At 35.9% G+C, this 53,004-nt stretch overlaps 1 protein-coding gene across 1 annotated transcript; it reads right to left on the reverse strand.

The window, feature by feature from the left end:
• Positions 1-245: 245 nt before the first annotated feature.
• Positions 246-40,669, reverse strand: LOC130234642 (protein Wnt-6-like). Its single transcript, XM_056464883.1, has 3 exons — positions 40,126-40,669; positions 27,987-28,207; positions 246-574 (listed from the first exon to the last, which is right to left on the reverse strand). Exons 1-3 carry the CDS (start codon positions 40,203-40,205, stop codon positions 246-248), a joined length of 630 nt encoding a protein of 209 aa, XP_056320858.1. The 5' UTR covers positions 40,206-40,669.
• Between the last annotated feature and the right edge of the window lie 12,335 nt (positions 40,670-53,004).

Consider the following 53,004-nt stretch of genomic DNA (forward strand, 5'->3'; position numbering starts at 1 on the left):
AAATAATGAACAAATGTTATTGACAAATGCTTTGTTAATCAATCCATTAACATGAATCCCTTGCAAGTGAAATCCATTTAGAACTTATTTGTTCCTGACTTTAATATATGTTCAGTAAACAACAAACATTATTGCTAATAAATGTGTTGTTCAAAAACATTATCTAGCCATGAACAAATTATTGGACAAACAATTGGACTGAATCTTGCATCAACCACTTTAAAAATTAAATCTTTCTATAGCTATTAATGAAAGATGAAACCACGCACCAGTCGTCCAGCCTCATTATTGTGTAGATCTATTAGTGTACGTATGTCGCTCTTGCCCTTCCTCCGTCTGGCATCCATGAACTGCTTGGACTTCTCGTAGCCGAACTCCACATCGTCCCCACAGCCGCCCCACTCCCACTTGACCCCCTCTGTGGGCCCCATGCTGGCCAGCCGTGGCGGTGGTCCTCTGCTCCGCGTGGCCTCGCAGCCGCATTGCAGCAGCTCCCCCATACTGCAGGCCTGCGTCACTGCATGTGTGACTCCTGCTGCTGTGATGGCATACACAAACGCCGTCTCGCGGATGTCTGGAAGGGACACACAGACAAAAGAGAGATCAAAAAGAGCCTGTGATTGTTGGCTAAGGCTGGGTTGCGTCGTGTCCTGATAACTATGGCACTTTAGATAAGTTGCATGGGCTATTTCTGTGACAGTTTCATCTACAACCACAAGCATATGAGGTCAGGGCAGTAGAAGTGTTATGGTTCAGTGCTAATAGAGTTTTACTATTTAAAAAAATAAAATAAAACACCTAAAAACAATGAAACAAACAATGTATGCTCAAAGAAGCCTGTATATGGCCCCAAAAATAAATATAATAGTTAATCGTAAATGCCCTGTGGTTCCAAATATTTCATCAAATATGTCCTAAAATCAAAATGTGTGTTTGAACAATATCATTCTTGTCTTATATCAGAATCAGAAAGAGCTTTACTGCCAAATGTGTTTACTTGCAGACACAGGTATTTGTCTTAGTGATAGAAGCTTCCAGTAACCTAAGATAGAAGAGTCCAAAACGTACAAACATAGTGCTGCAAAGTACCATCATAGTGCAGACATAAATACAAAAATAAGATCATGAATAAATCCCCCACTTCCAATGTTATCACTTGATTGAATGGGCATTATCAGTCGTTGCTGAAAGATATGGGGCAGTAGTATCTCTACTGGTAGGCTCAGAAGGCTGTCATCATCCATCCACATGGTTAATCAGCTACTAGACTCCAGATGCAGATCTGTTTTTACATTACTCTGATAGTTGGGTTAAGGGTTGGGGTAGGGGTAGACGTTAATAAAATACAATTAATGGGAAATTTAATAATTAATATAAATAATTTTTGTTAACTTACGGCCATAGCCGAATGTGATCTATGGCTGATTAACTATGTAGATGGATGATAACAGCATTCTGAGCCTACCAGTAGGCACAGAAGGTCCCTACTGGCCAATATCTATCAGCTGATAACCACTGATAGTGTCCATTTAATCGAGTGATAACATTCGAATCGTCTTAACAAACAGCAATAGCATTTTTTTAAAATAGGAAAATAATAAATAAGTAAATAATTTAAACAAATACATTAAATAAATCAATTAAATTTGAATAAATATAAATAGAGTTAAATATTTATGCAAAATATGCTAAATGTTCTCCATTAAATTGATAAAGGTGATAGAAAAAAAAGCTATTATATTATGAAAGATAAAGGTAAAAGTGAAATAAAGAACATTGCAAAAATGCCTATAAAGTTTTATATAGATAACTGACATACAAAACACAGCTCATGCAGTGTGTGATTCGGGGAAGAGTCTGAGCAGATCATGCGGATGCAGAATTTCCTTTATATTAACACAATATGCACTATCAAACACCCGGCAAGGTGTAAAAGAGGTGTGTTAAGGCGCATTGTGGGCCTGTTGCAATTTTGAGGAACTGAAATAGACTGCGCCACTGACTAACTAAAAGCTGGTCTAAAGACCAGGGCAAAGCACGTTAGTTATGCGCCTATGTGGGTTTAAACACTTACACATTGCTTAATACACACAGGATGTACAGCAATGCACAAATATCTTTACATATAAAAAAAATTAAAGGATTAAATGTTACAAAAAATGATTATTTTCTACATAACTATAAAAACCATGCCGTCTTCATGTCTAGGGGGCTTTTACAGTTTATTCATGACATTTGCATTTGTATAATACAGTATTAATACTGTATTTTTAGCAGTATTATTTATTATATGCATATTTATATTGTTTTAATAAAAACTGTTGGGTTTTGGAGACGCATCACCACATGCAGCATAAAAGGATGTGTATTTGAATATATGTTTTTTTGACCGCACTTGGTTATTATTGTTAATTTATTTGTTTGCTGGAAATTAGACTTGAATTTAGAAATAGTTTTGAAACAAACCTTTGCACTTAACAAACAAAAATAAATATGTAGGCTAATGGATATCTTCAGTGGATTGCGTATCACACTGTTTCCTTATCCACAAAAGTAAAGGAGTAAAGAGTAAAACTAAAGTAAAGAGAAAGTAAAGAGGCCGAATAGAGGAGGCTCATTCTTTATCCTCGCGCTGCAGAGGGTCTGTTTAACTGTTTTCTCGCTAGTGAAGCGTTCAGTTGTTCCTCTTAGAAATCCCGCCATGTAAATAGCAAATGTGCCACGGCGTGATGCAAATGACTCTTGAAGGGAATGGAAGATGAGACTCTGATTGATTTGATGCACGTTATGCTCAAAACACATCCATAACTCCTTAAGAGAATAAGCGCAACCCTGTTGAACCATGCACTGGTATTTTCCATCCTTAAAATAGCAAAGGTGAATTCAGACATGCTCTTAATGCTTTTGCGCCTTGCACTTTAGACTTTGCGCCTAAATCATTAAAATACAGCCCAATATATTGCACCATAGTTAAAGAAATATATTATTTTTGTGTATTTCAGAGTGAATTATGTTTATTTAACTTCCATTAAAATGTCTAAAAATTTAAAAACAGAGAAAAAAAAAGAAGAAAAAGCACAAAAGTTTTCATTATTGATAGTCATCAGAATGTCTCCTGAAGGGTCATATGACGCTGAAGACTGGAGTAATATGTATTATAACACAATGATGTGTTTAAAGTAAGTAAAATGAGTAATAATATATCATAATATCACCGTTTACTGTATTTTGATCAAATAAATGCAGCCATGGTGAAAGTAAAAAAATAAATGTTACAAATGCAAAGATTTGATTTGATAAAGCTTCACTTTTTTCATTTTAATTTTATATATTCTTTAAATAAATGTCTATTTTAACATTTATACTACACTTTAGAAGGAGCAAGACCCATTTACTCCTGACAATACATGATTTTTAAAGACCTTGACAGAGCATACACCTATTCACTAGACATATTTATTAAATGTTAACAGTAAATAATACAAATTGAAAACTATTTGCTCTGAAAGAACAGAAAAGAGTGAAGAGAATCAGAAAGAAATGGAAAGGTTGGAAGAGACAGATGTTTAGCAATTCGTAGTAAGGGAGTTGAAAGGCATGACTTCTATCCTGTGTAAACGCTGGATGCAGTGAGCGTGCAGTCACTCTTCAGCCCTGTGCCAATTCTGCATCGCATGATTCAGTGAATGGGATTCATTAAAGCCAGAGAAATGGAACCAAAGCTTAGAGTGAACACACACACACACAGACACACATACACAGATATTAATCCCAGCTGTCCATTCACACACCCACTGTCGTCTTCATACTGTGAAGCTATGTGTGTGTTTCTCTTCAGATACATGCATGGCCGTTCTGACAGCACCCCACCTGAAAACACCTGTAGCTTTCTGGCACACAATCCACCAATCAAATCTGTATAACCGAATGCTGTTCACTACATTACTAACTAAACATGGAATGCGAGAGACGTAAACTCTCTATGGCATATAAGGCATATCCTCAGATTCTGTGTTTCTTATATATTATTCTTTCTTCTATTACTTTCAGAATATCACAAACAATCAAGTAACTTACAGGTTGATTGGGAGAACAATTTTTGAGAGAAAATATTTAATATTTAAAACTGTTGCTTGCAAATGTGTGAATGGTCCAATGTATTGTTAATAAATTTATAAAGTTATAATAATGCTTCCAGAGGTTTATTAAAGCTATGCATTAAAACTCCCATATACTGAATAAAATAAGTATTGGTTCTAATAATGTCTGATTTCGCCAGTAGATTCGAAGTAGAGATCAAATTGTAGAGAACGATTAATGAACACTTTCACAGTTTTGAAACTAAAGTGGGTTTCTAAGATATAACTTTGTCACTAAGGATTTTCCATAGATTTTCAATCAGGTTTAGATCAGGACTTTGTGCTGGCCATTTCATTACAGCAATTTTTACAGCTTTAAGGAACTGCTTTACCAAAATTGCTGTGCGACAGGCTTATTGTTCTGCATGATTGCTGGCTGAAGTCTGGTCACTGCAGGGCTTTCAGTCCCAATTCTCTTAAATGTTAAGACAACGTGTGTCAAGACAGATTCTTACGCTGTTTAGCGCTGAATTGGTGAGCAATATCCGCTGCAGCTGGATTGTCCATTAAGATTCTCTAGTTTGCTAGTCTGTTTTACATAACAGTACAGATAGTTTCCAATTTCATTTTGATGGCATCAACCTGCATGTGCAACATATGAATTATTGACTATAATGTATGTAGCTCTTCAATTAGCATAGTCAGTAATTAACATTTTAAAAGATGGGAATTAACACTGGAACTACAAGAATTATATAACTACTAGTATGGCCACAGCAGTCATTTTGGCCATTCTATCAGACTGAACCAAATAGAATTTTTACCACGTCATGTTTATATTCTAAGCTTGTGTTGAGATTTTAAAATAAAGCTTTGAAGTTTGAGATTATTTGAGCTTTAAAATCTGTTGCATTATCCTTGCTGAAAGCAGCTATCACTGCATAGGTAGACAGTATAGGGCCAAAAAGTGTGCCAAGAAAATCCTCTCCACATTATTACACCATAAGCAACCGTCTAAAAAAGTGAGCCATTGTTGTCTTTCTATAAGCTCAAACCAGTTCAACCATTCCCCTCTGCAGAGCTGATATTGGGGCTTTCAAATCACACTGTTTTAATATCATTTCTCTAACCAAACTTCTTACTTCACCTTCTTTTGCCATTGTATGGAATGCCCTCAAGAAAGAAACATTCCAGTGATCTTGCATGGATCTGCTTTTCGAAATTAGACACAAAACAATCACATTCTGGCAACAGATGCATAAGGGCTAGCTAGCATACTATCTTAACATGTCAAAACAAGCAATTAGACCATCATTTATCATGATTTTGCACCAAAATTAACCATTTAAAGGGATGGGTCACCTGAAAACAAAAATGTACTCACTATTAATCTCCCTCAAGTAGATGTAAACCTTTATGAGTTTCTTTCTTTTTTTGTTTCTGTTTCAAAAGAAAAGTTTTCGAAGAGTGTTTGAAACATTGACTGACTTTTGGAGAAAAAAGAAATAATAATGAAGTCGATGGTTACAGGTTGTCAGCATTTTTATTTTAAAGAACATATTCTTTTGTGTTCAACATTCAACAGAAGAAAGACTTTTAAACAGGTTTGTGAAAAGTAATGATGACAGACTTTTCAGTTTTGGGTGAAAAATTCCTTCATCATAAGTTAATTTAAGTTAAGCTTTTAAAATAACATCCTTCAGTGATCCCTTGTATATTGTAAAATGTATATATACAATAAATATATATATATATACAGTTGAAGTCAGAATTATTAGCCCCCTTTTGATTTTTTTTAATTTCTTTATTAAGTATTTCCCAAATGATGTTTAAACAGTATGTTAAACAGTTTTTCACAGTATGTCTGATAATATTTTTCTTCTGGAGAAAGTTTAAAGTATTTGTTTTATTTCAGCTAGAATAAAAGCAGTTTTTTAATTTTTCAAAAACCAATTTAAGGGACAAAATTTTTAGCCCCTTTAAGCAATTTTTTTCCAATAGTCTACAAAACAAACCACCATTATACAATAACTTGCCTAATTACCCTAGACTGCCTAGTTAACCTAGTTAACCTAGTTAAGCCTTTAAATGTCACTTTAAGCTGTATAGAAGTTGATTACAATTAAATACACTTTATAAGTACTGTGTTTACTGTCTTCAAATTTCATCAGTAAAACATCTCTATCTGTATGTAATTTAGTTGCAGTGAGAGCTAGATGCCTTTGTCCTGTAATATCACAGTATAAGTTTCATGATTAGAAGTCTGCGTAAGTGTGCCCTTCTACTTGCAATGTCAATTAAACAGGCATTTTATTAGTATTAATGCTCCAAAAAAATTGGACAAAAAAATAAAATAATTCTTACCCAAGTTTTCTCTGACTGCTACCCCTGCTGGGTTAAATGAAGAGCACAAATTCAGAGTATGGGACACCACACTTGGCCACATGTCATGTTTTCCCATTACTTCCTCTCTCAATTTCTTTCAGCTTAGTCTCTAATTTATTCAACATAGGCTTATTCTGAAAACGTAGCCCTATATATATTACTGAAGATTGGGAATTATTTAGCCAGAGGTTTATTTGGCTGCATTTCGTTTTTAAAAGAATGCTACGGGGTGGTATGACACCATTATGGCTTACCTCCGTATGGACGGCTTTACCGCTGTTTCTCCAGTTAGCTAATCATTTACGTCAGTGGACTTGAGATGCAGAGAGGAGCTGACCATGACGTCGGGGTTTAAGTCTGGCGAAGAACGGTTCCAGAAAGACAAAAACAAGCCAAATAATAAAATAAATAAGTAAATAACAGGGTAAGAGTGTGGTAAAATCTGAAAATGTGGTAACAATCAGGGCTTTTCTTTTTCTCGTTTGCTTTTTAAAACTGTCGGTTGGGTTTAGGGAAGTGGGTGGGCGAGTCAATCAGTACTTTTGAAAACACTATTGGTTGGGTTTAGGGAAGGAGGAGGGTGAGTCAGTTGATTGGTCAGTCAGTCAGTCAGTCAGTCAGTCAGTCAGTCGACATCGGCCTTTGGTTGATTTACATGAGAACAACGAGCGCGAATGGTACTCGCAAGAGAAATTTGAGATCTTAAAAAGCGTACACAGCGGCATCTGGTGGATTCGCGAAAACAAAAACTGCAAAAAAAACTTAGCTCCTAGGACATATTTGGCGCTCTCCAGAAATGTATATATAGTTTTTAGAATGAGCCTGGGTTGAATTTATCAGAGACTGCCACAGTGGAATGAACCAGCAATTGCTCTGGCATATGTTTTATGTCTTCCAGCTGCAACCAAGCACTGAGTTGGCTGAGTTGATGTTGTGTTCATACCACATGATGGATCAGTGACAGGAAGATACACACTGCATGATTATAAAAGCAATCGTCAACAACACTGGCTCACAAACGGCTACAAGAAATTATAAGATTGCTATAATATGGTATAAATAGTACCATGCAATAAGTATTTTAAATAATCTGCCATTCAAATGATCTATGCGCTAAACCAGTGTTTCTCAACCACATTCTCCACAAGCTCTGCACATTATCCATGTCTCCTTAACCAAACACACCTGATTCAGATCATCAGCTCATTAGCAAAGACTGAAAGACCTGGAATGGCTGAAAAAGACAAAGGAGACATCAAAAACTTGCAGTGATGGTGGTCCTCCAGTAACGTGGTTGAGAAACACTGCTAAACGTTAATTTACATCAAAAGGGCAAAAAGAAATATAAAGACTATGGAGGAGGAAATGTTTCAAAGAGAAAAAAAATAGGTGGAGGTCAATAAATAATTTTGCAATATGCTGTTGCTGCTGTGGCAGATCAAGCAAAAGTTTTATTTGTTTCTCTTTAATGTTATTGTAAAGCTTATTTATTCTAATATTGTGGTCTATAATTCCTACCTGAATTCTCCATTCACCTGTATCCTTCTCTTTCAGCTAGAACTCATTCACCAAGCATGACACATCAGCAGTGGCTGGGATGCACAAGAAAAGAAACCAAAAAGCCACTCTGGCGACTTCCCTGTACATCTTTTTTTATTTACACTCTCTTCACTGCTGCTTGTCATGACACTAATTTTCATGTGTGTTGTTATTCTGACCTGAGGTGGTGAAACCCAACTGAAGTCCATTCACATTTTGCGTCTAAAAGCAGATGAAAAGCGCGAGTGCATGGACTCGGTTTCCTTCACCATTCACCACTCCTTTGGCGTCTTTCATAACTAGGCGACCATCAACCATTTTCTTAGAGGATTACAAACGAACAGACCATTGCTGCGGTTCCGAGACTTGTTAGTATTTATAAAGAGACTGAAAAAGCACTGCAGTGTTTGGGTACTCTGTGTTTGTCTGAGTCTGTCCTTAATACCGAAATGTGTATGTTGCACATAAAGTGTGAAGCAGGTTGGTTAGTTCTACTTACATGAACTGCAGTGCGCACATGACATTCTGAAATGTTTTCAGCTAGGTGCACCAGGAAAATGCAGCGCGCCTCGACTGGAAAGAACCCTAAGCCTTTTGGCATTCCTTCTAAGGCGCATGCTGAGCAGTCTGAGTTTTAATAAAGCTATAGCGCTTCATACCGAAACGTCATACCAAACTCTTTTTTTCGTGTTATTGACAATGGTGTTCGGTCAATAAATATCGATACTGTTTTATCGGGCCAGCCCTAACACTATGGCCAATTTAGTTAATCCTATTCACCTATATTGCATGTTTTTGGACTGCGGGGGGAAACCAGTGCACCCAGAGGACACCCACGTGAACATGAGGAGAATGTGCAAACACCACACAGAAAGGTTTCCTCGCGCAGCCTAAAAATCGAACCAGCAACCTTCTTGCTGTGAGGCGACAGTGCTAACCACTGAGCCATTGTGCTGGCTCCATTTACTTCCATTATTTCTTTTTAAAACAGTGTGCTATTGAGTAGAAATCATAATTTAACAGAAATTATAATTCCAGATTGTACATGCCCATGGGAGCCCTGATATTACCCCAGCTTTCATGATCAAACAATATATTGTAAACACTTCAACGCTTGAACTACTACGAAGACAAATGTTGCCCCTCTGGATCCACACTAATCTAATCCAATACATTTATAAGTGGTTGCCATGACAGACAGAGGGCAAAAAGTCTCTTGATTTCACCTCCCTCTCTTATTTTTTCCTCCAAGACACAAATTCCAAACAAATTTTGTGCAGCTGTCTATGCCCAGGCCTGCCTAGGAAAGAGAGAGAACTCAATGCCAGAAGGGGCTTCTGTGAGAATTAGCAAATATTTTTTTAATACTCAATCTTTGAGTCAATGAAGCATGGGGCTGCAGGATGAAAAGAGACGAGGAGAAGGCAGGGCCCCTCCAGAGGCTCCACGTGCTGACGGGCGGGAATCATTTTGATTGATTTATTTTGCCACCATGTGCTGCCTGCATGCAGCGAGGGTTGAGACAATCTCCAACGCTGAGCAGATCTTGTTGCATACCTGGGATCCACTTTTATCAACCGCAACAACACACACACTCATGCTTGAGGACGATATGAGTAATTCACCTACTATTTAAACTCAATTACTTAGTCTAAACTACTTTTTAGAGCATGCAAAGATGGATGTATGTCAAATGAAAACTACAGCAGGGGCTACATGAAGTGAGAGCACTTTATTTTGATGGTCTTTTTTTAAAATTCTGTTGACTAAAAGCAAATATTTGTCAAAATATCAACAAATCTTACACTGACATTACTATACCAGAATATTTTAACTTCGATTTGGGCCCTTTCATACATCCACCGCATAGCGACGGCAGGTGTTTTTTTTTTTGTTGTGGTTTTAGACTGTCGCAGGTTCTATATCATGTTAATGTCCTGTGCCAAATGCATTTGCACCTATTTGTGTGCCCATGAATGTGCTGGTCTGAAAAAGACGCATGTTATATTTAGATTTTTATTTTTGAAGATAATGAAGCAGCTTTAGCCGAATGACCGAATATTATTATTATTATTATTATTATTATTATTATTATTATTATTATTATTATTATTATTATTATTGCAGAGTGTGATGTTGCTTTGCTATTTTCCTGCAGAAAATTTGCTACAATTTTTACATCAAAATCAGAAATATATGTTATTTTGTATCAATGTATCAATATGATGTGGGGGGCATCACGGTGGCACAGTGGATAGCACGATCGCCTCACAGCAGGAAGGTTGCTGGTTGCAAGGTGACTCGTACCAAACCGAACCGTACCATACCGTACCAGTCAGTGGAAACGAGCCATTATAGAGCATTTTTGGTCCTTTACAGAGATGGCAAAAGTACACACATCCTTTACTCAAGTAGAAGAACAGATACTCGTGTTTAAAATGACTCTGGTAAAATTTGAAGTACTAAGTTAACGTAAAAAAGTACAGCGTCAAAAATGTTCTTAAGTAAAATTATTCATTACTACTTCCTGATTTTTGTTTCACACTGGCAAGTAGACCTCACATCATATTCATTCATTTTCTTTTTTCAGCTTAGTCCCTTTATTAATCTGGGGTCGACACAGCGGAATGAACCACCAACTTACCCAGCATATGTTTTACGCAACGGATGCCTTTCCAGCTGCAACCCATCACTGGGAAACATCGTGGGACACACTCTCATTTAGACACATACACTACGGCCAATTTACCTTACCCCATTCACCTATAGTACGTGTCTTTGGACTTGTGGGGGAAAGCGGAGCACCTGGAGGAAACCCACACGATCACAGGGAGAACATGCAAACTCCACACACAAACGGCAACCGACCCAGCCGAGGCTCGAACCAGCAACCTTCCTGCTGTGAGGCGATCGTGCTATCCACTGTGCCACCGTGATGCCCCTCACATTATATTAATACATTTATACAAAATAACATATATTTCATTACATATTTCTGATTTTGATGTAAAAATTGTAGCTAATTTTCTGCAGGAAAGTAGCAAAGCAACATCACAATCGGCAATAATAATAATAATAATAATAATAATAATAATATTCGGCTAAAGCTGCTTCATTATCTTCAAAACTAAAATCTAAATATCCCATGTTTTCTGTGTGTTTTTTTTAGAGTATTGTGTATATTTTCTTTCATGGACATAGTCATTAATGCTGTTAATGCTTTTATTTTATGCAAAAAAAAAAAACAACAAAGAAAAAAACATTCACAGGGGCAATTACAGCCTCCAATTTTTTTTTCCATGTGATAAATGTATATAATTGTATCCATAAATCACCCAGTATGAATAATTTTGATGTTAAAATATTTGTTAAACTAATTTAAATGAAGACAAGAGTAAAACGGTATAAATTCTGTATCAGGAAATAGGAACTCATTGGAAATAAAAGAAATAAATCTCAATGCATACAGCATTCATAAAAGATTGAACTGTTTTAGGCCCAATCCCAATTCTACGCCTTAGCCCTTCACCTTACCTCCACCCTATCCCAATTCTCTTCATCTTGAAGGCGTAGGGCTAAGGGGAAAGGGTTGATACCCATTCGAACTGAGATTTTTTAGGATCACACTCGAAACAAAGGGGTAAGAAAATTTACCAGAATACACCAGCCACAATGGCAGCATAGCTGCACCCGGAAGTAAAAGATCCACAAATTATAATTTTTTGTCATTATTATGAATTTTTACAACAAACAAGCATATGTTTTAATACATTCATAACCGGCTTGTTTTACCGCCATAAAACACTAAAATAAAAAACGCTAAATTTTGCTATCTATAATCCATTATCATAACTCCTTTATAGCAGTCCCACAACATTCTGTCAGTCGATGACACTCAAATACCCTGTCAGAAAAGTTTAGTGGCTGGGAATGAGCTTTTTACAGTGTCTGCTATAATGTTAATGTTGTTTTGGTGTGTTTACATAGATGAATATGGCCACTGTGTAAATACACAGTACAGTTACGATCTTATTGCCACATTAGATCTTTATGATAACATAATATACGCCTTCAGGGATTTTCTAAGGATAAATACCAAAAAATAGTGCAACTGGAAGCCCTTCCCCTTCACACTCTGTTTCAAGGGTCAAAGGGAAGATGTAATCAGAAACGAAGTATTTGTTACTGTACATCCCATCTCTGGTCCTTTGCTATGTTAAGGCTGAAATAGAGCATGCCATTTCCAAAAATTACCAATAAATGTACGCTACTAATATTAGTTTGTGTTTGTATGGTACATTTACCATGTGTTTATATGTCATTTCAAAATGCTGCTTTATTTAAACTTTCTGCCACTTCTTGGGGCAGCTGTGTGTGTCAAATATTTTTGTGAAGTACATTTGCTTGGGTTATATATATATTTGGGGAAAAGCGAGCAAAACTATTGTTTACGATAGCAATGGCGAATTGTGTAGGCTACATTTAAATCAGGGTGTCTGCAGGGTCTTAAAAAGAATTAAAAGTTGATCAATCAATCATGAGAAAATTAAGGCCCTCAAAAGGTATTAAAAAGTCTAAATCACGTTTTTAAAAGGACTTAAATGTTGTTCAAGCATTGTCTAAAGTGTTTGACTCAGGGGCGTTGCTAGATATAAAGCTCTACTGGCGCACACATATATATACACACACACACACAATATTTTTTTTTATATAAATATTTATTATAAATAAAAGTATTCTTATTATTATACAATTATTCTTCTAAATAATCTTAAATGTAACTGGAAAACAATGTTAAGACAACTGGAGTGATATGCTAAGATCATTTAAGAAATTACTTTTGCATGAATATTAATTTAATTTGAACGAAATTCTATAGACAATTCAATAAAATACAATATAAAGATGTGTTATAGAATTATCTGTTGTAGACTTGACACATGGCAGATAATTAAGTTTATTAAGTCTTTACCTCCCTGACTCGTCATCCCTCCTTTTTGCTTCATACTAAAAAATCTATTATGAGGCATGCTTAGTAAGATCACCATCATATTGTTTAAACTTTAGTTTTGTCGATTTGCAAAACAAAAAAGGCTGTTAAGCTGGTTTTACAACGCATGAGCAGCGCGTAACAAGCAGGTAGCCTGCTTTTTTGCCGCGCATGTTAACTACCGGGACTCGCACCGGCAGAAGAGCAGCGCGTGCGAGAGCAGCGCATGCGAGAGGCGCGCGGGTTCTCTGCGGACACACAGAGATGCGTCAGTTTGCTTTTTGATTAAACACATTGCTTTCACCAGCGTTGGTTCGGTTGCACATAGGGAATAATGTCTTTATTTCGGAATTACCACTCTTAATCAATACACTTGCATATGAAGTAAATCATATCTCAATGCATTTACTGGGGCACTGGAGATTTTTACTGGGGCACGTGCCCCAGTGAATTGGGTCTAGCGACGGCCCTGGTTTAACTCCAAAAAAAGGGATAAGTATATTTATTTTCCTCCTAATATTAACAACGGTGTGCTCGATCCACATGATTGGTTTGGGCTGGGACGGGTCCGGTCAAGCTTCTCTGTCCGGGTGATGTCGCGTAATTGCACAAACACGTGATGTGACGCTCAACACATGTAGCGAAACCACAGAACGAAACAGATGTCAAAATGAGAAAATGTAAGTTTGCATACTCCTGGTTGGACAAAGATGAATTTAAAGTGGCTAAAGCATGTCGCTCCATGGTTGTGCTCCATTGATTTAGTTAACGACAACTGTTTATTAACAACTGTTTATTAAGATAAAGGGTTGATATTGATTAGAACTTGATGTGGCGATGATGTCTTAAAACATTCTGAGCGGGTCTTTAAAAAGTCTTAAAAAGATATTAAAATTACCTTTAGGATTTCTGCATATACCCTGTACATGGTACAAGATCTAAAAATGAGAGTAAAAGACAATGGCTTCCAATACTTTAAGTCCAATAAAATTACATTGTAGCCAAACAAAAGAAGGAATGAACTTGCATACACCACCTTTTCATAGCAGACTCAAATCAGATTCAGGGTTTGAAAATATAAAGCCACTTCTGTCGTCAAATGTATTGTTTCCACCTTTGAATACGTCAACTACAGTTACTTTTGCATGCACAAGGGATCAATTACAAGAGGTCTGGCCATCCCTTTAAATAATAACATGTATTTATGCAGTCCTTCATGCTGAGTGTACTGGTCTCTGACCTGTTCCAGCAGTGGAGCTGGAAATAAAGCATTCTCAATCAGAATTGAAGAAGCGAAAGTTGTTTTACTTATGTTTGAAGGATAAATCATAGGCTTGAAATTGGATTATATATATGAGCAATATCACATGAGTAGCAGTGCGATATGGCTGTATATCGGCACTGGTGGGAGGCGTGCGTTGTGTCCCACCAGGGGCGATATGCAGCTACATTGCACTGCTACGAGTCTGATATTGCGTTTATTGAATAGTTTGACGGCATAATCATGTATATAATAAAGAAAATCAAACGCGGAGAGTCTAAAAACCCTTTTGTATGAGAAACTACTTTCTTCTGCCATTCATCTACATCTGAAGCTGATGTCAGAACAGCTGAAGCCGTTGCTACTTCACCAACGTCACTTTAGAGCTAGTGTTTGAATGATCCTCTAGAGTATTGTCTAAAGTGATGACAAAACAGGTAATTTTTGCTCACATTTTAAGATTATAAGGCACGAAATGCCATCAATCTACAGAGATTTCCCAGTATTTCTTGGCTGCAATTGGGATTTAACAATAATTAACCCCGAAAAAGCCAGAGCAAAAGCAAACGCTACCAGTTTCTGTGGTATAAATATAGCACTACAAAATACAAAAGAGAGATCGACTTAGAATGTCACTCACCTGATTTATAATGATTTGTTCAGCTGTAGTTTGAATTTCACACTGAGAAAATGCTGTTTTTTCTTACCTAAGGGCTTATGATGTGGTCTCTGTCACCATCTTGTGGCGGAACGTCAACCGTCACTTTCTTTGGTCTGCTCAGACAGGCTGATGGCAGCCGATGCACTGAATCCAATGCTCCAAATTATTAATATTTAAAAATAGGCACTCCTTATAAAAAAACTATATAGTTGCCATCTAAACAGCTACATTCTCGCCTAAAAAAGCCTCAATAATACATAATGTTGTCCAACAGCTGTAATATATGTCAAACTGCATAGTGCTTGTTGCTGTATATGGGCCTCCAGGTTTGTGGATGAACTGCTATTTATATATATATATATATAAGCTTACTATTACAAATGGTGTTCTGCCGCCTTATGTTTTATGTTTATTTTCATTATTAAAATTATTTAAAGTTTGTCAGTTGTCAGAAAGCCGTGTACTTCATTAAACTTACCTTTTTATCTTTTTTTCCCCTCTGCCTCTTTCTTTCTCTCTATCCCCTGCCCTTTTCTTGAATGCACGCATGAGTTCAACTGTGAGTTCACAGTCACTACTATCAGAATACTGAAGATACCAAACACATCTGCTCAGCAAATGTTCAATATGGGGAAACAAGGATGTTATTAAAGAATACCAGGGCATTATGCGTCGATAGTGGTTCTAGCTTACTGGGTGGTAAGATAAGATTTAATAAAAGAAAAACAAAAATTGTATACATTTTATAAGTGTATGAGAAAGGAATTGGAGGAGTCCCAATTTTATAGTTAATTTAAATAGTTTTTTTAAGGATGGGAAAATACACTGCACCGCGGTGCATGGTCTAGCATGGTTGAGCTTATTCTCTTAATGAGTTATAGGTGTGTTTTGTAAATAAACCAATCAGAGTCTCATCTCCTTTTCCCTTTAAGAGTCAGTTGCGCCACTCCATGGCGCATTTGCTATTTACATGGTGGACTTTGTAAGTGGAAAACCTGAACACTTCAAACAGTTAAGTAACCAGGTAAACAGCATCTGCAGCAAGAGAATAATGAGCCTAATCCATTCGACCTTTACTTTCACTTTCTCTCTTTCGTGGATAATAAGGAAACGGTGTTGTACGCACTCCACTGAAGACATCCACTAAAGCCTACATAATTAATTTCGTTTGTTAAGCACAAAGATTTGTTTCAAAACTATTTCTAAATTCAGTTCTAATTTCCAGCAAATGAAGAAATGAACATTAATAACGAAGTGTGGTCATATCCAAACACATGTCCTATTCTTATGCCCCATATGGTCCAAAACCTGACAGGTGGACAAATCTAAGCTTGTTTTTAATAAAACAAATATAAATATGCATATAATAAATAATACTAATGATAATAATAACATTATACAAAAGCAAGTTGTCGTGATTAAACTGAAAAAAGGTTTTTCTATTTATAGGAAATAATATTTTTGTAATATTTTAATCCTTTCATTCTTTTTCATTTGTAAAGATATTTGCATATTGCTGTACATCCTGCATGTATTAAGCAATGTTTAAGCGAGGCACACAACTGATGCGCTCTGCACTGGACTTTAGACCTGCTTTGAGCTGGTCTATTGTGCAGTCTATTTTAGTTTCTCAAAATAGCAACGTGCCAGCAATGCACCTTAACACACCTCCTTTTTAGACCAGATTGCCTATGGGCGCACATACAGTATAAGTGCAAATGCATTTACTATTTAAACAGCGTTGTGCAAAACATCAAAATGACACTTGCGTCGAGCTGAACAGAGCAAATAACATTTGCGTCACACCTTGCGCTGCATTCGTTGAGTGTATGATAGGGCCCATTATCTCTAAAGAATATAATAAAAACAAGAATAAAATGTGTAGATTATTTTTTATGTCTGAGTTGATTAACCATTACAAATGGTGTACAAATATTTTTCAGCCAGTTTAGATGTCATTTTATCCTCTCGTATATGGTATATAATAACATTTTTCAGAGTCGTAGAATCAGAGGTCATCGCAGAATCAAGGTCATTTTAGAAGATTTAGAAACCCCGGCCGTCGAAGTCTGAAAATGACGCATCTCTCTGGGTCTCTGCAGAGCACTTGAGAATGTCTGTTGGAGTGTTGGCAGCTCTCACGCACACACAATAAGCAGTAGCTACAACATGTGTAGATTGAGAAAAGATTTTCCACTGGTTAATTAATCGCGAATGTTTGGTTATCAAGGGCAGATAAAAAGGTGAAAAAGGATGATAATAATAGTAAAAAAATGTATCACCAGATACATAATTGCAACCCAGGCTCATTCTGAAAACGTAGTCCCGTGGACGTTTCTGGAGACTGCAAATTATGTAGACGGGGGTACATATGGCTGCCTTTCATTTTTTAAGCGAACACTACGGTGCGGTTTAACGCCGTTCCTTTTCACGCTTACCAGCTGACCGCTAACCTCCATGTGGAGGGCTTTCCCACCGCAACCAGTTTGTCCAGTTAGCTCCTCTGACCATGACAACGACAACCGGGTTCAAGTCCAGGTAAAGAGCAGTTCCAGAAATCAGGTAAGACAAAAACAGAATCCAAAAAATAAAGTGTACAAGTTCATAACAGGATGAGAATGCGGTAAAATCCGAAAACGTGGTAAAAAATCAGATGAGGGGTTTTCTTTTTCTGGACACCATTTGTAAATTGTTGGTTGGGTTTAGGGAAGTAAGGGGGCGGGCGGGTCAATCGGTAAAACTGGTTGGGTTTAGGGAAGGAGGAGGGTGGGTCAGCCGAATGGCCGGTCGCCCAGTCAATCATTCAGTCATTCAGACAGACAGACGGTCGTTCGACAGCGGCCTCTGGTAGGTTTACGCGAGAACAGCGCGCGCATGAACGGCACTTAGCGAAAGACGTTCAAGATGCGAAAAAGCACACACAGCGGCCTCTCGCGGATTCGCGAAAACAAAAACTGCAAAAATACGTACCTCCCAGGATGCATTTCGCGGTCTCCAGAAACGTCCATGGGACCATGTTTCCAGAATGAGCCTGGGTTTGTATAATTGGGTGGCTATTAATGTACCTGGGTGGTCCGTCCAAGCAAAGATTATGTGTGGGAGGCAGTTTTATATATATATATAAAATTTTACTTTATTTATTTATTTTTAATCGATTGGCCTAAATTAACCTAACCTGCCTAGGTAAGTTGCACTTTAGGCTGAATACTAATACCTTGCACAAAATAACTAGTAAAATGTAATGTACTATCATCATGGCAAAGGCAAAACAAATTGGTAGATTAGCAGTAATTAGTATTGCTAATTACCAGAAATTAGTTATTATGTTGGCTTGAGAAAGATAGTATAACATACTGTTACACTACTCTGTCCTCGAAAACAAACGTTTCTCCTCCTAGGCCATTCATGCTACAAGGCCCAAATTTGGTCAAAATGTGCCTTCTGCACTGAAGATTGTTGCTATATCTCCTCATGCCAATAAGACTTATTGTTTTTGAATTAAATTTTTTTTAAATATTACATTTTAATGACACGGGCATATAAAAATATTATACAAGCCCCAAATTTGGCCAAAAGCTGTGTTCTGCATTCGATTGTGTTATTATATCTTTTCAGGTTTATCAGACTTATAGTTTTCCAATAAATAATTTTTAAGCATTATTTTTTCTCAAAATATGGCAAATTATTTTTTATTAAACTCCATATTTTACTGACATGGCAAACCATTTTTACATAATGGCCAAGTCCAGTTTTGTCATAGAGACATCAGGGTTGATTTATATCACTCATATTTGCCAGAAGCATTGATGTATCAACACTAAGCTGTTAATTGTCCCCATTGCAATAAAACAGGCTACCCTAGCCACCATTTAAAAACAGAAATAGCTCTAAATTAGGACATCATAGGGACCTGGGTATTAGCTCGTTTGACTCATGGTAGCAAATGGGACTTCCTGTGTACTATGCATGGTAACAGTTATAAGCCATGTGCTAATAACGATTAGCTACATGATATTAATGATTATCTAAGTGCAATAACATATGCTAGAAATGCATTTGTTATTGCACTGTTATTAGCAACCACCTAGCAATGTCATAAACATTTTAGCAATTGCCTCTAGTACGAACCACTTAGCAATCACTGTGCTTCCTGCCAAATCCTAGCGCAGTCACGTTGGCTTTCTCAAGCCAACATCAAAGTTTGTTAACGAACTTTAGGTTCTAGCTCAGGGGTGTCCAAACTCGGTCCTGGAGGCCCGGTGTCCTGCAAAGTTTAGTTTTAACCCCAATTAGACACACCTAGGCCGGCTAATCAAGCTCTTACTAGGCTTATTAGAAACATCCTTGCAGGTGTGTTGAGGAAAGTTGGAGCTAAAATCTGCAGGACACCGGCCCTCCAGGACCGAGTTTGGACACCCCTGTTGTAGTTTAAACTATTGTTTAAAATGTGTTTTTTTTATCTTCTCTCTGTTAAACATCCCTTTGGAAATATTTGAAAAATAATTTACATTTCACAGAAGGGCTAATAATTTTGCCTTCAACGGCATATAAATAAATAAAGAAATGTAATATATCAAAAATTTCTATCTAAATATGATATAAATATACATATACCTCATTTGGATAGCAATTTAAGCTACATGATATTTCGTAATTCATAAATGGAACATATAATTTTAACTCAAGTGCAAAGCTTGTTGTTATTCTAAGACTTAAACCTGAGGAAAATTCAGTAACCTCTGAACGTCAGACCATGTGCAATTCCAAACACTCACTGACACAGACAGAAACAAGAGGTTTTGACAGCAAAAATAATGAGTCGCATTCCTGAGGTGACAGGGCAAATTACGCACACACGACGTCCTTATCATTTCTGGGGTTTCTAATTGGAACCGCATATTGTCTCTGAGCGATTTTAACGACTTCATTACAACCTCAGAGACAACATGTAAGAGCAGCCGGCAGCATTTCCAGCAAATTCTGGCATTGGAAGGCCGCTCCCTTGGGCCAAGAAAACAAGCTCTGGTTTACATGTTTGAATAGGGGAAGAAAATAGCCCCCAGTTATTTAGCAAAGGAAGAAATATGCGAGACACTTTGTACAACCCTATCGCACAGTGCAGGAAGTGAACCTGCCTTTGCAGAACTCTAAGCCCTGACACGTGGTCATTAGAGCTGAGTCTCATGGTAATTGTACTAAATGCATGAAAACAGAAGAGCACTTAAGCCTCACCTATAGACACAGAGGAATTTATGATTAATTTCCATTTTGTGAGGCGGTCTCCAGCGCTCAGTCTAAGATGGGCTGATGCAGACAGAGGAATCATGTTGCAATCCGTGTGTGAACACGTCCACACTGGAGGCCAAATCGTGAACTCTCAGCTCCAGACCTGGATATGACAAGCCTGCATCTCTCTACATCGCTGCGATATGGGCATGTCTAAAGAGAAATCTCGAGTGAAATTAGGCAAAAAAAAAATTACTGACCATCTTAACCTCACACCCTGCTGGCTCAGGGCAGAGGATGTTGAGCCAAAATTGTGCCCTCTAATGGTGACAACCTGATTTAAAACAGAAAAAAAGTGGGCAATATGCAAAAAATTGCTTCTGAATTATGACTTTTTGAAACCAAAAAATGGCAAAAAAAACTTTTTTGTGCAATAGATATATAATATGCAAATTTGAAAACATTCCTGTTCTGACATAAGACTAGGCCTATTATGTTTTAATCAGATTGCTATCAGTCTCAAATTCATTTTGGAGATTTTTCCACTGTATGGACCCTTTTCACACAACTGTTATGATGCAGTCATCAGCATCCTAAATCCTTGAAAGTATTTAATATTTTGATTATTTTAAAAAGTATGAACATTTCTACACTACCTGACAAAAGTCTTGTCATCTATCCAAGTTTTAGGAACAACAAATAATAACTTGACTTCTAGTCTATCATTTGGTATCAGAAGTGGCAAATATGAAAGGCAAAGGCATTAGGACATTATTTCATTAGGACAGTAAGGTCTGACTTTGCTTAGACAAAAGTCTTGTTACTTAACTGAAATAATGTACAGTATAGAATATAAAGTCACGGTGCAGTGGAAAAAGAATTAATACTGTGTATGACTCCCATGAGCTTGGAGGACTGCATCCATACATCTCTGCAATGACTCAAATAACTTATTAATAAAGTCATCTGGAACGGTAAAGGACTCCCAGAATTCATCGAGATTCTTTGGATTCATATTCAATGCCTCCTCCTTCATCTTACCCCAGACATGCTTAATAATGTTCATGCCTGGTGACTGGGCTGGCTAATCCTGAAGCACCTTGACCTTCTTTGATTTCAGGAACTTTGATGTGGAGGCTGAAGTATAAGGATGAGTGCTGTCCTGCTGAAGAATTTTCCACAGTAATGTAATGGGCCGCACAAATGTCTTGAAACCTCAGGCTCTTGATGTTGCCATCCACTCTGCAGATCTCTCGCATGCCCCCATACTGAATGTAACCCGAAACAATGATTTTTTCTTCATCAAACTTTCAAATCACTGATTTTTGTGAGAATCTACGGTCCAATAGGTCTTCACATAGTTGTCCAAATTAATGTCCGGTGAGTGTTTTATAAAGAACGCACACCTATACATGAAAATATAGTGAGGCTCAATGGTGTTTCTGCCATAGAATGTAAAATAAACTTGCATAAACGCTTCAGACGCACATTGGTGGAGCTGTTCACTGTTCCTGTCAGCGATCTCCCAATAATATCCAGCTGCAAACTCAACCACCATCAGATCGACACGTTTCAACAGATTTAGGGTGTTTTACTGAATTTTACATTTGTATGTTTATATTTTTCAGTCAGTCTAGTTTAAAGCAGAAGCTGGTCTTTTGCAATCTCCCTGTTGACCAGTGGTTTTCTTTGAATATGTGAATGTAAAAAAAAAAAAAAAAAAAATATATATATATATATATATATATATATATATATATATATATATATTAGTGGTGGGCCGTCTTGTTAACGCGAGACTTTTATAGCGCAATAAAAAAATATCGCCGTTAATCTATTCTCAAAGTTGGATTGGGAGCTGGGTCTATTCTACACAAGCGATGATGACTTTCACTTTGATATTTTAGCGCAGATGTATACCTGACCGATGAGCCATCTGACAAAAAAGTCTACTTCTGAATCAAATCAACAGGATGCCTGACTTTAACTGCAGTTCGGCAGGTTCACTTAAACTCATGAACATTTCAGTCATGCCCCTGTGATAAACCGGGGTATTAGACCCAAATAAAGAGCAAGGACTGCTAAGAGTGTTATGGAATTTAATAACGCACGCCGATGGAAAGAAAAAAACCTTCCGCATTTCGCGATGTGTGTGTGTCTGTGTGTGCATCTGTGCGTCTGTGTGTGTGTGGTCCTTTATTGACAGCCGCGTGTATGGATCTTGTTGGAAAATATAGCGAAAAGTCCTACATGATGGTAATAGTTAACTGAATAAACAGTAAACACACGTACATCTTATTGAACATAGTTTATTTTCATCACCAATTATCATAGTTGAACAGTTTCTCAAGCAGTTTGTGATGCATTTCATTTTGGAAGCAGGAGATGAGCCCCTGGTCTAATGCCCCACCTGGCTTGAGAAACCCATTCTCAAAGACATATTATTTGGCATATTATATTGTGTGACATATTATCACACATATTGTGAATGCCTTTGGCAGAATTCAAATGAGATTAATCTAGATTAAAAAATGTATCTATGCCCACCTATAACAAATATAATATATATATATACATAAATAATTATAGAAAATAATAGAGAATAATAGATTATATAAATATTAGAAAATAATAGAAGCACAACAAATGTATATATATATATATATATATATATATATATATATATATATATATATATATATATATATATATATATGTTAATAAATAAATGTTTAAATTAGCATTTCATACTAACATTTTAGTGAAAATGTCAGACAGGTGGGCCTTCAAAAATTAATTGGAGGAAAAAGTCAGCACTGATAAAAGGTTAAGAACCCCTGAGGTAGTGTATGTATTTATGTATGTATTATATAATCTTTGCATCAAATTATCGCTTGTGCGAGACGTTTGAAATGCAATGTCGATGGGCGAAAAAGTAAATTTGACATTGTTCTCTCTTCTGGCTACCGTAAGTTCTTTATAACACCATTGTGGAGTTTTTTTTAATTATTCAACAAACAGGATCATATAAAAATACATTTTTGTACTCTGCCATTCACTATGTTCTAAGTTTACCCAACTATGACGACTTCCACTATTGAGAAACCTGGAAACGGGAAAAGGGTCCATTCTCTTTGTGTTGTTCATCAGATCTTTAAAATATAATATTTGCAATTTATTAGCACTGTTGTGGGGTAAAATAATGGCCTCTAGTGAACGATTTTATCAAACGTGAAAAGGGAGGGATTGAACCCTGAGTGGACGGACTAATAATTGTTGAGGCTGCTCAAGTTTATTACTCTTCAAAGGGCTGAAAAATGTGGCAGATCAATGATTATGCAATTTGGGGATCCTTTTTGGAAAGCAATTTAGGCACTGAGGTAAACTATACACAACAGCTGTCCTTGTTCTCTCTTGAACTTGGATGAAACATGCTGAAATTACGGCAGAGGTTTCTAGGTCTCAAGGGCAGAGTTCATGCCCTCTGATGGATGTCGCTGACCCATAATCGAGACAAAGATTGATTAAGTTTGGTTGGAGAGTGGCAGGTCCGGTTCCAGAATAAAATCACAGAGGGTGCTTCTGGAGGTTGTGAGGTTGCTTTATTTTCACATTGGATATTTTTTGGGTATCCATTGCATAGTTGTCAGTAGGTAAAGCACTGCCATTTTCAGAAAGAAATCCACTATATGAGGATATCACTACTAAAACAGCAGTCAATCACTTTGGTTCATTGATTTGAACAATGCATCAGGTTTGAGTTACATTTATTCCATGGTCTGTTGAAATTCTTGATTATAATTGGCTGGAAGGTGTGCAGTTAAATCATTTAATGCACAGGTTGTTCCAGTCAGTTTTGACTAACACTATAGAATACAGAAGATATGTCACTCGTATAGTTTTGAATGGGGAAAAGTGTAACAGTCAATATCGCAAATGAAGCCCCGCCTACAGTAAAGGAGCCAATCGGCGACATTTCTCTGGGGGAGAAGCTCTGACCTTTTTGTCAGTGCTTTTACAACAGTTTTTGTGGTCAACAAACACACTGGAATCTCAGCGAATACTTGCTTCACAGACATAAGAAAATGTCCACGTAAAGTGTTTAAATTAACCAACTACACTTGAAAAACAAATGTTTTTGGTTTTGTAATCTGTATGAAACAAACGTGAGGTGCAGTCCATCCCGTCAAACACATCACATGACAGAAACTACTCAAATGCCCACAAACAACATTTCTGGAGGAGATTTGACATCAAGACCAAGTTGTGAATTACTTCTTCGAGTCTTCGCTGAGGCCAGCTTCCAGCTTCCGCCACTGAGACTACAGCTCTGCACAAGACGTTTGGCCAGCGGAGAAATTAAAATGGTTGTGCCCAACTGAGCCTGGTTTCTCTCAAGGTTTTTTTTCTTCACTTTCGCCATTTAGTGAAGTTTTTTTTCCCTCTCCGCTGTCGCCACTAGCTTGCATGGTTCGGGATCTATAGAGCTGTGCATCGTTGGATTTGCTCCTCAGTATTTGGACTCTCAGTAGTGATTATTAAACCACAAACTGAACTGAACTTAAACACTACAAACTGAACTACACTGTTCCTATTTACTATGACCCTTTATGTGAAGCTGCTTTGACACCATCTACATTGTATAAGCGCAATACAAATAAAGGTGAATTGAATTGAATTGAACTTCTGAAGACCAGCACGACCTGACAAAGCATTATTCGGAGGATAATAATGTTAAACACGGCCATAATTAGGTTTGTCTCATTCCTTTCGAGTGTGCATGCGCATTAGCTTGGGCCACCTAAAAAAAATTCCAATTATGTTTGATTCGAACGTTTAGAAATGAAACCAATGAAACAGTTCTGTTTAATTTCAAATTCCAAATTCCAAATATGTAATGTAATCATAAGCTTTGGAGAATTTGATGTTTCCCCCATTCAGACAGTATGTAGCATTTTAAAGATGGCCGCCAAGTGAAATTACTTGCCTTAAAAGGGCTTTAGTTTTGATCCCAGGTTGAAATAAATGTGCTTCCCTTAACATTAATAGTAACCATAGCAACTCAATGTCAGTGGATGCAGTCTTCATTCATCTGTGTGATCTCGAGTACACTGAGATGTACTTTACCAGGGAGCCGATGCTGATCAACCAACTCACAAATATGGTCAAAAATAATTGAATGAGGTAGCTAACACGTGGTACTGTGAGATATTAGATGTGCCCATGTCATTTACACACACAAGTTCACTCCCTCACTGTCTGCCTGTGACTGATTCAATGCAGGAACTAGGAGATCTAGGAAAATTCTGTCAAACGTTGCTCTGTAAAGAGCAAATCTAGTTTTAACTTTTTCCATATGAAGTATAAATGACTACAGAATAAGCGGGACATTCCACTCCGCATCTAACAGTTCTTTGCCAACTCTTTGCATCGGTACCCCTTCAAAAATACACACTTAGTAATCAATTTGTGGCATTTTGCTACATTATTCATGTTTAATCAACAATACAGTCCAAATTAATGTATGTAATGTATAATACATTTCATTACAATAAACTATAATTGCTTTGGTGATATAAAATACTTTTTGGGGCGTAACTGTAATTTGTCCACCACACATACTGTATTCATCTTTTGAGTGTGTCCCTGACATAGTGCACAATAACTCTTTTATGCACATCATGTATATAGTTTTATTTATTTATTTATTTGTACATGAACAATACATTCACTTATTTGTACACACAGCCAAATCACCCCGCAGCCAAGACGGGTTACTCACTGAAGCTAAGCAGGGTTGAGTCTGGGCAGTACCTAGATGGGAGACCATATGGGAAAACTAGGTTGGTGTTGGAAGTGGTGTTAGTGAGGCCTGCAGGGGGCGCTGAACCTGCGGTCTGTGTGAGCCCTAATGCCTCAGTTTAGTGAAGGGGACATATTTCACATAATTCAGACCCATCTCCCACCACCCTCCCGTTTTGTTATTTCTCCTAGAAAACTCCCATTATATCACTCCTTCTCTGCCCTGGTAAAAAAGTTCTCGACTTGTTGATATAGTCTGTAACACCCCTGGGTCGCCGACTATGGTATAGTATGCGATCGCAGTGGCCGCACGAAACCCAGTGCATAGTACAGTTACTTACTCGGTTCTCAGCTGTGTTATTTAGACATCTCACTCCTGACACCAAAGACACCCCCACACACCCCGCCCCACCCCGGTCTCACGGATTTTCAGAGACGAATGTTGGCAGGTATAAGGGACACTATACTGTCAATGAGCACCATCTTTCGGATGAGACTTTAAACCAAGTTCCTGACTCTCTGTGTGTCACGGTTCGTAGAGGGGAAAAAGGGGCGAGGACTCAAATGCAAAATCAAGATGATTTATTAATTAAAATAAAATAAAACAACAACAAAAACCACCCCGAGGGGGAAAACACTAAAATATAACAAACAGAGAAACAAACTTGGTTGGACTGACAAGACAAGGCTGGAGCTGGAACACGGTGGAAGTATAGACATACGATGACGAACTGGCACAGGACAGCAGACATGAGGAGAATATAAGCAGGGTTAAATTAATACACAAACAGATGAACATAATTAACTAATAATGGGTTAACAAGGAGGGTGGGACTAGACAATAGACGGAGCACCTGACACAGAGACAACACAAGCCAGGTGCTCACATTAAACAGGACAAGAACACGCAGCCAATGAGAGAACTCATTAACTGAGTGTTCTAATGACTGGACAAACACTGAAGCACACAACAAAAGCACGCGACCAATGTAAACACAGAGCCACGTGCTTTGACAACATACGCAAGACACGAGCACACGATAAGTGAACACCTTACCGTGCGCTCACATAAATGCAACGCGCATGTTTCATCTCAGCGCCAACCAAAACCGAAACCAACTAGACGGAGACGCTGAGAATGAAACAGCGCGATGCTGACGAAACAAAAACACAAACACGAGTACAAGAGCGCGCGTCCCAAGGACGCGCAGACCCCACGCACCCGCATCAAGCGGGAGCGCGCACGGTCCACGCGCACCTTTGATGACGCGCACCCTGACAATGACAAAACAAGTGCTGGACCCAAGAAAACTCGAGCCGAGCACTAACAGGACAAGACAGAGCTAGTGTCCGGATTCTGCCACAAAACAAGAATTAACAAGACCAGAGTGGCAGAACCCTGACCCTGTGGTCATTAAAACTCCCATGGCACTTCTCATAAAGAGTAGGGATGTAGCCTCGGTGCCCTGGCCAAATTCCTTCATACTGATCATGATCACCCAACCCCCCACCCCTAAAAAAATATATATATATATTAAGCCCATCCACCATACTGGCTCTATTACTGTTTCTCCACTCTATCAATAGCTGGTGTGTGGTGAACACATTGACACCGTTGTCCTGTGGCTGCCATCACATCATCCAAGTGGATGCTGCACACTGGTGGTGGTGTGGAGAGACACACCCCCCCCCCCCCCCCCCCCAATGATAATGAAACGCTTTTGGTGTATGGCCATACATGACAAATGCGCTATATAAATACACATAACATTACATCTAACCAAGAACAATAGATAAGATGCATGATTGCATGATGTCAGGGTTTAGCAAAAATGCTAGCTTCCACAATATGTTGAACCATCAATGTAAAGTTTGGTTTGCCATTGGATTCAAGACATCAACAGGTATGTCTGTGAATGGCTGGTATGCTCAACACTACAAAAAGACTTTGTAAACAAACTATTGATGCTCTCCAGAGTGGAAACACATAAACAAACTGGAGCGTTTAACATATATGTTTTGACATTATGCTTTTTTACTCACCTTGTTGGAGAATTTTGCCAAAGTACTTGTTCTGGCTGGTGCAGTTCCAGCGTCGAAAGCGAAACTGGTACTGACATTCCCGCACACCCAGCTTGGCGCCCTTGGCAACTTCGTTAACAATCTCCGGCTGGGTCTGGCAGAGTTCGGCCTGCTTGCCCGCCAGACGTTTGGTCTTCCTGCAAATGCTATTCGGGTCCATGACCAAGGGACTCCCCACTGCCCTGAAATGAACAAAGCTTCATCAAATGACTCATCTGAACTACACAAGCTTTCACAAGATAAAGTGTGGTTATCTTCTCAAACCGCACGGCACACAAACCACTTTAAATGATGTAAAGCATTATAAATTTAACGTTCTGTTGCTTTACCGCAAGGTTCACCTCAAGGTCTGAGCAGATCCTCATTCATTTAGAGCTTTCCTCGGTTTCTAGGCGTGCTCATTGTTCCTCGCGGATGACAAAGAAAATATACAAAAAAAAAAGGCAACTACTAGAGTCAGACACACTATAATGTCAGCGGTAATCGTATTACCCCTTTGAACACAAACAGATAACACTGAAAGCAAAAAAGCCACATCTTAATTGCTGGGTTTTATCAAAAGTGACGACAGACGTGTGTTTACACTGGAATCAATTGTTTATTTCAACTGCTAATGGGAGAAGAGGCCTCAGGTCCAAAGCGTGGAGCGCCTGCTAGAGCTTCCCGTGACAGCCGCTATGACGTAATGTGAGAACGGCACAATCCTCCGGTTCTCTCTTTTTAATAACTCCCGCCGTATTGAGTGGAGTTCAGCGTCTGTGATCCGTGCAGCTGAAGTCGGTTTTTATCATTACGTTGCCGTCTGGGGGAGCAGAGCTCTGTGCGAATACCTCATTGCTTTTCATTCACCCCTGTCAGGGCTAATCTTTCAGACTAATAACATTCATCTGCCGTACGAGTTTGTTTTAAAAAGTCAAACCAACGCTCTTGCCAGTCGCCTTCCATGGCGGTCTGATAAGAAATATGAGAGGGGAGATAACAGGCTTTACAAGTGATGCATCCCATCTTGATAGTCCTAATATTTCATTTACATATGACCACTCAACAGAAGTCTGAGCAATGGAGCAGCGCAAGCGTGTTTCGCTCATTTACAAAAGGCCACAGAGGATTCATTTCATTGCACATTAGAAAATGATATATTATGCAGTCAAATTAAGTACATTTATTTTATTTAATTTGGATTCTTTTTTTTTAAATAAGCATATAAAAAAGCTCATATTTGTTTTAGTGGTGAGAAATTATGAGGGATATTCCACTCTGTGTGGCCACATGAAAAAAAAAAATGAAACGTACAAACAATAAACATCTCATGGTCAGTTTTCCACTGTGGTAAATCTAGTAGACATTTTGTAGCCGTTCTTTTGAATCGCTCATGTCTCTCACATCATTGACGGGTCAGACTATTGTTTTTACAGTTTGAGTTAAACCATGTATTATGCTGCAGTTCCTAATAAAGTTGCAGGCCAACTGGCACCTACTCGCCAATGTCAATTTTTACTTACGTTCGGCGCCTGGACAGTGTTCATTTTGGACCATGCTTATAGCAAAAATTAGCAGGAGATGATGGATTTTGATGGATGATGGGCAAACACATGTATATATTGATTTTCACAATATTTTATATATTTCAAAAGGCATTTTTACACTGCAAAAGCAGCACAATATAGACAGTAAACCATAAATCTCTAGTAATGCTGGTGAGAAGAAATATGTGAAGTTTATAAACACAGTGAACCATGTTTAAACTCTATCAGCACTACATTTTGTTGATTTTATCATTTTTAAATCAAATATGCCTTTAAAATATACCATTATATTAAGTTAAAGTCAGAATTATTAAACCATCTTTGATTTTTATTTATTTATTTTTTTTAAGTATTTCCCAAATGATGTTTAACAGAGAAAGGAAATTTTCACAGTATGTCTGATTATTTTTTCTTCTGGAGAAAGTCTTATTTGTTTTATTTCAGCTAGAATAAAAGCAGTTTTTAATTTTTAAGTCCATTTTAAGGTCGAAATTATCTAGCCCCTCTAAGCTATATTTTTTCTGATAGTTTACAGAACAAACAATCGTTATACAATAATAATAAATATATAGTTGAAGTCAGAATTATAAGCCCCCCTGAATTATTGGCCCCCTGTTTTTTTTTTCCCCCAATTTCTGTTTAACGGAGAGAAGATTATTTTCAACACATTTCTAAACATAATAGTTTTAATAACTCATTTCTAATAACTGAATTATTTAATCTTTGCAATGATGACAGTAAATAATATTTTACAATATATTTTTCAAGACACTTCTATACAGCTTAAAGTGACATTTAAAGGCTTAACTAGGTTAATTAGGTTAACTAGGCAGTTTAGGGTAATTAGGCAAGTTATTGTATGACGATGGTTGGTTCTGTAGACAGTCAAGAAAATTTTTTTTGCTTAAAGTGACTAATAATTTTGACCTTAAAATGGTGTTTAAAAAATTAAAAACTGCTTTTATTCTAGCCAAAATAAAACAAATAGGACTTTCTCCAGAAGAAAAAATATGATCAGATATCAGACATCCTGTGAAAATTTCTTTGCTCTTTTAAAGATTATTGGGGAAATATAAAAAAATTAATAAAATTCAAAGGGGGCTAATAATTCTAACTTCAACTGTATATATATATATATAGTGCTCAGCATATATGAGTATACTCCATTTTGAAAATGAATATTTTGATCCATTTCTCAGCAAATATGGGTAATATATTGGTGCACTTGAACTAAACAGATTTATTAAACAGATATATTCATTAAAATAATATTTTTCAAAGAACATCTTAAGAAATGGAAAGATAATACATTTAAATTCATGCAAAATATTGCAAAAACATTTACAAACTACAACATTTCAACAACATTGTTTATATTTTTGTTTCTCTTGATTTTTGCTATTTTTGAAAATTGTCTTTAATATTTTTCCCTAACATTAATTTGGGCGACAAATTTTTTTACCATTATTGTAACTTATTTTGTTAGATTAGCTCCAGATTTGGCTTCAGTGTTGACTAAACTAATGTATATACACAAAAATAATCTTGCTTTACATCCTATAGAAAATATTCATTTAAATGAGAGTGATGAGAATTTGTGAGGGTGTACTCATATATGCTGAGCACTGTACATATATAAATTGTTTACCTTGTTAAGATGAATGTTTTGTTTGTTGTATAGTTGCCATAATTTATGCATATTAATGTCATATTTATTTCTAAAATCATTTATACCCTTTTAATTACATTTATTTTTAACACAATGTCAATGGCCTCGTATAGGGTAGGGAATTTTGAAGAGGTTAGAAAGAGCAAGCTAGCTTTAAAGGCATAAAAATTCCACATTTTCTTCAGAGCTCTGTCCAAAATCACGCCTCCTCAAAACACACGATCATTCACAATCAGAGCACAGTCTGCAAAGCACCAACATGAGAGGTGTCAATTTTGTAAAGTCGCACACATTGCTTTCGGATTTGTTCCTATCTCATTCACCAGTGAGACAATTTTACAGTTCTCTGAAATACTTGATTCTGACCCATCAATCACGACAGCTCAGATCAACAGGTCACACTTTATTTTGATGGTCTGTTTGTTGAATTTAAGTTACATTTCATCTACATGCCAACTAATTCTCATTAGATTATAAGTAGGTTGGGGTTAGGATTAGTGTAAATTGACATGTACTTGCAGTTTCTTATAGTCAGTTAAATGTCTGTTGAAGGAGCAGTATCAACAGATATTAAGCAGACACTCTACTAATAGTCAAATGGACCATTAAAATTAAGTGTTGCCGATGAATGCTTGATTGTTTAGTTTTGTGGCAAGTAGCCATGTGATAAGTGGGATAATGTACATCTAGGCAGTTGTTTTCACAGAATGAAGCCCTTCATTTCATCAGGTCTTCTGGTTTATTCTGTGAGAATACTGCCCAGATGTACATTTTCCCTTACAAAACACATGACATAACAGTAACGAAAACAACTTATAATTGGTTAGAACATAGACATTGATGGTTCCAAAAAGAACCTTTAACATTCATAGATCCAAAAGGTTCTTTATAGTGGTTATTTAAATTCTCCACATTAAGAAAAATGTTGATTTAAGAACTGTTGACTTAAAGGCAACCTAACATGCTAGTTCTATGGCATCACTGCAAAAATACCACTTTGGAACTAAAGCTAATTCCGAAAGTTAAATGTTAGCTAAAAGATCCATTAACCATATCCATGGAAAAAAAAACAATGTACAAAAGAAAAACTGTAACCATGGCATATTTTCCAGATTATTTACGTCCCATATTTACCACGTCAAGAAAAAGCAACACTAGAGTTACTTTATCAATTATCCTGTTTCCTTTTCATGTTTCACTTATTGATGGTTCCATTCTTTCACAGCCTCCATATGAAATACAGTGTTTAAAATCAACTGTGGAAAGTAACAATGTCAAATCACTAGCCAGTTTAAGAGGTCACAAAGTATGTTTGCTCAGTTTGCTGACAAAATTAATGTAATCTGTGCAGATTTAGCACACACACCCAATCCATCAGTCAATATGCATGTTAAAAATTTAGCAGCACCTGTACATTTCTGCCTTATATTATTAAAACCTTTACAAATAAAATAATGCTGATTTGCTGTTTTGAAGAGAATAGTGCAGACCCATTGAACATTGTTTTTTTAGCCCATGACTCATTGGAAAAATGTGCCTTGTTTTAAAGATCAACAGTGAATCCCTGAACTAAACCATGCCCTAAACCCAACCAATAGTGTTTTCAAAAACAAACATAAGAAAAAAAGTAGACCGTGACAATCTAGGTTTTACCTTGATTTTACAATGCTTTCACGTACAAGCAATCAGCAAACTTTCCATGGAGATAGATTATTCAATTACAAACCATAGACATCTAAGCCTGTCACAATAATCAATATATGGACTTATAGCACAACACATGGACATGACCTCAATCATTTTTTGTGATGCGTTATGAATCGCCAATACATAAAAACCAATTTTAGCAACATTTTAGATTGTGCAACATCACTATCTCTATTGGAGGTGTTAGTGCCAGTGTGGTTAAAAAAACACTATAGTACTATATAAACACTATAGTAGTAGTACTTCAGTATATTTTCATGTGCATGCCTGACAACTGAAAAAAGATCTGGAAGCAGATATCGCAGCCTCTGTTACTTTTTATTTGGAACTTTTTGGTTAACATTTATTATTATTTACTTGTTTAGGATATTCGTTTTCACGTTCTGATTCCAATGCCTAATCAATAAACTGATAAAATGACTATAATTAAATGAAATAATCTTGAGAATGAAATATGATGTGTTCTTTGGAAGAGTGTACTTGCGTTGTGATGTTATTATATTGGTATTCTGGCATTATATAATGTGTGGCAAAATAAATGGTATTAAAATGACAATAACATCGTTTATCGCAATATATTTTTGGTGCAATATATCGTACAACACAAAATAGATATTGTGACAGGCCTATAAACATCGGTAAGTTATTTCATGGTATTTTCTTTTGGTGTTGTACAAAGAATTGTAAATATCATTAGTGTGAAAAAGAACAAAAGCTGTTGGTATCATACTGCCTCGAATTGTTATTTTTTTTTACCTATAACTGCGGTCAAATATATGTTGAAGTTAGTTTTTGGGATTTTGCTAAACTGTAGGCTGAATTATATATTTTCAATGAGCCTGTGTTGCTTTTTTTTACCTACTGGTCAAACAGATTATAAAGAAAATTGCACTGGAATTAACTGTGTGTGTGTCACGGATGGATGAAAGATAATTCTAATAATCTAAAGATTTAAATAAGGTCATGGAACTCTAATTTCATGTCATTCTTTTAATTTCAAATTAAATAGCATACAATGTTTTTGTTTTTATTATTCTTATTTAGTGTATTAACTGTGACTTGAATAATCACAAAATATGTAAGTACTACAGTATGTGGCATAAGGTAAATGTACTGAAGTTGCCAAATTGACTGGTGAGTAAAAAACATTTCCAAACCCTGTTGTAAATGTGATGCAACAACATAACTCACGGCTGAACTATCATTGTATGATGCATCATTTGGGAAAAGAACGATGTAGTGTGGAGTGTTTCCCCAAACCGCAATTTCTCTGTCGCAGATTCATCGTTTGAACCACGTTAGCTATAATGTAAAATGCCCAAAAATGACGCTCTAAACGGGGTGGTGTAACAACCCCCATAATTTTTGGTGCAAAGTATATTGTTTTACACGCAGACGCATTTAAAATAAGTCCAATATTAGTTTTAGTAAAAACATGCACTCGTTTTCCATATTAATTGATATGGATATATGTAAAGGACACATATAGGACTTATTTATGTTTCCATTACAAATATTATTGAGAATATTCCATATAAAATTACTTATCTAACCCGTATCTCATATATAAATCCTATAAATCGTTAATAGTTGTAGGCCTAATTTACAGTAGGCTATTTATTAAGAAATGAAAAAAATCCTACTTAATTATTATTATTATTATTAAGTAGTAAATTGTTTATTTTATTTATATATACAGTTGAAGTCAGAATTATTAGCCCCCTTTAATTTAAAAAAAAAAAATGTTTCCCAAATGATGTTTAACAGAGCAAGGAATTTTTTACAGTATGTCTGATGATGTTTTTTCTTCTGGAGAAAGTCTTATTTGTTTTATTTCAGCTAGAATCATTTTTTTTATCCATTTTAAGGTCAAAATTATTAGCCCCTTTAAGCTCATTTATTTTTCAATAGTCTACAGAACAAACCATAGTCATACAATAACTTGCCTAATTACTCTAACCTGCCTAGTTAACCTAATTAACCTAGTTAAGCCTTTAAATGTCACTTTAAGCTGTATAGAAGTGTCTTGAAAAATAAAATATTATTTACTGTCATCATGGCAAAGATAAAATAAATCAGTTATTAGAAATGAGTTGTTAAAACTATTATGTTTAGAAATGTGTTGAACAAATCTTCTCTCCGTTAAACAGAAATTGGGGGAAAAAATAAACAGGGGGGCTAATAATTCAGGGGGGCTAATAATATATAATTATATATTTTTCCACTTTTAAATAGGTCACCTATAGCTTTTGTCATGAGCCACGGCTGTGTTCAAAATGAATGAATAAAATTCACTATGAATAGAACGCAATTGTCAATATGAAGATCACTAAAACTGAACTGTAAAAATACTTTGAAAGCTAATTACACCTATGAGAGATGACTTTAATGGTGTTTTTTTTAAATCATTCCAAGTTTAAATGTTAGAATGTTTTAAATGAATAGGGCATAGGGGGGATAATAGGAAATAGAACACAACCAGGAACTATGCTTCTAACTACAGCTCTAGAGGTGTAGTTGCAAGCTTACAAGTTTGCTACTCAGTTTTAAAATGTTTGTTGAAACAACGGATTTGGGAAACACCAAATCAACAAACTATGTTTGTAATGACAGAACTTGCGACCTTAGTTAGCTAACGATGGTTTTCAGAAACGTAAAGCCATCTATGTATGTAAAAAATGGCAACCCAAGTTTTTAGATTTCCACAATGCTTAAAGTCATCACAAAATCATAATCACTTGTACACATGACTGTTCTTATTAATATATACAAGTTAATCCACAGACAAAGCTAAATCTAAATATTAGCTTCTGGTCTGTAATGGCATTCCCGCTCTCATGATGTCAGCTTGATGGCTTGGCCAATAAAATAAAACCCCATCCTCTATTCAGTATTCCATTTCAGTTGAAAATACTTCACAATACTAAAATGAAGTTAGTAGGAACAATGAGTTCACACACACTTTAAAAAAACAGGCTACACAGCCCTACATTACAGGATTATGCTAGAATACAGATACTAAATTAATCTATTCTGCCTCTGATTATCTATTAACTGGTGAGCCTCTCAGCGCCAGAATCACTGCTCAAATAATGGAGCCACATTTTACAGCAGGAGGTGTAGACTCGTAAAAGAGCAGACAGTATTGGAGCGACTCTCTCTTTCCCATTCCTGTTTCTCTGTCAGAAGGGGCGTAGCGCTGGCTTTAACGGAAAGCTTGAGTATCACAAAAGCAGCCCTGGGATGCATATGTGGTCCCATTATGGCTTGGGTGATATAGATATTCATCTGCATCTGATGAACCATCCCTTCCCTGGCTCTAATGGAAACCAGCCATAACAAAAGGCAAAAGAACATGCCTGCAGAAAGAGTCAATCTGGACACAACGATGGCAGCTCACGTCTGCCGTTTTCATCCAATGATTCACTTTTTGATTTTAATAGGAAATGCTGATCTGATGTCAGCTCTAGACCACACGCTCTAGATCTACCACCATCCTTATGGCTTCATTCAAAGTCACTCTTTCCTGCTTGGCCTTTATCTGGTGAGACTCCTGGATGTGATAAGCCAGAGATGGGGCCTAATCATAACATGGAAAAGGATGTACCCAACTTGTGCAATCAGGAATATCCCCCAAAAAAACAGCCACAATTTGATGTATGAGAGAGATAATACAGATGAGGGGTGGAGGGGGGAACTGTGATTAGGAGAAGTTATCTAAATAATCAGTGCGAACGTATACATGCGCATTTATCTTTTCATAGGCCCGTCTTCCAATGCGTCTGCTGAGACCTCAGGTTACATAATGAATTGCATGGTTACAGATAAGTCTCTTCTTTTTTTTACTTTGTGAAAGAGCGAAATTCATCCCTACTTAATCCCCCAAGTATGCTGGATATGAAGTCAGTCACGACAGGGCTGGAACAGCGCAGAGTGGCTTGGGTTCACTTCTGTGGCGCGTGGCGCAGAGCCATGGCACAATCTCTTCTTGGAGCGCGCCACTAAATCATGCGAGTGGAACCAGCTCCATCACTACGACGCTGTCTGTCACACGCAGATGGGACAGACCAGAGCCGGAGAGCAAGAGAGCGGCAGCAGACGCATGTTTGGAGGTGAAACACTGGAAGTGCAGCCAAACAGGCCAAGCAGCTGTCATCTAATCGTTATCTGATCCATCTCTCAAGACCGCTTGATTGGATATCTCTCCATTCTCCAAATGAGATTCGCTTGACCCAGGCTGAACATCAGAGAGAGGAGGCTTTGCAGTCTGGGACACACTCGCATACATTGATTAGGTCCAATTGGAGACCCGTGCTTGGATAAAAACAACACTTTTGTCATCATTTAATCATCATCATATCATTCCAAACTTGACTTTTCGGGTTCTGTGGAACACACAAGAAGACATTTTGAAAAATGCATGTCATCTGAACAGTGAAATTGATGTTCAGTGTTTTTGTACTGGACCTCATTGATTTTCACTCCATGGACAAAACACTGTTGTTTTTTGTTCTAATGATCAAATACGACTTTGGAATGACACAAACGTGATTAAATTTTGACAGAATTGTGAATATAAGGTGAATTACACCTTTTACACGACCAATTTGGCATCGTATAATGTTTAATGTGAAACATCGCAATGGACGATGGCATCATCGTCGTAGGCAGCGACGAATTAATTATTTATGAATAATTCATTAATTAATTCAGAACGAATTAATTATTTGTAGCCTAAAGTTTCAACTACCTGACCCGCATGGTCTTTGATTTACCCATAACCAAATCATAAATAAATAAAGATAAGTTACACACAAATTACCATCTGTCAATCACTTTTTCAGCGGGACTCTGGCATGAATAGGCAGAGTGATCTGTGTCGTTAGAATGGCGTCGACAAACTTGGTTGGTAAAAAGGTGCACAACCAACAAGAACCAACCAACAGTGTCTGAGGTTTTTGCTAAAATTACTAAGTGCAAACGTGAAAGCGAAAGATTGAAGCAGTGTTCATTAATTCACTTGACCAATCCAGACCATACTGTTTCAGGCTGCTAAAAATGTCTATATATACAGTTGAAGTCAGAATTATTAGCCCCCTTTGCTTTTTTAAATATTTACCAAATTATGTTTAACAGAGAAAGGAAATTTTCACAGTATGCCTGATAATATTTTTTCTTCTGGAGAAAGTCTTATTTGTTTTATTTCGCCTAGAATAAAAGCAGCTTTTAATTAAAAAAAAAAAAAAAATTTTGAGGTCAACATTATTAGCCCCTTTGAGATATTTTTTTCCAATTGTCTATAGAACAAACCATCACTATACAATAACTTGCCTAATTGCCCTAACCTGCCTAGTTAACCTAATTAACCTAGTTAAGCCTTTAAGTATCACTTTAAGCTGTACAGAAGTATCTTGAAAAATATCTAATCAAACATTTTTAGAAATGAGTTATTAAAACTATTATGTTTAGAAATCTGTTGAAAAATCTCTCCGTTAAACAGAAATTGGGGGGAAAAAAACAGAGGGCTAATAATTCTGACTTCAACTGAACATATATATGAGGGGCCTTTGTATAATGCTGCACAACAGAAAGCCTCAAAGTAAAACATTTTGAGAACCACTATAAGCATAAATAATGTAAATGCACAGATTGGTTTGAAAGGTCACACACGAGTATTTCAATGCAAAAATGTTGACTGAGAGTGGACTCTCAGACATAAAAGTGAGAGGGTATGGCGCGTGCACAGGCACACCTGTCCAACAGACTCCTGGCGGGCTGCCAGCACATGACCCCGAAGACTCCAGAGGAGGTGAGGCTTCCCATCGTTTCCTCAAGCACTCAGCTCTCAGCCTCGCAGATCAGAGCACAATCAGAGGCCTGAGAGCCAGTTTATCTGCCTCCGTTTCATCTCCTCTCAGCATGTGAATGGCACGCTGTCTGTCAGAGACTCGCCGCACAGCCCAGCTCCAGACCAGAGCTTTGTGATGGCATGCGTCGTGCCCCAAAGAAAGCATCATTGTCTGTGCAAACTTTTTCAGACCTCCAGGTGTATGTGCGTGCATGTGTATGTGTGTGAGTAGAGCGTTAGGTGCAGCTGACCTTGTGTAAGCTGGAAATTTGAAAGGTTGAGAAGTTAAATAACAGGTGATGAGCCACTTTGGTTCATCTCTGTTTATCAAACAATCTCCCACTTGTCAAACCTGTGCATTTTAGAGTGTTAAGAGAAGGAGTAGTTTATGATGACACTCACAGCCCGGAGGTCCACCTAAAATTCCAGCTCTGACCCCCAATGTGTCTGCCTCTGAGTACAGCTTAACCCTTAGAAAACCCTTGATAATTAAAATTATGATCAACAACTTTTATGTCACGTTCTCTGTGCACATTTTACATTTACTAGCATATTTAGAGTGATGCGCCGTTCATGCTCGATTTTAGTTTAATTGTATCAACAAATGCTTTGCAAAACTGTCATCTTTGGCTTTATAACTTTATTTTTAAAATATGTTTTAAACTGATTTGAATCTTAAGTAATATTATACAGAAATTTGTGATATGCCTGTAATCACCAAAACAGCACATGAAAACTATTTGCCATAAATAACCTTTGCCAATTTACACATATACAAATAAATGTACCACAAGGAAGATTTTGTAGTGATGCCATCAGACTTTTGGCCTCTTTAAAGAGCGTGATTTTTAGTGTCAAGACTATTTAAAAAAATATTATATATATATATATATATATATATATATATATATATATATATATATATATATATATATATATATATATATATATAATGAACTTTTAATATGCTGAACCATATTATGTAATGGGAATGTTCTGTTGATGGTAAAGGTTATAGATAAATCAGTTCCAATCTGTACCAATAATAATATATTCCCATTATTATGCGTGTATTTTATCCTCCATTGCAAACCCCAGAAACAAACGCACTGATCTGAACCTATATGCAACATGGAAATCGTTTTAACCTCCAGAGAAACCTCTCATTAATACAGTATACTGATAAGAACATGGTTCTTAAACCGGAGAAGCATTTAATATGCGAACGGAGAGTGTTGTTTCGCATTCACTTCGAAGTTTCCACATAATCAAACAGATCGAGCTTTCACTCTTGAGCTTGCTAAAAAATTCTGGAGGCGATAGAGCACGCGCCTGAGACACATTACTTACCACCAGAGCCCGATTATGTTGACCGGACAAAGGAGGATGAAGAAGAGGGCAAGCTGCGTTCTGGAAAGTGGAATCGTCATGGTCTGATGCCCTTCGAAGAACAATAATGTAGGTCTGATTCCAGTTCAGTGATGAAAGAGGCTTGAAAGTTTGACAATTTCTAAGACGATTCAGCACCCTTGAATGATACCAATACACTTCCACACTGAGAGAACGATCGCAAAATCCGCTTGTAAAGTGGTCAGCATCTTCATTCCTGCTCCTGGGAGATCTTCATCCAGATCATTTGAGGAAAAATATATCCAGTCTGAAGCGTACTTAGATCTCGAGATTGCTGGAATGCAGTCAAACCTCCTGAACTACTAAAATGCCAGAAGTTTTAAAAAGCGATTCCGCGCGGAATGTGAGCTGTTCAGATGTTCTTGTGAGGCGCAGGAGTGTTGATCTGAGTGCCATGTGCTGAACCTGTGCGCGCGCGCCCTGCTGCGAGCGTTCCCGAGCTCATCCCGATCCACACAGGTAGACGCGTCTAGAAGGCATTTCGTGATCGTCTCGTCACGCTTTTTTCCTTCTCTCAGATGAAGACCTTTTTTTTTTTTTTTTTTTTTTTGGTGCTGGAAGAGACTCAGAACTCATCACACATTCAGTGACGTCGCCCGGGGCTTGAGTCAGAAACCTCTCATGCAGGAAAAAAAAAGTTTCTGACCTACAGACGGATTATGTCAGGTAATGCACAACGCATTATGAATGTGCTGTGATGTTTATTATGGGACCGCTTTTTAAAACAGGAGGATTAATTCGGAGGTTTGAACGAGAAGAATATTTAATGAGAGCCCTGCTTAAATAAACATAAATAAATAAAATGTATTAATTAAAAATATATTAAACAAATAAATAAAAAATATTTATTTCTAATTTATTGAAAAATACTGTTACTCTAATATCTATTATTATATTATATTATATTATATTTTATTTCATTATAATATTAAAGAGAACCAAACTGAAAAAATTACTTTGTAACATTAATAATAATTTGATTCATAAAAATATAAACATGCGATACACATGAAAATATATTAAACAAATAGATTACAAATATTTACTGCTAATTTATAGAAAAAATACTGTAACTACAACATATTATATTATTTTATTATATTATATTATATTATATTATATTATATTATATTATATTATATTATATTATATTATATTATATTATATTATATTATTAAAGAGAACCATTTGTTCATTCATTTTCTTTTCGGCTTAATCCCTTTATTAATCAGGGGTCACCACAACCTAATGAACCGCCAACTTATCCAACTGCAAAAATTACATTGTAACATTAAGACCTGAAAAATGTTTATTTAACTTAAATTTCAGTAAATATTTGTTGATTATTTTTATTATTTTTCCATTTATTATATATTTTCTGTTGAACTAAAGACATATTAATATATTAAATCCACTTTAAAAAGATACATGCTTTATTTACTGTAAGTAAATAAATAAATGTCACAGATGAGAACTTTGCCAACATGTTGCTTCAGTCCAGACCGTATGAGCAATGGTGACACACTTTATTCCAGTATTATATTACTGGACTCACACACTTGTGTTCAGGTATCTTGTAACTTTCCCAGCTCACTCTTAGTGCATTGCTGTATTGCATTTTCAGAAAGAAGCATTATCAAAAAAATGTACTGATTTATTAATATCTTTTAAGGAATTAGCTCAGAAAAATTAGTCAAAATATTTTTTCGTTTTCTTCAATCGAGACATTACATCACTAACAGCACAACACTTGTTCAAACTTGTGAGATGTCTTCTATTGTGAGGTTATTATTTTAATCATCAGGAAAGATGTCTGTTGGTCAATTTTATGGGTCTGTATGTTCAATCCCATCTTCTGATTTACAGAGAGTTAAAACCAAATGGGAGGAAGAGTGAGTAACTGATATTGATGAGGAAACAAGGGATAATATTTGATCTAATGCTAAGAAAATATCTGTTTGTACACATACAACAGAAATACAATATAAAATAATACACAGACTCTATATCTCCCCGCAGACATCTACTTAACCCTTCTAATTTGCCTATGTGTTTAAAATGTATAACTGATGTAGGTACTTTAACGGATTGTATGTGGTCATGTAACAGACTGCAATTTAACTGCAGACAGCATTTAATATGCAGTTGGATTTTGACCCAGTTTCACTGATTTGGGGTATATCTAATGGATTCATTTTTTTTCATCAGCTAATAAGAAATTGGATAATATATTATCCTTTGCCACCAGAAAAAAAATATTTTACTTAATTGGATTAGTGACAAATTTCCATAACTTGAAGGTTGGCACAAGATATTTTTTGAGTCAATTCCCCTGGAACATCTTACATCTGTTTTATACAAAAAACAATTTTTTTTTTCAAAGTTTGGACTCTATATTTAGATTATTGGAACCTAGTCTTTACCCTGTCATAAAAGGAATATTGTAACTGTATTAATATCTGAAAAATAAGCAATGTTTTATATATAATCTGAGCTTTTTTAGTTTTTTCTGCTTTTTTCTCTCCATTGTTTTGTGTTAATATTTTTCTTTTCATGTCTTTTGAAGATGTCTTGTTGTGTCTGTATTATTGTGAAAATTCAATAAACATAATTATATATTTAAAAAAGTACAGATTTGCTAGATTTTGTAAAGACAAACTCTTAAATTCCATTCAGCATGCTTTTATATCCCAGGCCCCCATTGTTTAAATAATAATTTACGAGCATATCAAATCCTAAAAAACTCTGTCGTATTTAGCCTGTAGTACATTTAAAAAATGTAACCATAAATCTCACACATTTGGCCTGTAATCGCTGTCCCCTCATCGATCATCTGCAAAGATCTGCATTATCACCCTCATTAACTGTCCTCCCAATGTAATTTGTGGCTCTCAGGACAGTTCTTCATTGTGATGTTGTCTTCATTCGCCGTACAAGCCCTACCTCATCTATCCGATGGCCAGGGGGTCCCAAAAACTGAAATCCAAGACCTCCCTGCTCTTTTGAAGTCTCGCTTTTGCTATTGGATTCAGATACAGTGATGTACTGCATCACATACAGGTACAATCAAAGATGGGAGCTCTGTTTCTGCTTTCATATCTCTGCTTTTGAGATAGTTGAATGGAGACGTGATAGGCTGTTTATCTGTTATCTAAGGGTCAGGCCTCTTTGTTTTCCCTCCAGCTTCAAAGCAGCATATATGGAAGAGTTTTGTCTGAGCTGCAGGTGTGTTGCAGTTACATTTTTCATTACATAAAAGAGGGAAGATAAACCAGAGGGTCTATATGTAATAGTTTAATTGCGGATAAACTGCAATGCTTTTGGGTTTGAAGGCAAGTACATTTAATGAAAGTTGGCGCATTTGTCACTATGATCAATTAAACAAGCACGTATGTCTGTGGTTTAAAGTTGAAAACTTATATGAATCAAAGCTGAATTTTCAGCATCTTTACTCCAGTCTTCCGTGTCACATACAGTGGTGTGAAAAATTGTTTGCCCCCTTACTGATTTATTTATTTATTTTTTGCATGTTTGCCACACTTTAAAACAAATGTAAGTATCAGTCAGAGAAAACAAAAGTAAACACATCATTCAGTTTTCAAATGAAGGTTTTTATTATTTAAAAAAAACAAAACTAAATTACCCTGTGTGAAAAAGTGTTTGCCCCTAAACCCAATAACTGGGTGTGCCATCCTTAGCAGCAACTAATGCAATCAAGTGTTTTCGATAACTTGTGATGAGTCTGTTATAGCTCTATAAAATAATTTTGGTTGACTCGTCTTTGCAGAATTGTTGAAATTCAGCCACATTAGAGAGTTTTTCAAGTATGAAAAACCTTTTATAGGTTCATGTCGCAGCATCTTAATTGGATTCAGGTCAGGATTTTGACTAGGCCACTCCAAAGTCTTCTTTATTTAGTTTTTTCAGCCATTCAGGAGTGGGTTTGCTGGTGTGCTTTGGATCATTGGTCTGCTGCAGAACACAAGTTTGCTTCAGCTTGGGGTCACAAACAGATGGCCAGAGATTCTCCTTCAGGACGTATTGGTGCACAGCAGAATTCATGCCCAATTTATTACAGCAAGTCTTCCAGATCCTGAAGCATCGAAACACCAGCCTGTCATGCTATCACGCGAAATTTTACTGTATGGGTATGTTGTTCTTTTTCTGAAATGAGGTGTTACTTTCACACCACACATAATGGGGCACACACGTTCCAAAAAGGTACATTTCTGGCTCATCAGTCCACAGAGTGTCACAAATGTCAAGGGGATCATCAATATGTTTTTTTGGGGGGGCAAAGCTGAGATGAGCCTATATGTTCTTTTAGCTTAGCGATGATTTTTGTCATGGTAAAAAACAAAAAACAGAAATGTGTGCACATCTAGGATTCTCAAAGGCAGGTGCTCGATCAAAAACAAAGACCATGTAGGTTGAAACGGTGTTATATAAATTGTTTTTTGAGAGCTAAAGTGGCAGTGTGCCGATTTTTCTTTTGACCTTTTGACTCTGCTTTGCAAACTATTTTTGCCCAGTCTCTTTCCTATGGTGGAGTCATGAGCAATAACCTTAGCTTAAGGCAAGCGAGGCTTCAGATGTTGTTGTGGGGTATTTTGTGACCTTTTTGTATAAGTTGTCGCTGTGCTTTTGGCGTAGCTTTAATCTTTACTATTCCATGTTTTTGCCATTTGTAGATTATGTCTCTCACTATGGTTCGCTGAAGTCCCAAAACATTATAACCTTTTTTTTCAGACTGGTAGGTCTCAATTATTTTCTTTTTAATTTGTTTTTGAATTTCTTTAGATCTCGGCATGATGTCTAGCTTTTGAGGATCTCTTGGTCTACTTCATTTTGTCAGGCAGGTCCTATTTAAGTGATTTCTTGAGTATGAACAGGTGTGGCAGTAAACAAACCTGGGCGTGGCTAGAGAAATTAAACTCAGGTTTGATAAACAGTTGTGTTTTAACAGCGGGGCAAACCCTTTTTTCACACAGGGCTATGTAGTTTTGGATTTTGTTTTCCTTTTATAATAAAAACATTCATTTAAGAACTGCTTGATGTGGTTACTTGCGTTATATTTGAATTTGTTTGATGATCTAAAACATTAACACTATTTCACGCCATGCTGATACACTGTAAAACCCAACAGTCAACTTTATCAAATGAAATGAGTGTAGTTAACTCAAAATTGACTGAATGTTATTTCTACTCATTTGAAAAGAGTTTTGAACTCAGTGTTAAAGGTAATGAGTTAATTAAATACATATTTTTTTCAACTTAAATGGAGTAAGTTCTCAGTACAGTATAGATTAGTTTTTTAACTGGTTTGTAGCAATCGATTTCCTCAAACGGTTTGAGTTGCCTTAACTTATTGGGTTTTACAGTACTCAGTTGGTTTGAGTTCTCTTCATTTACTGAATTTTACTGTGCTCAAATTGCATCATTTACTCAAATAGATTAAGTTCACAGTGCCTATAAAGAATTGGTTTTTGAACTTAAATGGCTTGTTGCAATCGGTTTCCTAACATGGTTTGAGTTACCTTAACTTTTTGGGTTTCACAGTGTACTAAAGAAACATTTATAATTAAAGGGATATGTCACCCAAAAATGAAGATTTCCTCACTACTTACTCAGACAAAAGTGGCTCTAAACTTTTATAAAAGTCTTTCTTCTATTGAAAACAAAACAAGATATTGTGGATAATGTTGGAAAAACATTGACATGCATTTTAGAAACGAAAAAAAGAAAAAGAAATGGAGGTCAATGGCTGTTTTTTTCTAACATTCTTTACAATATCTTGCGTAGGATGAGTAAATGATGGCAAACATTTCATTTGTTTGGGAGAATTCTCCCTTTAATGTTGAAAGTAGTTGTGCTACATCATAGTTGCAAATGTCACAGAGAAAAATCAATAATTTAACAAAATATGTCTGATTTAAATAAATGCTGTTATTTTAAACTTGCCATTCATCAAAGAATCATAAAAAAGTAAACCTTATCACACATTTCCACAAATATGTAAGTTTTTTTTTTTACAATTTATAATAAAAAGTACAACTTATTAATGTCTGAGGACCAGCAATAACTAATTGTGGTTATTAGAGCAATTTCTGAAGGATCACATGACACTGAAGAATGTTTTAATGATGCCAAAACTTCAGCTTTGATTCACAGGAATACATTTTTAAAATATAATTACACAGAGTACTTTTTTAAAAATTGAAATAATATTTCACAATATTGATTGCATTTTTGTTTAAATGATATAAATGCAGTCTTGCTGAACAGAAGAGATTTCTTTCAAAAACAGTAACAAATCTGACCAGCACTGTTAGTTAAACAAAAATCGCTTCAATAAATAGCATCTAATTGCACCAAGACAGGTATATTCACATTATTCCTGTAGCCATTTAAGATGAACAGCCTACTTTATATTTTTAAAAAGTTATGAAAACTACTTTATCAAATCCCATCTATATATACATATATATCTGCTGCATAATTGGAAACATGGCTTTGACAAAACAGCCTGTGCTCTCTTTCTCCCTTCCTCTCTTCATACGTGTGTGTGTGTGTGTGTGTGTGTGTGTGTGTGTGTTTTGTTTGGGAGGAGCGATTCTTCATACTTGGCTTAAACTTTATGGACAATAAAGATCCCATTTCAAAGTACAGCAGGGTGTTGAGCCTGGGGTCTTGGCTGAGTGTTCCTGGGAAGACCAGGAGAATATCTTCAGCTGAACAGCACGCAAAAATCCCCATCCACACTCGCACACTTTATAAACACCATAGTAAAAGCGTCTCTCATTTATTCAGCGCTAATTTTATAATCGGTCAGGTGCTCAAATAACAATGACCATAGAGACAGCTCACCAAAATTCTGTCATCGTTTACTTTACCCTTGAGTTTCAGGTCTAAATTTATATCAAGTAGCCTTAACAACAATGCCCATAAATTAAAACTTACTCACTATTTTGAAGAAAACTGAAAACCAGTAAGATGCCATCCATCTTACTTCAAAATATCTTCTTTTGTGGTCAACAAAAGAAAAAAAGGTCAAAAATGGTTGGAACAAGTGAAGTAAAGAATGACAGAATTTCCCATTTTGTGTGAATTATCCATTTAAATTAAATGGGGCAAAGTTGTCATTGAGTAGATGCATGTTTTACATTGCTCTAACACTACCTGACAAAAGGCTTGTCACCTATCCAAGTTTTAGGAACAATAAATAATAACTTGAATTCTAGTTGATCATTTGGTATCAGATGTGGCTTATATGAAAGGCAAAGGCCTCTAGATTACGCTTATTTTATCAAAATAAAATATGATCATGCCTTGATTTTTAATTATTTAATTAGGACAGTAAGGTCTGACTTTGCTTAGACAAATGTCTTGTCACTTAACAGAAATAATGTACAGTATAGAATATAAAGTCATGGTGCAGTGGAAAAAGAATTAATATTGTGTATGACTCCCATGAGCATGGAGGACTACATCCATACATCTCTGCAATGACTCAAATAACTTATTATTAAAGTCATCTGGAATGGCAAAGAAAGCGTTCTTGCAGGACTCCCAGAGTTCATCAAGATTCTTTGGATTCACCTACAATGCCTCCTTCATTTTACCCCAGACATGCTCTATAATGTTCATGTCTGGTGACTAGGCTGGCCAATCCTGGAGCACCTTGATCTTCTTTGCTTTCAGGAACTTTAATGTGGAGGCTGAAGTATGAGTAGTAGTGCTATCCTGCTGAAGAATTTACCCTCTCCTGTGGTTTGTACTGTAATGTAATGGGCAGCACAAATGTCTTGATACCTCAGGCTGTTGATGTTGCCATCCATTCAGCAGATCTCTCGCACACCCCCATACTGAATGTAACCCCAAACCATGATTTTTCTTTCACCAAACTTGACTGATTTCTCGAAGAATCTTGTGTCCATGCGGGTTCCAATAGGTCTTCTGCAGTATTGTGATGATTGGGATGTAGATCAACAGATGATTCATCAGAAAAATCTACCTTTAGACACTTTTTCAAATGATCAAATAGAAGTGTACATGTAAAAATATATTTCAATGTAATTACAACTGTAATTAATTTCTGTAATTAGTTACACTATTGACCCATTCCTTACACCTTAACCCACCCTTAAATCTACGCATACCACTAAAGTTGTCACTAAATTTATCAATATCCAGACCGATCTCATGAGAAAACATAGCTATTTTACGTATTGTCAGAAAAGTGGCTTTCATTCATATGAAAATGTAGATTTTTTAAGAGAAACCTATACCCCTCATTGGGGGATGAGGAAATTATAGTAAAATGTATAAATGAGATCATACAAATGAATATGAATTGGCCACTAAATCAAAAACTTACAATTTGCTATGAGCTTGCGTTGCCATATCCAATTTCAGTAGCATCACAATACAATATAAACACAAAGTATATAATGTATGTATATATAATGTAAAGTGAGACTCTGTTTGATTCTTCTTTTGAACACAAAAGGAGATAATTTGTAGAATGTGGAAAACAAGAGCCAAGGACCTCCAGCTAGTTGTTCTTTACCTATAATAATAATATCAATGGCAACCCATTTCCAACACTATTCAAAATAGCTTATTTTGTGTTAAAAATGTAAGAAACTCATAAAGGTCTGGGGCTACTTGAGGGTGTAGCCCTCAACTTCCATTGTATATCTTTTTACTATAGATATCAAAGGTTACTGGTGTCTAACATTTTTCAAAACAACCTCTGTTGTGCGTGACTGAAATAAAAAGAAACTCATAAATATCTAGAACCACTTGAGAGTGAGCAAATGGCGAGTAAATGTGCAGTTTTTAGAGAACTATCTCTTTAATTCCAGTATGATCATCCTCCTTTCCACCCCCCTCTATTGTTTAACATTCTGATGTCAAACAGGGAGTGGGACAACTCCCTGTTACGTTAGCATCCAGCGCGATTAGAAATCCCACTGCACACAATATTTTTGAAGCATAGTTAAAAATTGCGTCCAAATCAAAACCACATGACGCGTATGTGCCATAACCTTTATAAACAAGCCACAGTCATTTCTGGAATCCCCACGAGAAGTCAACTTCATGAAATTCCTTCTCCATTGGCAGCAGGGTTTGTGTTGTAAAACGTCAATATTGCCACACGCTTCTGTGTGTCTGCGAACAGTGTCAAGTCAAGCCATGACCTAAACAACAGAGGATTGGGAGGAGATTCAGACATGCTGTTTCCTGGAACTCACATCGGATGAGTAAGATTGTGTCTTCTTCTGAGTATGAGGGCAGAGTAAAACACGCATAATCACAGTGCGCTTCATAATAATCTGTTTTAAGCATTATAATTTATTCCAATACAAAAGAAAAGCTGTTGCGCACCACAAGAGTTGTGCTATCAGTGTATTTTTTCTTCTTTTTTTGCAGACTCAAGCTGTTCAGACTCAATTCTTTCCAGAAGAAGTCAAGTCACGTCCTCCAAATGGGTCACTTTTAATAGGCATCTCTTGTAAACTTTGACTGAATGGATGGTGTTGAGTTTTAGGGGAGATGTCTTCAGCCGTACAGTGCGGATGGATGGAAGCGCATATTGAGCAGGTTCATTTAGCACCAGCTTGAGGAATTTCTCACGAACACTGATGATTCATTTAATACGCATCGACCACACAAATGTGCTGAGATGGAGCGTTTCCGGTTTGGTGGAATTTCCTCAAAAACACTGATTTAGATTGTAGTCCAAATTAATCCAAAACTTTAATTAGATTTTGTTGACTACTTTTGGATTAATTAAACTTATTTTGAATTATTTTTATTTATTTATTTTTTACATTTAATAAGATCATATTACTTTTAATAGGTCATAATAGTATTATATTAATTTTATCTACAACGAAATGAAAAAATAAAATAGTTTTGCAATTTACGAAATTTTATACAATTTTTGTTTTTAATTTTCTAGCAATTATGATCATGAACAACAACAAAAAAACCTTTAGTTTGATTTAAAAAAAAAATGTTTAAACCAAAGGATGGGTTTGCCCATATTTTTTCCAAATGTTGAAACAATTAAAGCATTTTTAGAAATGTGAATTACATTTGCACTAATTACTGTTAAATGGTTAATATTTATGGATATGAAAAATAATATATATATATATATATATATATATATATATATATATATATATATATATATATATATATATATATATATATATATATATATAATGTCAGAATTATTAGCCCCCCCCCCCTGAATTATTAGCCCCGTTTAAATTTCCCCCAATGTCTAACACATTTTTAAACATTTCTAATAACTGATTTATTTTATCTTTGACATGATGACAGTAAATAATATTTTACTAGATATTTTTCAAACACTTCTTAACAGCTTAAAGGTAAAATTAGTAAACTGGGCAGGTTAGGGTAATAGGCAAGCTATTGTATAATGATGGTTTGTTCTGTAGACTATCGAAAAAAAAATTTAGCTTAAAGGGGCTAATAATTTTGACCTTAAAATGGCTTTTAAAAAATTAAAAGCTGCTTTTATTCTAGCAAAAATAAAACAAATAAGAGTTTCTCCAGAATTAAAAAAATATATCATCAGACATACTGTGAAAATTTCCTTGCTCTGTTAAACATCATTTGGGAAATATTTTAAGCTAATATTTTAAGCTCTTTTTTTTCCGATTGTCTACATAACAAACCACTGTTATACAATAATTTGCCTAATTATCCTAACCTGCTAACCTAATTAACCTAAGCCTTTAAATTGCAATTTAAGCTGAATGCTAGTGTTTAAAAACATCTAGTAAAATATTATTTACTGTCATCATGGTGAAGATTAAATAAATCAGTTATTAGAAATGAGTTTTTAAAACTATTATGTATAGAAATGTGTTGAAAAAACTCTCCGTTAAACTGAAAAAAAAATTGGAGGGGAAATAAACAGGGGGGCTAATAATTCAGGAGGTTTAATAATTCTGACTTCAACTGTATATATATATTTCATCTGCTTTTAAATGATTTTTATTTGCATTAATCATTTATAATAATTTTTCTAAACACGACCCTATAAAAATGAAACACTAAAGCAATGCAGCATGAAAAAAATGCAGTCGTTGCAAAGTCAAACAGCCAAGCTTTCTGCTGAGCTTCACATTTGCGCAGAGATGAGCCAGAGATCAAGGCCACACACATGATCACAAACTCTTCACTAATCAGAATCAGCACCTTTTCTGTCGCTCAGTTCTCATGTTTACTCTGCTTATAAACTGGAAAAGGAAAAGGAAAATCAGCAGTGTTTAAAAAAAAGAGGAAAAATATTTTAACAATTTGGAACTTCTTGGTAGTGATAGATAGTATGATGATGTAACAGATGGTTCCCTGAAACATCCCATTTATTTTATAGGCACATGGTGGTATGAAGCAAAAACAAAAAAAAATCCTACAGCTGGATATGATTTTCATCAAGCCGTGGATTTTTAGACCATTTTGAACTCTAAATACGTACATACAGCGCCACCATGCGTTCAGGATAGACACAGCAGGTGAAAACGAACTATCATCGCCATACTATTATCATATCATAAAATGAACTATTATCAAATACAGTGCGTTCCAGTTGATTGTTCACATTAAAAATGAAAACTTTTTTATAAATTACTAGTCATCTAAAGTGTTATTTGTAAATAATTAAAAAGCATGCAATGTTTAATGAAATATGCTCTAATTTGCATACATTTCTGCACAAAAATCTAAAGCAGGTTAATTATTATTTTTTTTTTCATTTTTATTTATTGTATATTTTATTTCTTATTTTTATAATTGGCATGTTTCAGTCAAAGGTATTCACAGAGGGGGGTTTAGTGTCTATTTACAGTTGAAGTCAGAATTTTTAGCCCCCCTGAATTATTAGCCTCCTGTTTATTTTATGTTTAACAGAAATAAGATTTTTTTTTTCTACACATTTCTAAAAATAATAGTTTTATTTCTAATTACTACATTTCTAATAACTGATTTATTTTATCTTTGGCATGATGACAGTAAATAATATTTGACTAGATATTTTTCAAGACACTTCTATACAGCCTCAAGTGACATTTAAAGGCTTAACTAGGTTAATTAGGTTAACTAGGCAGGTTAGGTTAATTAGGCAAGTTATTGTATGACAATGGTTTGTTCTGTAGAAACTATCGAAAAAATATAAAGCTTAAAGGGGCTAATAATTTTGACCTTAAAATGGTGTTTTAAAAAACTTACAACTGCTTTTATTCTAGCCGAAATAAAACAAATAAGACTTTCTCCAGAAGAAAAAATATCAGACATACTGTGAAAATTTCCTTGCTCTGTTAAACATCATTTGGGAAATATTTCAAAAAGACAAAAAAATCAAAGAGGGGCTCCTATTTCTGATTTCAACTGTATATTATATTTATAAAAATTATGCATGAAAATATAACTCACACAGGAGAAAAAAATAATTATGAGGGAAAACAGCCTTTATGCTTATGTGTTGTAATCCACAGCAAAAGTTGATTAAATATGATAAAAATTATTTGTTTATTGCATACTTTACTTTCTGTTTATTATTCACATATTGCAGTCAAAGGTTTTTACAGAAGGGTGTTTAGTCACTCTATGATATAGAAACTACTGCAAACAGAGACAAACTCTTTATATGCAGTTGAAGTCAGAATTATTAGCCCTCCTGTATGTATGTATATATATATATATATATATATATATATATATATATATATATATATATATATATATATATATATATATATATATATATATATATATATA

The sequence above is a fragment of the Danio aesculapii genome, chromosome 9 (genome assembly GCF_903798145.1).
Source record: "Danio aesculapii chromosome 9, fDanAes4.1, whole genome shotgun sequence".
Classification (NCBI taxonomy): domain Eukaryota; kingdom Metazoa; phylum Chordata; class Actinopteri; order Cypriniformes; family Danionidae; genus Danio; species Danio aesculapii.

Coding starts and splice junctions, on each gene's coding strand:
- LOC130234642 (XM_056464883.1), bottom strand. CDS start 40,205: ATGACGATTCCACTTTCCAGAACGCAGCTTGCCCTCTTCTTCATCCTC. Junction 28,208..40,125: donor AACATAATCGGGCTCTGGTG/GTAAGTAATGTG, acceptor TGTTCATTTCAG/GGCAGTGGGGAGTCCCTTGG. Junction 575..27,986: donor TGGCAAAATTCTCCAACAAG/GTGAGTAAAAAA, acceptor TGTCCCTTCCAG/ACATCCGCGAGACGGCGTTT.